The sequence below is a fragment of the Henckelia pumila genome, chromosome 2 (genome assembly GCF_033568475.1).
Source record: "Henckelia pumila isolate YLH828 chromosome 2, ASM3356847v2, whole genome shotgun sequence".
NCBI lineage: Eukaryota > Viridiplantae > Streptophyta > Magnoliopsida > Lamiales > Gesneriaceae > Henckelia > Henckelia pumila.
The window spans coordinates 30,450,440-30,522,528 of record NC_133121.1 but is presented as its reverse complement, the minus strand read 5'-3'; the positions used below and the strand labels follow the sequence as shown (position 1 = coordinate 30,522,528).

General features: G+C 37.4%; 3 protein-coding genes across 4 annotated transcripts; 2 read left to right on the top strand and 1 right to left on the bottom strand.

The window, feature by feature from the left end:
* The first annotated feature begins 26,181 nt into the window (after positions 1-26,181).
* On the top strand, positions 26,182-30,046 carry LOC140880442 (protein MANNAN SYNTHESIS-RELATED 1-like). Its single transcript, XM_073284883.1, has 6 exons — positions 26,182-26,441; positions 26,949-27,072; positions 27,166-27,236; positions 28,045-28,130; positions 28,763-29,345; positions 29,501-30,046. Exons 1-6 carry the CDS (start codon positions 26,340-26,342, stop codon positions 29,777-29,779), a joined length of 1,245 nt encoding a protein of 414 aa, XP_073140984.1. The 5' UTR covers positions 26,182-26,339; the 3' UTR covers positions 29,780-30,046.
* A 7,198-nt stretch (positions 30,047-37,244) lies between these two features.
* Positions 37,245-43,033, bottom strand: LOC140880534 (GATA transcription factor 24-like). Of its 2 annotated transcripts, none has more exons than XM_073285064.1 (8): positions 42,874-43,033; positions 42,319-42,749; positions 40,313-40,396; positions 40,098-40,231; positions 39,854-39,985; positions 38,668-38,773; positions 37,699-37,773; positions 37,245-37,617 (listed from the first exon to the last, which is right to left on the bottom strand). In XM_073285064.1, exons 2-8 carry the CDS (start codon positions 42,616-42,618, stop codon positions 37,546-37,548), a joined length of 903 nt encoding a protein of 300 aa, XP_073141165.1. In that variant the 5' UTR covers positions 42,619-42,749; positions 42,874-43,033; the 3' UTR covers positions 37,245-37,545. The 2 variants fall into 2 exon arrangements, with proteins under 2 accessions (XP_073141165.1, XP_073141166.1); XM_073285065.1 differs by having other exon boundaries at positions 42,319-42,741.
* Positions 43,034-50,379: 7,346 nt separating this feature from the next.
* On the top strand, positions 50,380-53,218 carry LOC140877454 (uncharacterized). Its single transcript, XM_073280990.1, has 2 exons — positions 50,380-50,861; positions 53,160-53,218. Exons 1-2 carry the CDS (start codon positions 50,380-50,382, stop codon positions 53,161-53,163), a joined length of 486 nt encoding a protein of 161 aa, XP_073137091.1. The 3' UTR covers positions 53,164-53,218.
* The last annotated feature ends 18,871 nt before the right edge of the window (positions 53,219-72,089 follow it).

Sequence of the window (72,089 nt, the reverse complement as noted above, 5' to 3'; positions counted from 1 at the left end):
CCCGCTGCTAGTTTTATCAATGAACCATTGAGGGTCACACAAATACTAGCTTACTAGATCCCGTTGAGATTAAAATTTGTTCAATGTGTTGAACAACTTATAAATAAGTTTATAAGTAAATTAAATTAAAAGTATGACTTCTAATGGAGAATAAAAGGGAAATTAACTTTTAATTTGTGAATGTGTTCCAAGATTAAAAGTTGACTTGAATAAATAATTAGTTTTTGAAAATGGTGATTTTCAAAACTATTATTTGAACTTAATTAAAATTAATTCAAGTGTTGAATTAATTTTATACTAGTAGACTTTGTAGAGCCTAAATAATTACATTAATTCAAGTGTTGGATAAATTAAACACTATTGAGTCTAGTAGAGCTCAAAATAAAATAGTGTTGAATAATTAATTTACTAGTGAGCTTGAATGAGTTCAAGATTGGATTTAATTAGTTGATTAACCTTAAATGGGTTTGAGTTTAATAATTAATTAAATATTAAATTCAAAGGTCATGCATATATATATATATATATATATATATATATATTATATACTTATATATTATATGTGAGAGGAAATATGAAAGGTTAAAGGTTGGATGAAATTCTCCATGCATGGTTTAATTGCATATTTATATTATCTTTGACCATGATTAAAAGTTAATCAATATTCCTCCATAAAATAAGAGACATGGCCATCCCCTTCGCATCTCTAATTCTCCAAGTTTTTGTCTTTTGATTTTGGGAGAAAAGGCAAGAAATATCTCAATGAAAAATTCTTTAAATATTCTAGTTCATATTTAGAGTGAATCTAGGTTGTCTAGTCGTGGACCTAATTCGAAGGAGGAGCTATTTCGAAGAAGGTATATTCTTGAAGGCTTGAATCCATTTGAGCAAGGTGTGCTCTTGAAAGCTTGTAGATAGTGTCTACCATTTCAAGAGCTAAGTTGTTCACAACTTTGTTGGAGCCATAAATCAATCTTTCGAGATTGATAGGTAAAATCTTCTTAAACACCCTGTGGATGTTTGATGATTTGAATGCTACACAAGTGCTTGGTGTTTATGTTAAAAAATTTAAATTTTTGCTGCGTTTTCGGGCATGAGTTAACCGATCCCCAACAGTAGTATCATAGTCAGGTTACTCTTTTTGTGTAGCATTTGTTGAATATTATGTTGAGGTCAATTTCTAACCGAATGAGAAAATCATTTCTTCAACTTTTGGGGCTGTTTTTGAAAAAAATTTATAAAATGAGGGGCTGCCCATTTTGGGCAGTTTGGGCAGCCAAGGGCTGCCCCATGGGCAGCTCAAATTTTAATAAAAAAATAAAAATTTGGCCGGAATCCGTCGATGGAGTTTCGGTAACGACTATGACGACTTGTGTTTCCAAAAGGTGTTATATCAAGTGTCATAGGCCCTTGCTAAAATCATTATAGTTGATTTTTGTAAAAAATTAAACTTTATAATGTATGTATTTTCTCATGAAATAAATAATTAAAGTGTGACTTTGATTATTTATAGTAAATGATGATTTACAAGAAATTCGGTTATAAATAAATTAATTGAAAAGTAAACAAATGTGTTTGTTTATTTTGTTAATTTAATTTATAATTGTGGCGGTTAGTGATTGGACCAAGATATATAATATTTGATCAATTGATTATTGTGATAATTAATTGATGGTTTATGATATGTGATATTATGCATGAAGGATTATCAAAAGCCCAAGACCAATTTGCCAGGTGTATTCTAGGATATTTTGTGTTGAATAGATTGTAATAATTATCAAATTATAAAGTGGGCTTGGTTTATAGCCCGCTCCCACCCCCATGAGATGTATCCCTATTTGCCATGGATATTTTATTGTAAAATATTTGATAGTGAAAGATCAAGATTGGAAGATGGTGGGTCTGATGAATTGTGAAGATCCAAGACATGTAAATATTGGAAGCTTATGTAATTGTTGCATTTGAATCCCGTGCATTCTCTAGGATTGGAACTAGGCCCGTGTTTGGCTCACACGGGCCAAATAGTTTTGGGACGATTGATCATCCTTGTTAATTTATTGTTTATAATAAATGCATGATATATTATAAATAATGAGTATGTGTGTTATTATTTTATAATAATAAAGTTGCATGAATCCGGCAATCATACGATCAAACATGGCGATTTTTAAAATTAATGATGAGACCATTTCAAAAATTAAAAAACTCTCATTTTGAATTAGATTCAAAATTTATATCAAGCCCGAAAAGGAAAATTATAAATTTTTTTATAATTTTCATGTCTTCCATCGACAATGGGTGCATGTTGAACGCTACCCGTATTCAATGCTAGGCTCATATTATTGGGGGGGGGGGAGGTGGGGGGGGGGGGGGTTTGGATGCCGGAAATCTGTAACATCCATTGAAATGTTGATTTGAACTACGTGGAACTCCCATGGCTTCGGCTCATATTATTGGGGAAACTCATGGCGACCGTCCATTAAGGTTCGATATCGATAGGTAAGGTTTGTCGTGTAAAGATGAATGACGTCATATTATTGGTCCTAATCAAGCGTGAGACAAAATTTTACGTAAGGGTTGCATGGAGATGCAATTGGAAACTACCTTTTAGAAATTGTGATTGACTGATATTATTCGGGATCATGATTGGCTAATTGGACCTTACGTACCTACTGAGGAAATGTGTTTTCCGTTTTCACTAGAGGGTAGTGAAAATGTCAAAACAGTGGGAGTAAAAATTTATAAAGTTAAAGTTCATACTTTATATCTTATTAAATATTTTAAAATAGTCAATAACATTTATCTGTTATGATTTTCAGTACAAAACTTTTGACATGTCATCAATTCGCAATCCGTTATCTGCAATACTCGACAAACATGTACTGATTGGTCCAAATTACCTCGATTGGCTAAGAAATCTGAAAATTTTCTTGAACTCAGAGAGGATTGCATATACACTTGATAAGTCGCCTCTTGTTGAGGCTCCGACTGGATGTAGCCTTGATGAGTGTTGAAACTACTCGTTTCCAGAAAACAAGATATTTCACAATCCAAAAGTTCAGCAAAACACTTACGAATAGCAAACCAAAAGAAATAATCAGAAAAACAATAAAACTCAAGAACACAGGGAATTACTTGGTTAGGATTATACAAATCCTACATCCAAGGTTCTGGGATCAATCCCATAAGAATCCACTAATCAACAAACCAGATATAGTTCAATACAACCCTCGACAATATGAATCTCCAGCTATAAACCAGCTTAGAACAGAATCAAAACAAGAACAGAAGCATACTCCTTATTCAAGATTCCAGCAGCCAACAAAGAGCCTCTTCGATTGAATCTGTAACCCAGAAGTAAGCATACACGTTCTTAGAGGATTTTGAACGAAACAAGATGTGAATCAGAAGCTCTCGATCTCTCGTAGAGAAAGAATGAAAAACTCTCTTGCTCTTCAGATCTGAAACTTCAAGATGAATGACTCAAACCGAGAAAACTCCTTTTTAACAGATCTTAGCTCACTTAACTGCCTAACTACCAAGGCTTTTAAATCTCAGCCTTTAGATCAACTAATTAATCAATAAGGAAGATCTTGACCGTTAAATGAAACTAATGCTAATTCAACACTAAGTCTTCACAATTCTCCACCTTTGACTGATTTGCTTTCATAACATGAATTCTATGAAATCCCAGTATTTAGGAGTGTATCTTACTCCACCAGTTTGAGCAATCCCAAAGCATGTATGAGTTTGCTCACAGGCACCACCTTTGTTAAAATGTCAGCTGGATTAATCGATGTATCTATCTTTTGGATCTTAACTAGACCTCTTGATATAATATCCCTCACAAAATGCAACCTCACGTCTATATGTTTTGTCCTCTCATGAAAGACTGAGTTTTTAGATAAATGAATTGCACTCTGTGAATCACAAAAGATAGTAACATCCTTTTGTTTAAGTCCCATTTCTGATACAAAACCAGTGATCCAAATCCCTTCCTTAACTGCTTCGGTTAAGCTGATGTACTCTGCTTCAGTAGTTGATAAAGCTACCACATTCTGCAAGCTAGATTTCCAACTCACCACATTTCCTCCAACTGTGAAAACATATCCAGAAATTGATCTCCTTCTATCTAAATCAGCAGCATAATCAGAATCACAGTATCCAGTGACTGAATTCAAAGTGTGATCTGTGTATGTTAACTTTAGCTGTGTGGTTCCCTTTAAATACCTAAGTAGCCATTGCATTGCTTTCCAATGTTCTCTACTAGGTTTGCTCATGAATCTACTTACCAGACTCAAGCCATAGGTGATGTCTGGTCGAGTTGAAATCATCAAGTACATTACACTTCCTACAGCATTAGAATAAGGTATATTTTTCATATGAATGCTCTCTAATTCCTCCTGATCCTGTTGTACGGCCATAAGCTTGAAATGAGCATCAATAGGAGTGCTAACAGCCTTTGATTCAGACATCTTGAAGAGATTCAATACCTTATTAACATATCTTCCTTGTGACAATGTCAAAGTTCTAAGCTTTCTGTCCCTTCGAATCTCAATTCCTAAAATCTGTTTTGCTGCACCGAGATCCTTCATCTCAAATTCAGAGTTAAGCTGATGTTTCAACCTCTGAATTTCACTTAGATCTTTACATGCTATAAGCATGTCATCAACATAAATCAATAAGTAGATATAAAACTGATTTTGAAGCTTCCTGAAATAAACACAACTATCATATTTTGATCTCATATATCCCTGCTGTAGCATGAAGACATCAAAACGTTTATACCATTTCCTAGGTGATTGCTTTAAGCCATAAATTGACTTCTGCAGCAAACACACTTTTCCAGCTTGAGGATCTGTTTCAAAACCTTTTGGTTGAGCCATTAGTATCTTTTCATCAAGATTCCCATATAAGAAAGCCGTTTTGACATCTAATTTCTCAAGCTCCAAATCTTGAATTGCTGTGATTGCAAGTAAAATTCTAATAGATGAGTGTTTTACCACTGGTGAAAAAACCTCATGATAATCGATTCCTTCAACCTGAGAGAATCCTTTTGCAACCAATCTGGCCTTAAACCTTGGCCCTTCAACTCCTGGAACTTCTGGTTTCCTTTTAAACACCCACTTACAGCCTATCACCTTCTTGTATTTTGGTTTATCAATTAACACCCATGTGTTATTCTTGATTAAAGAACTAAATTCATCTTTCATGGCTTTCAACCATTTTTCAATGTCCTTACTGTTCACAGCCTCTTCATAAGTATTAGGTTCTTCTAAATCCATCAAATCAGCTACATTTAGTGAAAAGGCTGTGAATTCGGAAGATGCAAATCTAGCAGGCAATCTAATTTCTCTTCTAACTCTGTCTCTTGCCAGTAGATAGTCATCTTGTTGATGGTCACTGAGTGTCTCATCACTGTGATCCTTTTTTATTTCATCCAATACATCAGTGTCATTCTGTAATCTCTCATTTTCTGTATGATTCATGTCAAAAAATTCTTCAAATTGCTTGAGATCAGCTCCACCTTGATCATTCTCAGGAGAATTTCTTTCTGTATGCAGCTGTTCATTTCCCTGAAAACTCTGCTCAGCTTGTTTAGAGCTGGCTAAATCTGGAGCAAGTTTGTTAGCTTTATAAAATATAGATTCATTAAAGACCACATCTCTACTGATTGCACACTTGAGGTCATCCAATAGCCATACTTTATATCCTTTTACCCCAGTAGGGTATCCAAGTAGAATGCCTTTCTTAGCTCTAGGACTTAATTTACCTTGGTTTGAATGAATGTACACAACACAACCAAAAGTTCTTAGATGTTTGTAATTAGGTTTCAAACCAGACCATTTAAATTCTGGAAATAAAAAATCGATAGCAGAGGATGGTGATAAATTGATCAAGTAACATGCAGTAGAGGCAGCCTCTGCCCAAAATTTGAATGGTAATCCACTTTCACTAAGCATACATCTAACTTTATTCATGATAGTCCTATTCATACGTTCGGTTACTCCATTTTGTTGTGGTGTATATGTGCATGTCCTATGTCTAGCGATGCCATTTTTGGAACAATATTCATCAAACTCATGATTACAAAACTCCAAACCATTATCTGTTCTTAAGGTTTTAATTTTGTTTCCAGTTTGATTTTCTACTAAACGTTTCCATTCAACAAACTTACTAAAAGCTTGATCCTTAGTTTTTAGAAAGTAAATCCAAACTTTTCTTGAGTAATCATCAATCAAAGAAACAAAATATTGGCATTTAGACAGTGAATAAGGTACCTTAGACGAGCCCCAAAGATCAGCATGAATATAGTCCAGAGGTGACTTTGTATTGTGTATTGCTGTCTTAAAACTCAGTCTATGTGTCTTACCTAATATGCAGTTTTCACAGAAGTCCAACTTGTTGATATGCTTTGAGTCCAGAAGTCCTTGTTTACATAGCTCCTGTAGCCCCTTTAAACTCATATGTCCTAGCCTTTGATGCCAAAGGAGAGTTTGATTCTTATCAGATGTAGTTACATGAGTTTCAGAAGATAAGGTAGATCCTTGAAGAAAATACAACCCTTGTTTCAGAATGGCTTTCATTATAACTAGTGAACCCTTCACTACCTTGAGAATGCCACCTTGAGCTTTATAGGTTAGTCCTTTCTGATCTAATGTACCTAAGGAAATCAAATTTCTCTTTAGATCAGGGATATATCTTACATCAGTCAGAATCTTGACTGATCCATCCCACATTTTCAACTTCACTGATCCAACTCCCAGAATTCTGCAAGACTCATTATTTCTTAGTAGGACATAACCTGTTTCTGTCTCTCTAAAATCTGAGAACCAATCTTTTCTTGGAGACATGTGATAAGTACATCCAGAATCAAGGATCCATTCATCAGTTGGATTATCAGATGAGATAGTTAGGACTTCGGCTTCTTCATAACCTTTCATTATATTTGCTGCATCAGTGTTAGAAGATGTATCTTGTCCTGGATTGGTTTTCATTTGAGGACAGAATCTTCTTATATGTCCCTCCTTTTTACACAGCCAACAAGTCCTCTTTGATCTTGACTTAGACCTCGATCTGGATCTCCATTTACTAGTTGAACCCTTTCTCTCAAGAGATCTCCCCCTTACATTCAACCCTTCACCAGCAGGCTTTTGAAGCATTCCATTAGCTTTCAAATCCAATTCTTTAGAATATGCAGCCCCTGTCACTTCTTCAAGAGTAAGTGTTTCCCTGCCATACTTTAAGGTATCTCTTAACTGATCATATGCTTTCGGCAGAGAGTTGAGCAGAAAAATTGCTTGGTCTTCCTCATCAATATTCACTTCCATGTTCTCAAGATCCGATAACAGCTTGGTGAATTCATCAATGTTCTCATCAATGGACTTGTTTTCATCCATTTTGTAGCTATAGAATTTCTGTTTTAGATATATTCGATTGGGTAGTGCTTTTGTCATATACAACTGTTCCAGCTTTAGCCACATATCAGCAGCTGTCTTTTCCTTTACAACCTTCCTTATAATTTGGTCACTTAAGCTAAGAACAATAGTGTTTCTTGCCTTCTTTAGAATATCTGCCTTGTTCTCCACAGTGCTTGGAATCTTGGATTCTCCTTGCAAAGCATCGTCCAGACCAAGATTACCAAGATGAGCAATCATCTTTTCACGCCACAAATTAAAATCGTTCTTCCCATCAAATTTCTCCACCTCAAATCTAGAAGTAGACATTGCTAAAGAATGCCCCTGGCCAGTAGACATCCTTCTCAAGAAATCTTTAAATAGAGACGAGATAGAGACTTATAACAGAAAGTTCTAATATAACAAGATCGCAACTTTGAGCCCAAGATTTAAAATCTCAGGCTCTGATACCAATTTTTGAAACAACTCGTTTCCAGAAAACAAGATATTTCACAATCCAAAAGTTCAGCAAAACACTTACGAATAGCAAACCAAAAGAAATAATCAGAAAAACAATAAAACTCAAGAACACAGGGAATTACTTGGTTCGGATTATACAAATCCTACATCCAAGGTTCTGGGATCAATCCCATAAGAATCCACTAATCAACAAACCAGATATAGTTCAATACAAACCTTGACAATATGAATCTCCAGCTATAAACCAGCTTAGAACAGAATCAAAACAAGAACAGAAGCATACTCCTTATTCAAGATTCCAGCAGCCAACAAAGAGCCTCTTCGATTGAATCTGTAACCCAGAAGTAAGCATACACGTTCTTAGAGGATTTTGAACGAAACAAGATGTGAATCAGAAGCTCTCGATCTCTCGTAGAGAAAGAATGAAAAACTCTCTTGCTCTTCAGATCTGAAACTTCAAGATGAATGACTCAAACCGAGAAAACTCCTTTTTAACAGATCTTAGCTCACTTAACTGCCTAACTACCAAGGCTTTTAAATCTCAGCCTTTAGATCAACTAATTAATCAATAAGGAAGATCTTGACCGTTAAATGAAACTAATGCTAAGTCAACACTAAGTCTTCACAATGAGCTACAGACTTACAAGGATTGGTGTGACCATGACTTGAAAGCCAAGTGTTATATGCTGGCTTCTAAGTCTGATGAGCTGCAGAGGCGTTTTGAGGATGCTAAGAATGCTGCTGACATTCATCTGCATCTCAAAGAGCTCTTCGGTGAGCAAACACGCCCACTTAGGCATGGACATTGTAAGCGTAACTGCAAGGAATATCTTGACCAGAATGGTTTTGGAAATGGTATGTTCTACATTGAAGTAAACATTTCAATTAACTTTTCTTCTTGGTTATTGGATACCGGTTGTGGCTCACATCTCTGTAATGATTTGCAGTTGATGACAAGAAGTGGGAGACTCAGGGAAGGTGAGACCTTCTTGAGAATGGGCAATGGGGCAAGAGTTGCTTCCAAAGCTGTGGGAGATGTTTACTTATTTTGAACAATGATTTTAAATTAATTTTGAGAGATGTTTTGTTTGTACCAGATTTGGTGAAAAATATTATTTTCATTTCTACGCTTGATAAAGATGGATATTCTTGTTTATTTGGCAAAGGTGTTTGCAATATTTACAAGAATGAATGTTTCATTGGTACATGCAAATTGGAAAACGATCTCTATAATTTAAAATTGAAAGATATTCCAATGTATAATGTCCAAGAGATATCAAAAACATCCAAAACAAGATACTCTGAATCCGGCACACTTGTGGCATGCTCGATTAGGTCATATATCCTTAAGAAGGATGAACAAGCTAGTGGGAGAAGGCATGTTTGATATGTCTCATATTAATTCTCTTACTACTTGTGAATGCTGTCTAAAAGGAAAGATGACCAAAATTCCCTTTAAGGGCCATGTGGAGCGGGCCAATGGACTATTGGATTTGATCCATACAGAAGTGTGTGGTCCACTTAGCATCACCACTAAGCACAAACATTCCTACTTCATCACCTTTACCGATGACTTCTCTAGGTATGGGTACATGTATTTGATGAAATACAAATCTGAAACTTTTGAAAAGTTCAAAGAATTCAGAAATGAAGTGGCGAAATAATTGGGAAGAAGCATCAAGACACTTCGATTGGATCGAGCTGGTGAATACTTGAGTGCAGAATTCCAAGAGTATCTTAGGTATAATGAGATTCTCTCGCAGTGGACTCCACCTGCTACACCTCAGTTAAATTGTGTCTCAGAACGTCGTAACCGGACTTTGATGAACATGGTTCGGTCTATGATGGGGTTCATGGAGTTGCCGCCATCCTTTTGGGGATATGCACTTGACACAGCGACACTATTGTTGAACAATGTCTATTCAAAGGCAGTTGATAAGACACCATATGAGATATGGATGGGAAACCTCCTAAGTATTCTTATCCTAAAATATGAGGGTGCCCTGCTTATGTGAAGCAGACAGTGGGAGATAAATTGGATGTTTGATCCATTTTACGCTACTTCGTGGGATATCCAAGGAATTCGGTTGGATATTATTTTTATCATCCAAAAGAAACAAAGGTGTTTGTTTCTAGGAATGCAACCTTCTTGGAGAAGGAATTTCTATTGGATAGAAAATGGGGGATGATAGAACTTGAAAAAGTTCGAGAAAAACCCACGATTGTAGAGCCCATACCTGAACGGCCAAGAGAGGAGATACAAGCTCCTAGAAGATTCGAGAGGATCTCGAGACCACCTATGAGATATGGTCTGCTTCTTGAAGAGGACCAAGATGAGCCTGACCATGGATGTGATCTAAGGACCTTCAAGGAAGCATTATCTAATGCCGATTCATCCAAGTGGCTTGAAGCTATGGAATCTGATATGAATTCCATGCATTCGAACCAAGTGTGGAATCTTGTGGATCCACCTAAGGGAATTGTTCCTATAGGGTGTAAAATGAATTTACAAGAGAAAACTTGGAGCGGATGAGAAGGTGGTGACCTTCAAGGCGAGATTGGTAGCAAAAGGGTATACTCAAAGGCAAGGAGTTGACTTTGAGGAAACTTTTTCTTGTTCAAGTCTATAATGATAATGCTTGCCATAGATGCATGGTATGACTATGAAATATGGCATATGGATGTAAAGACAGCTTTTCTTAATGGGGATATTAAGGAAAAGATTTACATATCTCAGCCTAAAGGATTCACATCTATCGGAAGTGAGCATAAAGTATGCAAACTTCAGAGATCTATTTATCGTCTAAAACAAGCATCTAAGAGTTGGAACCTCATATTTGATGGTACAATCAAATATTTTGGTTTTATTAAGAATCCTGAGGAACCATGTGTGTATAAGAAGGTCAGTGGGAGTGCCGTGACATTCCTGGTACTTTATGTTGATGACATTCTACTCATTGGAAATGATGTAGGAATGCTGCAATCAACTAAAGTATGGCTAGCGAGTAAGTTCTCGATGAAGGACTTGGGTTAAGCATCTTTTGTATTGGGAATACAAATCTATCGGGATAGATCAAAAAGATTTCTTGGTCTCACCCAGTCTGCATATATTGATACCATCGTGAAGAGGTTCTCGATGGAAGAGTCTAAGAGAGGACATCTACCAATGTGTCATGGCGTGTCTCTATCCAAGTCCATGTCTCCCAAGAATGATGCAGAGATAGAGGCGATGACACGCATTACATATGCATCTGCTATTGGTAGTATCATGTATGCGATGATATCTACACGTTCTGAAGTGGCATTTGCACTGAGGGTTGCAAGTACATATCAATTGAACCCTGGTATTCCACACTGGAAAGCTTTGAAAGACATCCTCAAGTATTTGAGAAGGAATAAGAATATGTTCTTGGTTTACGGGGGTGGAGAACTAAAATTGGAAGGCTATACCGACTCTAGCTTCCAAAGCTATGTTGATGATTCGAAGTCAAATTTTGGTTTTGTATTCATGCTCAATGGTGCTGCTGTTTGTTGGAAGAGTTCCAAGCAAAACAGCACTGCGGATTCCACCACTGAGGCCGAATACATTACTGCATCCGATGCAGCAAAGGAGGGTGTTTGGATAAGGAATTTCGTCCAAGAGTTGGGCGTTATTCTTAATGGAGTTGCTTCAGGTCTCATCAGAAATCCAAATGTGTACTGAAAAAATACCACATCATCCAGGAGATTGTGGAAAGAGGAGAAGTGTCGTTAGACATAGTCGCCTCTGCAGATAATGTTGTTGATCCACTAACTAATCCTATACCAGGACCATTGTTCGAATAGCATTGCGAATCAATGGGTTTAAAGCATATGGTTAGTTGGTTCTAGTGCAAGTGAGAGATTGTTAGAGTAAGTTCCCGTCGAGCCAAGTGTTGGCCAAGGGTCCTTGAGATAACTCTTGTATGATAATCTTTATTTTAATAATATTTGAATTATTTTATTTGGCACATCTTTATCTGTATACACATGCTACCTGCATAGATAAAGCCCTTGAATATACAAATAGTATAAAAAATATGAGATGGTCATGGGATAACTATCATGAAACTCATATTTGAAATACTGTATATTCTAAACTGTTCCTAGTCGATTCAGCCGCCATAAAGAAGAATAAAGACCGTTCGAGCTTGAGACTAGCATTTGCGATGTGAGTACGATGTTTTATTGGTAGGGAACATGGATATGTCCAAGCGTGCAAATAGGTTCTCCTTGTAGAGTGCACTGAACAACCCTCCCTAAAGGATTTTCCAAGTGGTTCTTATTTATCGAGTGGAATAGTTCTAGTTTATGGTTGTACACCATTAGTCCTTATGACCGGGACAACATGGAGACTCTATATGCTAGTGCTTCACTTTGACTTGTTTACCGACTCAACTGGGGTCATCAGGTGGAAATGTTGGGTGTTGTGACGAAACATATAGGAGTCGATGCATTGTAGTCGGGGATTCACCGCTTACCTAAGGGTATGGATATCCTATGTGTTCTCATGCATATGTAACTTAAAATCTCTGATCAGAGTAGGTGGTAAATAAGAAAGAGTTTCTTGAATTACACCTTCGATGCAACGACGGCATGACACATATTTATCGATTCATTGAAAACTCTCGATATGCCAATCAACTCGAATCGATCGGGATATATGAGTTGAAGGGACCGTACTGTACGTTAACCATAATTGATTGGTTCTTGCAGGCACTATCATTTGATACCTAGAGAGTCATGTAAGCGATGATGCTAGACGTTTAACATGACTGGTTGGGTACTATCAGACTTGAGTTTTCTAACATTCTCATTATCAAGGAGTTGATTAATAAGAATGGAGCAATATAGGGTATGCTCATATAAGGGACTTGTTGATCCCGAATCGCATGGAGATGTGAACCCACTGCTAGTTGTATCAATGAACCATTGAAGGTCACACAAGTACTAGCTTACTAGATCCTGTTAAGATTAAAATTTGTTCAATGTGTTGAACAACTTATAAAGGAGTTTATAATTAAATTAAATTAGAAGTATGACTTCTAATGGAGAATAAAAGGAAAAATAACTTTTAATTTGTGAATGTGTTCCAAGATTAAAAATTGACTTAAATAAATAATTAGTTTTTGAAAATGGTGATTTTCAAAACTATTATTTGAACTTAATTAAATTAATTCAAGTGTTGAATTAATTTTACACTAGTAGACTTTGTAGAGTCTAAATAATTAAATTACTTGTTGGATTAATTAAACACTATTGAGTCTAGTAGAGCTCAAAATAAAATAGTGTTGAATAATTATTTTACTAGTGGGCTTAAATGAGTTCAAGATTGAATAATTAATTGATCGAAACTGACAACATCGGTTCGGTCTTTGATCACCAAAATTATGCACTCCACTAGATCCAGATGAAGAATAAGAAGTACCTCCTGTCTTCTTTAAAGACTACCCAAAGTACTGGCACTCGCTGACCTGGAAGAAGAAGAGAAAAGTCATCTGTTCCTCTGAATACTGTCCTCCGCCTGGCGGCAACGGTCCACCAAGTCCTCGTAGGTCATATCACCCCCACAGCAACCATCCGATGAATCTCAGGATTCAGACCCTAAAGAAAATGGTTGTACTTCGCCATAGAACTATCAGCAATGTGAGGACAATAAGGTAGCAGATCAAAGAACTTCTGCTGGTACTCCTTGATCGTCATCGTGCCTTGTTGCAAACTCAGTAACTCACTAGCTTTTGCCTATCATAGAGCTGGAGGAAAATACAGTCTCTGATAAGCAGTACGGAACTCGACCCACGTATCTGCTCCCCTCGCTGCTATGAATGGTGCGGAATTAAATCTCCACCACTTCCTTGCTCGACACTCAAGCATAAAGGCAATAATCTCCATCTTATCCTCGTCTGTGCAACGGAACTCCTGGAAACAATGCTCCATTCTCTCAAGCCAATCCTCAGCCTCCTCAGGCGTTTCACCTCCTGTCAAGGGCTTCGGGCTAACCTCCTTAAATCTGCGCATGCTCACTCGTCTGCGCTCCTCATGCTGACCTCGATGACGTCTACGATCATTCGGATCGCCCCATCGACCGCCGCCTCCGCTATCGTGGCTCTTATCGTAATCTGCCACCTGTTTCATAAGAACAGATAATTAATTAATCCACTTTTACGAAATTCCCAGTGCAATGCGCTCTGATACCAGAAAGTGTAGTGACCCAACCCGGATCCACTATCTAATCAGAGTTAATTAGCGCATGCAATAATACTTAAAGCGTAAGGAGTGGATAATTTTATAATACAACAAATCCAATCGGCAGAATACAACCGACGATAACAAACGTGTATAAATACCATTATACAACCAAATCGAAGGTTCAGGGTAAACAAATCTCTACCCTCTAAAACCTCACACTCTCGGATCCTTAATCCTGCTGAGAGCTGCCAGGACCTTCCAGACTCAAACCTGCCCCGCCACAAGGTACACCACAATACCCAAACATAGGGACGTGAGCGACAACACTCAATACATAAGCAATGATATATGTACTAATATGTGCACACAGATGATTTAAAATCCCAGGTTAAACACTTTTCTCAAGGCGTCAAGAATATACAGTACCGGCTAGAGAGCAACTCCGCGGGGTACTCGTATATTCTATATCAGGGCTGAGCCAACCCCATCCTAACCCGAATCCAAAACATGATACAAGTCCCATATGGAAACTGTCATATCTGACTCGAGTCCAACATGAGATCACTATTCCCTATGGAGACTGTCAATGACTCACATCTCTTGGGATGCAGTCATACGTAAAATCGTGCATGTGCTAAGGCGGTAAAACATGCTAAAACATGATTAAACATAGAGCACATACTCATGAAACATACATGAAAATATATCATGCCGGCTATCTCGGTCAGTACTTACGTACCTCTAACACTGCTGGTCAAAACCTAGCTCCGCTAGTCTAGAATCCAAGTCTACTAGTCCAGTCTACTGCTACTACAATGCAATTACCCATGCATCATTAATTAATCTCTAAAAGCCTTAACTAAACTATTATATGCTCCTAAATATTTTTAGGAAGCCAAAGTTATACCTGCATCCGTCGTTAGCCCTTTGTTGTCCCTTGCCTCAAAACTAGGCCACAGCTCCGCTACGACGCCTGGATCGTTATGCCACTTCCGGATTCCTCATAGGATGCCTAGATCTCTCTAGATCTGAGTTAAAAGGCCTAGGAATTGAGAGAGAAGAGAGGAGAGAGGTGCGAGGAAAATGAATTTCGGATCCCCTATTTATAGCCATAGTTCGGAGCCTCCGAACTCGACTTCGACCTTCTGAACTGGTTCGGATCCTCCGTTTCTGACTTCGGAGCCTCCGTTCCTGTTCGGAGCCTCCCATCCTGACTTCAGATCCCCCGAAGTCTCATCAGTGACTTCACCCATGACGTAATATCTTCGGAGCCTCCTATCCAATTTCGGATCCTCTGGTCTAGTTTGGAGCCTCCTAACCCGGTTCGGAGCCTCCGAACCATCCGAACCCTCGGAACCCCCTCGGCCATTTTTGAGTGTCCTGGATCCATTTTTGAACTCCTTAGAGCCTTTTGGAAACTCCTTAATCATGTTTTACTAATTTTAAACATGGTCACATGATTAATTACTCATTAATCATTAATTCTGGATACGTGTCACTATAGTACATGACTTTCAAAAGGACAAAACAAAATATAAATATCTAAATGGAATGCGAACAATGATTTAAAGCATCGTGGTGAAGCCCTCGGGATCATTTCCGATCGTTCTGAATCCGATTTTCAATTTCTTAAACTCAAATTAGTATTCTTTAATCATGTTTTGACTAATTAAACATGTTTAAATAGTTGATTAACTTAATTAGGGATCGAACTACTATACTACCTTTATATCAAAACGTCTTGGAAGTGATCGCAGAGTCTTTCTAACAATTTTTTCATTGGAATACTTATCTCAAATCATGAATGCCTAATTTGAATAAATCGTTATTAATTATTCTTAATTTTGATTTGGATCAAATTTTATTATTTATTAATTTTCTTTTCTTGTTTTAATTAGATTCCTATATGTGTTTGCAGTATTGTAGTTTATGTGAAAATGTCAAATTTTTTATTCACTATTCTTCGATTTAGAGATTGAAATGACTATGAAAGCATGAAAGCATTGAGAAAAGCGAGACGAGAGCATATGGTCAAGAACAAAAAAAAAATGGAAATGGAGAGACAAATAACAACACGATGCTAATCAAAATCATTTCAGGTCAGTTATTGACATTAATTACTTCGGAATTTCTTGTCAAACCATCACTGCCAACAAATTTGAGCTGAAACCGATATTGATAATTGATAAATATGATACAATATAATCAGTTTCAAGGTATGACCTCTGAGGATCATAATCAACATCTATGGACCTTCTGGAGATCGCCGATTCAATCAAAATACATGGTGTTACTGAAAACTCCATTAGATTTCGATTATTCTCATTCTCTTAGTGACAGTGGACGAAGATGACATTGATCTTTGCATCTGGGTAGCATCACAACATTGGAGACGTGGCCTCAAGATTTCTAACCTATGTTTTCCTCCGGTAGAGCTGTCAAAATGGGTCAGGTCCGTCGGACCAGCACACCCCACCATGAAAAATTGACGGGTTGGGTTATGGTTGTACTAACCCGTTTGAAGGCGGGCATAAATGGGCTAACGCAAACAGTACACGGGTTGAGGCGGGGCGCACAGGTCCGCCAATTTTTTAGAAAAATAAAAGTTTCATTTTAAAAAAATTATGGCATAAAAACCTTTATTTTTAAATTATTTTTTCTAAAAATTTTTAACTAATATTTGATGTATTTTTAACATCTTATAATATTAGTTTTTTACGGTTAAATATATACATATGTTATTCATATTATTTGAATATGTTTTTTATACAAAATATAGTAGTTAACATCAAAATTTTATAAGATTTGTTTGATTGTGACATTTATTATTTGTTATTGTGTAACATTGTTAATCTATGTTTTTCAATCTCAAATACAAATGCTGTTTTTTGTATTACTTTTTTAAAAAAAAAAATTTGACGGGTTGGATTGCCTAGCCCGCAACCCGCAGTGTGGTGAGGCGGGGCGGTTTGGGGTTTTAATGGTCCATTTGGAGGCGGGCTGTAAGTTTTGGGATTATTTAATTTTAATCCAAAAATATTTAATTTGGAAATATTTAGAGTTTAGAATTAAATTCTAATATTCTTAAATGAATAAGGATTGAAATTGAATTAAATCGCTTTTCTGGAGACTGAATTGCAAATAGCCAAAATTTTAGGGACTAAACTGTAAATAGGCTTGTATTTATCTAAATATCCACCTAATTATCCTCATTCACACGTGAACCATCAGATTAGAAGGGAAGAAAGGCAAAAACACGGCTGAAAACCCCAAGACGTCCCTTAAAAGCTTCGATTTTTCGTGATCCGGTCGTCAGAAATTTGAGATAAATATATATCTGCGATCACCGCTCCGAGAGCTACGTTTTGGTACAAGTTTCATTCACTTTTCTCAGATTTTATTTTTATGTTGAAGATGGGTTGTTCTTATTTTTGATTATATATGTGATTGAGCTAGTACCGGTTACGTATTCGCAGACGGTTCGGAAAAAGACTGTCGTTCGGATTTTATATGAATTTAGAAGCAAAATTCGAAATATATCATTTCTGATATGTTGCTGAACGTGTATATATATTGATGTTTTGTTGAAGATTATGGTTGGTATGGATTGTTAGATTGATTTGGATATCGTTTGGATTGCCGGTTTTTAGTCGTTACGCCGCCGATTTACGATCACAAGCTGTTTTGAGTTGTATGATTAAACCATAGATTGAATACTGATTTTCAGTTGTACATACATGTTATTTTCAGATTGTATTGATGTGATCAAGCTCAAGAATTCAGATTTGAATCGGCAAAGAAGTCAAGAAGGTTTGAAGCCTTTTGCAATTGAAGTTTGAACTAGCAAGTTGAGAAGCCTTTTGATATGAATTATCATTGATGTAATTGCAGATTTGAAGTACTTTAAGACGTGATATTGAAAGGTATAAATGAAAGCTAATCCAGAGGGAATAGAACGCTCGAAATAGCTCTTATTCTCGAGTATTCCCTTGTTAATCACATACCTATTTGATTATATGTCTTTATGTGCTTTTGATTCTTTGGTTGCTTTATTTGCTTATGTGCTTAGATGTTCAAGATGTTTTACAGTCTTTAATGCATACAGATTATGTTGCATTCATCTTGAACTCCAGCCTGAAAAGCATAGAGGGTTGAAAGGCCTAGAGTGCATATGACGTTTGGAGGGCTGTAGTTGAGTGGCACGGAATGTAGAGTTACTTCCAGAGCCAGAAGACTCACTATAGTTGCACCAAAGTCAGGGGATATAAAATACTTGACGTCACCTCGATTGGGTGAGTTGGTGATTCGTCTGAGAATTTTATTCCCCGGGATCCCAAGAACCAATATTCGATTGATATCAGACTTGATAGCCTTCATTTGAAACATGCATTGCATTCATGTTTATTATATTGCATGTTTTGTTGTTTATACTGGGATTTTATTCTCACCGGAGTTATCCGGCTATTGCTTTGTTTTGTATGTATGCATAGCAATAGGTGGGGCAGGAGCTGGTCAGAAACGACAGGGATAGCTCGAGATAGAATTTTAGCATGTGAGGACTCGGGTTTTTAGCCAATAGAACATGTCTTTTGAGTTGTTAAACATGTTAGAATACAAACAAGAACCTTTTTATATATGTTTGCGAGTACTCGTTTATATTTGATGTTGTGTGTCCTAGATGAAGGGATTAATGTAGTTTACATGTTTATGACTGTGTAGTTGAATCAGAATGCATGTAAATGAGGTTTGAGATTGAATAAGAGTTGTATATCTCATGTTTATAGCCTTGAAATGTTAAATTCTGATTTTTCAGTACAGGGCACAGACCCCTTGCCAAGGTCCGTGCAAGGCTCCGGATGCACTCTATCTTGGAATCCCGTTTTTGTTGCATTCAGCCATGGGCACGGACCCTGGTCCAAAAGAGGAACGGACCCCGTGCCTTGGGTCCGTGCAGGGCCCGGACCTAGGTTCGTGTGTGTTCTGTCCGAAAAAACAAAATTTATTCTTTTCGCGACGTGTTTTCGCGTCGCCAGAGGTAAGGTTTTGCATCGCCAAATGTCTTGTATTATTTATTTGATTATTAAGCAGACTAATATTCAGACTGAATATTTCTAGTTATTAATTGCCCTGTAAGATTAGATTAGCACCCGAGGTCCCCCACAACGGGTGGTATCAGAGCATAAGTTTCTGGATTCAAAGATAAGTTGATGAGCAGGGTAGATTGAGTCTGTCTGACTGCTTGATATTGCATGAGATTACATGTATCTTATTATGTGCACTATATGCTAGCATGCTTTATATTGCAATAATTATGTGATTGCATGATTATGTGCTTTCATTGCTACTGCATGTTATATATGCAATTGTATTCCAGAGTATCCTCAGTCAGAACCTGAATTCTCATGAGAATGCTTATCAAAGAAGGATGGAATAAATTGCTGCATATGATATTGTGTATGCACTAATCTGTTTGACAATCAGATATGCCTCCCCGTAAAGCACCGGCCACTAGTCATCCATTAGTGGTTCCCAAGGCCGAACCAGCATCAGTACCATCGCCAGTTGCTGAACCTCAGAATGCACAGGGTAGTACATCTGCTGATTCTATGGATGCTACTGCTACTCCGATGGAGACACTATTGAAACGATTTCAATCGTTCAAACCGCCAAAACTGAAAGGAACAGAAAATTCAGTTGATTGTGAAAATTGGTTAGAAGACATTGAACAGTTGTTTGAGTCACTTGATTATTCAGATGGCCGTCGTATCAGATTAGTTATACATCAACTTCATGAAGTTGCCAAAAGTTGGTGGATTACTACAAAGAAAGCGTTAGAACATCGAGGTACGACTATCACCTGGACTGTCTTTAAAACTAAATTCTATCAACGTTTCTTTCCAGTCTCCTACATGAAGGATAAGGGTGCTGAATTTGCCAATCTGAGGCAAGGCAACTTGAATATCGAATAATATGTGGCCAAATTTTCAAGTCTTTTGAAGTTTGCTCCACATATAGCAGCGACTGATGAAGCCATGGAAGACCAGTTTATCAATGGCCTCAATCCAGATGTGTTTACTCTGGTGAACAGTGGACGACCCAATACCTTTGCTGACGCTTTGAACAAAGCTAAGGGAGCAGAAGCAGGTATATTGAGACAACGAGGAACACCGTTCATTCCACAACCAGCTCCACAGCTTGTATCAGCATCAGTTCCACAGAATCCGCCACAGTTTCAGCAACCATCTCTCAGATTTGAGGGAGGAAGCAGTGGCAGAAAGGATTCTAGATTCAGGTCTAAAGGTAAACAATTTAAGAATTCTGGCAATAGTTCTTCCAGTTCTAGTGGACAGAGACAGTTTGGTACAGGGCAGAGAACTGGTGAGTCAGGAGTATTTTGTGGTAAGTGTGGTGGACGACATGCTATTGATCAGTGTAGAGGTGTGTTAGGGAATTGTAATATTCGTCGTCAACCAGGTCACTATGCCAAGGTATGTCCTCAACGAGCTATTGGTGAAAGTTCTTCTCGACCAGCACTTCAGGCAGAAAGACAATCAGTGCATTCATTTCAGCCTCAGCAACAAACTAGAGTAGGAGGAAGCCAGACTGTGACTCAACCTCCTAGACAACAGACACGAGTGTTTGCATTGATGGAGGAGAAGGCTCAGGCAGCACCTGATGATGTTATAGCAGGTAACTTCTTTATCTTTGGTTATCCTGCCTATGTTTTGATAGATACAGGTGCATCACATACATTCATATCTGAAAAATTTGTTATGATGCATTCTTTATCGTCTGAGCCATTGCCTACTGTTGTTGCTATTTCTTCACCTTTGGGTGAAGGCATTGTATCTGTTAGACTGATTCAAAACTGTGCACTACGATATGACGGGAATGTGATAGATTTGGATTGCATAGTACTTGGATTATCAGATTTCGATTGCATTATCGGTATAAATATGTTAACCAAGTACAGGGCGACTGTAGATTGTTTCCAGAAAGTGGTCAGATTTAGACCAGACATGGCAGCTGAATGGAAATTCTATGGTAAGAGTTCTTGAGCTAAGATCCCTTTGATATCTGTGTTATCTATGACCCGTTTATTGCAGAGAGGTACAGAAAGATTTTTGATTTATGCAGTCAATGTATTGAAATCCAGTCCAACAATGACAGATATTCCAATGGTGCATGAATTCGCTGATGTATTTCCTGATGAAATTCCTGGTTTACCTCTAGTTCGAGAAATAGATTTCAGCATTGAGTTAATGCGAGGTACACAACCAATATCCAAAGCTCCTTATAGAATGACACCTATTGAATTGAAGGAGTTGAAGGATCAGTTAGAAGATTTACTTGCTAAAGGGTACATTAGACCGAGCGTTTCACCTTGGGGTGCTCCGGTACTTTTTGTACGAAAGAAAGATGGGTCTATGCGATTGTGTATAGATTATCGTCAACTGAACAAGGTAACGATAAAGAATAAATATTCCATTGCCTAGAACAGATGATTTGTTTGATCAGCTACAGGGTTCAACTATCTATTCTAAGATTGATTTATGATCCGGATATCATCAGCTAAGGATAAGAGATGAAGATATTCCTAAAACTGCTTTCAGAACAAGGTACGGACATTATGAATTTATTGTCATGCCTTTTGGTTTAACCAATGCTCCTGCAGTATTTATGGGATTGATGAATCGGGTATTTCCGAAATACTTGGATGACTTTGTCATTATTTTTATTGATGATATCTTGATATATTCCAAGAATGTACATGATCATGCTGAACATCTCAGAATCATTTTAAAGACTTTCAGAAATGAGAAATTATATACCAAGTTATCAAAATGTGAGTTTTGGTTGCAGAAAGTTGTATTTCTTGGGCATATCATTTCAGGTGATGGTATTTTGGTGGATCCAAGCAAGGTAGAGGCTGTACTGAATTGGCCTAGGCCTACATCAGTGCAAGAAATACGGAGTTTTATGGGCTTAGCAGGATACTATCGTCGATTTATTAGAGATTTTTCCAGCATTGCCAAGCCTATTACGCAATTGACTCAGAAAAATAAGCCGTATGTCTGGACTGAAGCTTGTGAAATGAGTTTCTTAGAGTTGAAGAAGAGACTTACCAGTGCACCTGTATTGACGATTCCTTCAGGTACAGGTGATTTTGTTGTATATTGTGATGCTTCTCACAAGGGTCTGGGTTGTGTGCTTATGCAGCGAGGTCATGTTATCTCTTACGCTTCGAGACAGTTGAAGCCACACGAGACTCGGTATCCTATCCATGATTTGGAGCTTGCCGCTATTGTCTTTGCATTGAAGATATGGAGACATTATCTTTATGGTGAGAAGTTTGAAATCTTTTCTGATCACAAAAGTTTGAAATATCTGTTTTCGCAATCAGAATTGAATATGAGACAGCGTAGATGGCTTGATTTACTGAACGATTTCGATTGCGAGATCAAATATTATCCAAGAAAATCCAATGCAGCTGCAGATGCCTTAAGTAGAAAGGTATGTTCATTATCCTTATCTACGATAGGTGTATCTCAAATGGTAGAAGATTGTTGTATTTTTTGATTAGTATTTGAAACAGATATGCAGCCTATCAGAGTTTGTGCTATTAAAGCTGAGCCAGAATTGTTGATACGAATCAAAGAAGCACAAAAAGTGGAGCAAAATATTCAAAAATCGATTGATATGGTCAGATCTGAGCATCAATCTGAATATCAGGTCAGTGCTGATGATGTTGTATATGTGAATAACATACTTGTTGTTCCAGATGCTTCAGATTTGAAACAGCAGATATTGAAAGAGGCTCACAGCAGTAGATTCAGTATTCATCCTGGTGGCAAAAAAATGTATAATGATCTGAAAATGCAGTATTGGTGGAAATAGATGAAGTCAGATGTGACTGAATTTGTATCCAGATGTTTGAATTGCCAACAGGTGAAAGCTGAACGAAAGAAGCTAGGTGGTTTCTTGCAGAGTTTATCAGTTCCAGAATGGAAATGGGATCACATTTCCATGGATTTTGTCACACAACTATCACGTTCATCCAGAAGGTGCCATGCCATTTGGGTGATTATTGATCGTTTGACGAAATCATCATGTTTCATTCCGTACAAGATGACGTACAGACATGATCAGATGGCAGAAATCTACATCAGAGAAGTGGTAAGATTACATGGTGTGCCTAAATCTATCGTTTCAGATCGAGACCCTTGATTTACATCACACTTTTGGCATAGCTTGCAACAAGCTCTTGGTACTCAATTGCATCTGAGTACAGCTTATCATCCTCAAACAGATGGACAGTCAGAGCGGACTATCCAAACACTTGAGGATATGCTGAGAGCTGTAGTACTAGACTTTGGTACTAGTTGGCAAGATTCATTACCTCTTGCAGAATTTTCTTATAATAACAGCTATCAGACTAGCATTGAGATGACTCCTTTTGAAGCATTGTACGAAAATAAATGTAGATCACCATCATATTGGAATACTGATTTTCAGTTGTACATACATGTTATTTTCAGATTGTATTGATGTGATCAAGCTCAAGAATTCAGATTTGAATCGGCAAAGAAGTCAAGAAGGTTTGAAGCCTTTTGCAATTGAAGTTTGAACTAGCAAGTTGAGAAGCCTTTTGATATGAATTATCATTGATGTAATTGCAGATTTGAAGTACTTTATGACGTGATATTGAAAGGTATAAATGAAAGCTAATCCAGAGGGGATAGAATGCTCGAAATAGCTCTTATTCTCGAGTATTCCCTTGTTAATCACATACCTGTTTGATTATATGTCTTTATGTGCTTTTGATGCTTTGGTTGCTTTATTTGCTTATGTGCTTAGATGTTCAAGATGTTTTACAGTCTTTAATACATACAGATTATGTTGCATTCATCTTGAACTCCAGCCTGAAAAGCACAGAGGGTTGAAAGGCCTAGAGTGCATATGACATTTGGAGGGCTGTAGTTGAGTGGCACGGAATGTAGAGTTAATTCCAGAGCTAGAATACTCACTATAGTTGCACCAAAGTCAGGGGATATAAAATACTTGACGTCACCTCGATTGGGTGAGTTGGTGATTCGTTTGAGAATTTTATTCCCCGGGATCCCAAGAACCAATATTCGATTGATATTAGACTTGATAGCCTTCATTTGAAACATGCATTGCATTCATGTTTATTATATTGCATGTTTTGTTGTTTATACTGGGATTTTATTCTCACCGGAGTTATTCGGCTATTGCTTTGTTTTGTATGTGTGCATGGCAATAGGTGGGGCAGGAGCTGGTCAGAAGCGACAGGGATAACTCGAGATAGAATTTTAGCATGTGAGGACTCGGTTTTTAAGCAAGAGAACATGTCTTTTGAGTTGTTAAACATGTTAGAACACAAACAAGAACCTTTGTATATATGTTTGCGAGTACTCGTTTATATTTAATGTTGTGTATCCTAGATGAAGGGATTAATGTAGTTTACATATTTATGACTGTGTAGTTGAATCAGAATGCATGTAAATGAGATTTGAGATTGAATAAGAGTTGTATATCTCATGTTTATAGCCTTGAAATGTTAAATTATGATTTTTCAGTACAGGGCACGGACCCCGTGCCAAGGTCCGTGCAAGGGTCCGGATGCACTCTGTCTTGGAATCCCATTTTTGTTGCATTCAGCCATGGGCACGGACCCCGTGCCTTGGGTCCGTGCTGGGTCCGGACCTAGGTCCGTGTGTGGTCTATCCGAAAATAAAAAATTTATTCTTTTCGCGACGTGTTTTCGCGTCGCCAAAGGTAAGATTTTGCGTCGCTAAATGTCTTGTATTATTTATTTGATTATTAAGCAGACTAATATTCAGACTGAATATTTCTAGTTATTAATTTTCTTGTAAGATTAGATTAGCACCCAAGGTCCTCACATGGGCCTAAATGTGCCACATGTTGAGGGAGGCCGAGGCGGGCCAACTTGTTTGACAGCTCTACCTACCGGCCAAATCTGCCCAATTGAAGATACAAAATATGTAATACCAAAACAAGCCTATCCAAAATATCCAATCAACAATCTTACAAAACTTAAGCACCTTATAGAAATTGTTTTTGTCCAACTTATTTATACAATATCGAATTTCAGATATAAACCTGAAAAGTGAAATTTCCTCAATTGTGTCCCAAACATTCTATGTAAATATATGTTTCATTTTATATACTTATTAACATTTTTTGACACAGTATACCAATATTTCTCCACATTTTTCTCTAAAACAATTTGCAATTATTTTAGTATATAATTTTTTAATATTTAACTATCATTTAAACATAAAAATTATATTTAAAACAATTATTTTTAAAATTTAAAATATATTTAAAACAAATAGTATTTATATATTATATTACACAATATGTATACCACATCACTATTTGCTAATAAGAACTAGCGTTTTTTGCATGTATCGTGTATATATATAATTTTTTTTATATTAATTAATTTTTATGTTATTTTTAAAATTCACATGATGAATTAGATATTTAAAAGTTTAAGAGTGATAATTATATAATCTAAAATTTTAAAAATACAAACAAAGATAGTGAGCGTTATTTTGGTAAATAAGATAAATCTAATGGCTAAAAAAAAGCAGACCATATAAAATAATTAATTTGTCTAATAATTTGGTTTTATAAAAATTAAATTAGAATATAATCATAATTTAATCTCAAATTTCACGAATTAACCACGTAATTATTAATTTTAAAAGCCAAATATTTCGATGTCTAAACACGGTAGAGTAATGAGGGGCAGGTGCGTGAATTGACTGACGGCTTCACCCGACATTTGATAAGAGTAGACTCCTTAATTAACGCCTTCATTCACTAATACTTTTTTCTTTGTTACGTCAGCTAAATCACGTGAGGGTCGTTAACATTTCACCATTTGTAATATTAATCATAGTTATAATATGGGATAACTAATAATTTTTGCCCCAAAAGGGTGGATATTGTTTTCTTAGGAAAATAATATGAAATCACGACATTATATTAGATTAAATTATATTACAGAAATAGAAAAAATAAATAAATAAATTCCCAGTTGAAATATGTTCGTACAGATAGAAATTAGGAGGACAATCGTTTTCGGCAAAGTGTCGGTGCTTCGTCGGCTTCTCCTCTCCCTGTTTTTCTTCACTCACTCATATACTCAGCCTTTGTCCGAAAAAACCGCTGTTAAATCTTGATCGTTTCTCTCTCTCAGCAATGGCGGTTGATCCCAGACAAGTACTGGCAGCTGTGCTGACCTTCACCATGTTCGCAATGCTGGCCAACATGATTAAGCGCGATCATTTCGATTCTGTTCATGTAAGTTCTTCTTGCCCGAATCTTCTTTTGTCAACGTGTGTCTGTCTTCTTGGTATGTTCGAATTGATCTTCTGATTTTTTTTAAGCTTAAGAGTGTGTAGAAATGGGAGATTTTACATGGGTTGTCTTTCCTTTGCGTGCAAGCTTCGACCTTTGCATTGGATTTCGTGTCTTTTGGTTTCTCAATCTGATGTGTACTTGGATCCAAATTTATTGGACTTTTGTGCTTTATGGTACTGTAAGATCTAATCTTGTCAACTTCTCTATTTTTTCCCTCATTTTGATTCGGTCGAAGTTGTGCTTCTGTTCCTCTTGTCTGAGTATGCGTAGTGTGGAGGGCCGGGATTTGGGATCTGTAATCTCAGTCTGGTCCGACTACAAATCTACAATTCTACAGTGCTTTATATTTTATCAATCTGCTTCAGTCATTCTTGTTGTGGATCTGATTATAAGCGAATTAATTGAGAAATTGTGTAATTTTTTTTTTCTTTTTTTCTGTTTCTGAAGCCAACCGTTCATGAGACCAACAAGGCTTCTGATAACAGCCTTGCTAGTGTCACAAAAGGGGATGATGGACCTTGGAAGGAGGATGGGTTAACCTTGAAGCCTTGTTGGGAGAATCCAGTTTTGCGTTAGTAGAAGATAAATTCAGCTCTATCTTTTGTTCTTCTTAATTTTGGATTATCATGTAATGTGCTTGTGTTATGTGTTTTATTGGCAACAGAGGAGACAGACGAATCACGAGGATATGTCACCTTCTCATTGACTAATGGCCCTGAATACCACGTCTCTCAGGTAGTGTGAGTTATCACCTGAACTTCGATTTCGGAAAAGAAGTAAAATAAGATGCATGTATGAGTAGTTGGTTATATCAGTTAATTATATTATCAAAAATTGAAACAGTTTCTTTGCATTGAACTTGTTTCTTCTGGTCTATTTCTTTCAAAAGCTATTTATGATTGTGTCAATGAGCATTAAATTCCCTAGGGGGCTCCGCTTGAATGGAAGTATTTCAAATCAATGGATTTCAAATACATTTTTGTTGTTTAGAGAAATAGCACCACAAACATCAAATTCACTTCTTTTATGTTTATATGGTAATTCATGTTAGTTAGGATGAATTTTAAGTTCATCCAATAAAGTGGTGATTTAGAATCTTTTTTAATCTATCATGTATAAATATTTAAACTATGAATTTGAGATTTCTCTATGTTTGATGGTTAACACTAAAATTATAATCGAAATCCATGTATTTGAAATATTTCAATCCAAACGCAACCTAGCAGATTGGAAAACGGAATTTCCATGGAATCAAATTTATTATATTATATTATTTTTTATAGTCCCTTATATTGAGAATCCCCTTTGAGCAACAATGCACTTTCGTGGCAGAATTAATGGCCATGATGATGTGAACCTTCTCAGACTATACAAAAGTTTATCCGTGCATTTCCCGGGCCAAAACTTTCACCAATTGCTAAATTTGTTACTTGTGTCTCTGATAAAAACAAGTTGACTTCAGTACGAGGCATCTTCTTAATTTTCTGTTTAGTTGCTTCAATATTATTAATCTAACATTCTTCATTTCACTGTAATTCATTAGATTGCTGATGCGGTGGTAGTGGCCAGGTATCTACGGGCTACCATTGTAATCCCAGATATTAGAGGAAGCAAACCTGGTGATAAGAGGTTGAAGCCAATTTCTTTAATTAGAAATATTTTGTGCTTGTATTTTTGTTTGCATGTGTATTTTCTTTTGGCGTTTTCTTAGGTTTGCTTCTTGCTCTAATAAATGGATTTGGCATTAGTAAAGTTATCTGCTAAAATAAGTTGCTGCATATATCTTTCAGACTCAGAGCAGGAAAAAGAAAGATGTAATTTGTGCATTTGGATTTTCATTATGTACTAGTGGTTATATCTCTCTCACTTTTTGCTTCATCTTGTGTGCATTTGGCGCCTTTCAGCCATCAGCAGTTTGGGATATCGTAAAGAATTACGTTCATTTACCGTCTGCAATAATCGTGGAAGGCTACTATTTTTTCCCATTTTTTTAAAAATGTCCCTGTTATCACTGCTGTATAGCGAATCTTCTTTCATCAGCAAACCTATGTGCAATATCTTTTGATTGTCATCAGCATGGGTATTTCTTTGTGATTATTATCTTAAGTGAATGACTTTGTTCAGCTTCTTTGGTGGCCATCTTGGATCTCAAGCTGAATATGTATGAAAATTTCTGTAGCTGTCACTAAATGCATGTCAAGTACAATAATGTTCTTGCTGTTAATGCAATTATCAACAAATTAAATATTTGTGACTTTCAGGAACTTTGAGGATGTCTATGATGTTGAAAAATTTGTAGCAAGCCTCGAAGGCGTGGTCAAAGTCGTGAAATCCCAGCCTACTGATATATCGGCTCGTAATCTAGCAGTAGTGAAGATTCCTAATCGGGTTACTAAAGAGAACATTGCAGAAAATGTAGAACCAGTTTTCAGAACAAAAGGAAACGTAAGGATATCCACTTACTTCCCTTCAGTGAACATGAAAAAGACAAAGGTAAAAACCAATACAGACTCTATTGCATGTCTGGCAATGTTTGGAACCCTGGAGCCACAATCTGGAATTCGCGAAGTGGTTGACTCAATGATTGACCGCCTAAAAACTGTAAGTCGGAAATCAAATGGTCAGTTTGTGGCAGTTGACTTAAGAGTTGATATATTGGAGAAGAAGGGGTGTCACAAAGACAATGGTTCTCCAGGATCCAAAAGCTGTTATGGTCCACAAGAGATAGCTCTCTTTTTGAGAAAGATTGGCTTCGACAAGGATACTACAGTGTATGTGACTCAAACAAGATGGGACAGCAGCCTTGATGCTCTGAAAGACTTCTTCCCAAAAACTTATACAAAGGTAGATTTGTCATTGTCCTGTGTTTTCCTTGAAATAATGATGTTCCTTTTTGTCTCCCACTGTTCATCTTTTCGGAGATTAATTTAGTTTTTTTCTAGCATGATAAGAGAGTTTAACTTCACTAACAGTTTTCACTGCCTTCATAACAATCTCAGGAGGCAATAATGCCTATGGATAAAAAGGATGAATTTCTCAACTCCGAAACTTCTGAATTTGAGAAGGTTATTGACTTCTACATTTCTTCCGAGAGCGATGTCTTTGTTCCGGCCATCTCAGGCTTATTTTATGCCAATGTTGCTGGAAGGAGAATCGGTTCTGGCAGAACTCAGATACTTGTTCCCACAGATATTCCTGACTCTTCGGCTTCTTCCAAAGACTTCATATCACATTATGTTTCGAAGAAGAACCACTTTGCCTATTCATGTTTTTGCTAGCTCATTGTGTACAAAAGGAAACACAAATACTCACAGATCAAAATGATTGAGGTTGAGTTGTTGGAGTTCATAATGAAAGGAACTCAAAGCATTGGTTTGCTGTTGTATTATATTGTGTTTGATTTTAAGAAGAGATGTATCTCAGTGTTTCTGCCTACAAGGTTTTTGGTAGGAATGTAATAGTCACAGGTGTCTGTTTGCATTGTAAGACGATATTTCTATTTACTTGATGTTTCCTGTAACTAATGCCACATCCATGTTTTCATATGGACTCTGAACAAGTTTCGATTACTCTCACTGAGAAATACATTTGCTGATGATTTTGTTCGAGCGCAAGTATAATCATTGGACCATTCCCATGTGCATGTACTACCTTTATATCAGAAACATACATCATAGCTTTAAAATCCAGCTGATATGTATGCGTACGTCTAGATATTAATTTCTAGCAACATTTCCTTGTTTTCAGTCACGTACTAAGGATGTACTAAAGTATGACTAACGTTGCTACATGTTAGACCACTACGGAAAAATAGAACTTTTATGGAAGATTATCTATTCATGAACATGTTCGTTAATAGTCTCGTAAATCAACTCTTAGGTACCGCTTGGCAGGGGCGGATCCACCATGGCCCCCCCAAAAATAAAAATAAAAAAAAAAATTAGTACTCTATAACTATTATTTTTATGATACTCAATATATACTGACGGTTCCAGTAACTAATAATGAAAGCGGTTGCAGCTTAGTGGTAAAAGGTTACTTCATAGCCTCACCATATCAAGGTTCAATTCCTCCACCTCTCAACATTTATTTTCTTTTTTTCTCTTATTATCTCTCTTTTGTTTTCTTTCTTCTCTCTCACATCCTATTTTGTTTTCTTATTTCCATCTTTTTTTTAATGTCACCAAATATCTAAATTATTATTATTATTTAACTAATAATAAATTATTTATTTATTGAAAATTTAAAAAATTATTCTCTAAATTATGTAAAACAAAATGACATTATAGTAACAAATAAAATAAAAAAAATATCATATTAATCGAAAAAACAATTACAAATATCTAAAATATTTATATATTTATTGATATCTTTAAAATTAATTTATGTTCTAAAATTATACTATGTCATATATAATCACTTTTTCATATTTTTTTTTCCAAAATATTTATACTTGTATGATAATTAATAATATTTTTTTCGGTTTTTTCATTAATATTCTCATATAATTAATTAAACTTTTCATTAAATATATAGATTACTTTCAATAATTTTTTACGACATATAAGTATTCATTAAATTAAACTTGAAAAGTTATTTTATCAATTGACATTCCAAAAACAAATTATTGATATGTGTGAAAAAAATATAAGTATATATATATATATATATATATATATATATATATATTTGAAGATAGACATATATATATTTTTAAAGTAATAAAATAACATATTTGAAATACATAAAAGATTATGAGCAAATTAAATGGAGAATGATTTTTTCTTGGATGCATTGATGATGTGTATTGAAAGAGAAATTGCTAAAAAAATTTGTATTGATGTTATCATCGAAACTTTAAAATTCTAATGAACGTCGAGTTCCTTTAATATATAAATATTTTGTTCGAAACATACATTTGATCTTAATTGGTTGAATATAACTGATACTGTAATTTGTCTTTTCTCTCGAGCTTGTAGGCGGCCCCCCATGACCGAAATCCTGGATCCGCCCCTGCCGCTTGGTATGATGAGATAAATAATAAATAGATAAGTAATATAATGTAATAAAAAAATAAATAAAAATGATAGTGATATAATACTTGATTTGATTGATGGATTATAATTTATTGATTTGATTGATAAAATTTTATATTAAAAATGACAAATTATCATTTTACCCTTTTAATAATAAATAAAATATGAATAATATTATTTATAGGAGTAATATAGTAATTTAAATTAAATGATTTGATTGATGTGAGATAAATAATTTATGATTTGATTGATGTAAAATAAATAATTTATAGATGGATAAATAATATGATGAGAAGAACATGTGATTTGATAGGACAAGTTATACATATATTAATAATATAAGCTACCAAACGGAGTCTTAGATTTAAAAAAAATAATAGTTCTGATATTTGATGTACAAATTTTACACTTTTGCTTAAGATAAAAATATTAAATTTATTTATTAACATAAAATTACAAATTTTAATAGAAATATTGTATTTTCTATAAATATAAAATTGTTGAAAAATATATTATTATTATTATGTTGAATATTGAATATTGAATGTTGAATGTTGAATATTGAGTTGTAAAATGTGGAAAATTAGTGTGTGATGATGTAGATGATGATGTATTAATTTTTGAACTAATCTCAAATGTGAATCTATAAATAGGTCTTCATTTGTGATGAAAAATACAATTGAGTTGAGAGAAAAATATTATAAAGTGTAGAGTTTGATATATTTTGAGTTTTGGAGTTTTTAGTTTTTAGCATAATTTTTACTTTTTCACAACACGTTATCAGCACGATCGCTCGAAGGTTTTGTAAAATTTCCAAAGCTCACAAACACAAGAAAAAGGTAACACGAGTATGAATATTTATTTTATTGTTTATTTATTTATTGTGTATATATTTAATATATAATATCATGTTATGAAAAAAAATAAGTTTTTTTTAAAAACTTGTTATAAATCCTGGGAGGATGTTAAGACGACATCCCACACTCCCGGTAAGGGATACGACAAGTATAAAAGTCTCTAAGGTTCTTAAACAATATAATCATATTTGTATAATTTCATGTTATTATATAAAAGGTTGTCTATGACACCGATCTTATAATAATGTGATATGATATACTATACTTGACTTTATACTAATTATATTGGTATAATTTCACAATATTATAAAAGGGTTGTCTACGACACTGATCTTATAATAATGTGACATGATATAATATACCTGACTTTATACTAACTATATTGGTATAATTTCACAATATTATATAAAAGGCTGTCTACGACACTGACCTTATAATAATGTGATATGATATACATAATTATTTAATTTATCATTATATGCATTGCATCATTATCACGAATTTTTATTCAACATATACTCGATTTTTTCTTTACCCCCAACGGTCACAAACGACTAGTTTTTGGCCTATAAATATGTTCACTCAAACTCATTTTCAATCACACCAAAATTCACTCTTTGTCTCAAAATATTTTCTCCTCGGTTCTTTCGAAGATGAAGATGATGGCATTTCTAAGGCTATTTTTCATAACGATTATGATCATCATGCTCACGAGTCTTGTACTCACCAGCGATTTTCCACCACATACTTTTTCTCTATTTGTACACGCACTTGTAATCTTCGTTCTTTCATTATTTTGTATTGTCATATTAATGGAAATTAACTTATAAAATGCATTGTTATTTTTCTATTACCACCATGTCAAATTTGACAAAGCTTAAATTTGTTGCTCTCAATATCACTAGAAAAGAGCAAAGAAATGTTAATGAGAAATCATCAAATCCCGACTCAATGTATCTACGGCATTTCCAGAAGCAAATGTCGTAAGTAAAAATGAAAACCAAAATCAAAGGCATAAACTAGATTTTGGTCGAGGTCGAGGATGTGGCCATAAACGTGGACGTAGAAATGATCACGATCGTGGTTATGGCCGTGAATATGAAAATAATCGAGATAGTTACTTCAATAACTAATCTCAAAAGAACGTCACGAACCACCCAAAAGGGCAGCATGAAAATATGAGTGAAAATAAAAATCACTCAAAAAGATATGAAAGTGCTTGTTATAAATGTGACACTCCAAGACATTGGTCACGTACCCCTGAGCATTTATGTAAGTTCTTTAAAGTATCGATAAAGGGGAAAGAAAAAGAGACCAATCTTGTTGAAAACAGTAACCATTTAATTGGTTCAACTAGTTTCAATGCTGCAGATTTTATGAATGATTTCGAATACATTGATTAAAAGATTGGTGGGACTAGAACAAATTTGTATTTTTCATGCATTCTTGTATTATAAAGAATGTTACATTTTGCATTTGTATTGTACTTATTTTTTATTTATTGCATTTTGTGAAGTTTGATATGGAAAATGCTATGAGCAAACATGAAAATAATACCATGGAAATTTGTATACCAGATAGTGGTACCACACACACTATTCTGCGAGATGAAAGATATTTCTTGGAAATAAAACCAACAAAAAAAATGGTGAATACAATATCAGGTCCTGTAGACTTGATTGAAGGTTGTGGTAAAACACAATTTTTGTTATCAAATGGTACAAAATTTCTGATAAATGATGCTTTATATTCACCACAATCGAAAAGAAATTTGTTGAGTTTTAATGACATATATTCTCATGGATATGATACTGAGACAATAACTGATGGAAATCAGAAATATATGTGTCTTACCACATATAAATCAGGAAAGAAATATGTGGTTGAAAAATTATCAATGCTTCCTACTGGATTGCATTATACACATATAAGTCCAATCGAATTAAATATGGTGGTTAATAGTTCTTCAATATTAACAAATTGGCATGATCGATTGGGACATCCTGGTTCAATAATGATGCGAAGAATTATTGAAAATACGCATGGTCATCCATTGAAAGACCAGAAGATCTTTCAGAATAATAAGTTTCAATGTAAAGCACGTTCTCTTGAAAAACTTATTATAAGACCATCGCCAGCTAAAATTCAAACAGAATCACCCATATTTCTTGAACGCATTCAGGGTGATATTTCTGGGCCAATTCACCCACCATGTGGACCATTTTAATATTTTATGGTATTGATCGATGCCTCTAGCAGATGGTCACATGTATGCTTATTGTCAACTCGGAATGTGGCATTTGAAAGATTAATGGCTCAAATAATAAAATTGCGGAATCAATTTTCCGTTTATACAATCAAGAAAATAAGACTTGATAATGCTGGAGAATTTACTTCCCAAACTTTCAATGACTATTGTATGTCAATGGGAATTACTATTGAACATCTTGTTGCTCATGTTCATACACAGAATGAATTAGCTGAATCATTGATTAAACGTCTACAACTGATTGCTAGACCAATGATTATGAGAACAAAACTCCCTAGTTCTATATGGGGACGTGCAATTTTACATGTTGCGGCATTAATTCGCATCAGACCAAGTGCATATCATAAATTCTCCCCATTGCAGCTTGCATTTGGTAAAGAACCAAATATTTCTAATCTGAGAATTTTTGGATGTATGGTGTATGTGCCTATTGCACCACCTCAACGATAAAAAATGGGTCATCAAAGAAAAATCGGTATTTATATCGGTTATGATAGCCCATCAATCATTCGATATCTTGAGCCTCAGACAGGGGATGTGTTTACAGCACGTTTTGCTGATTGTCATTTTAATGAAGAAATCTTCCCAATGTTAGGGGAAGAAAAGAAACACATCGAAAAAGAAATCACATGGTATGTACCATCATTGTTACATTTGGATCCAAGGACCAAATAATGTGAGAAAGATGTACAGAAAATTGTGCACTTGCAAAGAATTGCAAATCAAATGCCAGATGCATTTGCAGACACAAAAGGGGTAACAAAATCATATTTACATGTTGTAAATGCCCCTGCTCGAATTGAAATTCCAAAAAAACAAATTGAAGACACTCATGATGTCATAAAACGCTTGAAGTGTGGAAGGTCAGTCGATTCCAAGGATAAAAAATCCTCGAAAAAGAAAAGGCATAGAGAAACACGATGATCATAAAATAGAAAATGGTGTTCCAGAAGAAACACCTGATGATGAAAATGTTCTGTCAGAACCACAAACTGACGAGAATCGTGAAATCTCTATCAATTATATTAATACTGGAAAAATATGGAACCGAAAAGATATAGAAGATATTGATGAGATATTTTCTTATAATGTGGCATGTGACATCATAAATGAAAACGAGATCATGAACCAAAAACCTTTGGTGAATGTAAAACTCGTCATGATTGGGCAAAATGGAAAGATGTCATCCAGGTTGAATTGGATTTGCTGAATAAACGTAATGTTTTTGGACCTATAATCCTCACACCTGAAGGTGTAAAACCTGTTGGATACAAATGAGTTTTTATTCGAAAGCGAAATGAGAAAAATGAAATAGTCAGATATAAAGCTAGACTTGTTGCACAAGGTTTTTCTCAAAGGCCTGAAATTGATTATGAAGAAACGTATTCTCCTGTTATGGATGCAATTACGTTTCGATATTTGATTAGTTTGGCAGTGTCTGAAAATTTGAAAATGTGTCTTATGAATGTTGTTACAGCTTATTTATACGGATCACTTGATAGTGATATATACATGAAAATCTCTGAAAGATTTAAGATGTCTGAAGCACAAAATTCAAAACCTAAACAATTTTATTCTGTGAAATTGCAAAGATCATTATATGGGTTAAAGCAATCCGGTCGAATGTGGTATAATCGGCTAAGTGAGCACTTGATGAAAAAAGGATATGTAAATGATCCAATATGCCCTTTTGTTTTCATCAAGAAAACAACATTCGGATGTGTAATTATTGCTGTATATGTTGATGATTTAAACATCATTGGAACGAATAAATAAATTCAAGAAGTTATGATGTACTTGAAGGAAGAATTCGAAATGAAGGATCTTGGAAAAACCAAGTACTGTCTGGGTTTGCAAATAGAACAAAAAGAATGCGGAATTTTTGTTCACAATATAAATTATATAGAAAAGATCCTTAAACGTTTTAATATGGATAAATCAAATCCATTAAGTACTCCAATGGTTGTAAGATCATTAAACATAGAAAATGATCCATTCCGTCCATGTGAAGATGATGAAGTTATTCTTGATCTAGAAGTACCATATCTAAGTGTCATTGGTGCCCTTATGTATCTTGCAAATTGCACTAGACCTGATATATCTTTTGCTGTAATAAGTTCATGAACCATGAATATATTTATTAATAAATCTCGACCTCGATTCGATTATAAATAAATCTGATATATCTTTTGCTGTAATAAGTTCATGAACCATGAATATATTTATTAATAAATCTCGACCTCGATTCGATTATAAATAAATCTGATATATCTTTTGCTGTAATAAGTTCATGAACCATGAATATATTTATTAATAAATCTCTCTCTCTCTCTCTCTCTCTCTCAGTCAGCATGCTGCTTGAACATTTGCCTTCACACTTGTATTAGATCAAGCTAATTTCAGTTCCTCCAGGACCATAAGAGTTAATTGTAAATCTCATTTGACTTGTAATATTACTTTCCCGCTATCTGTGCTTCTACACTACATTATTCTCGTTCAAATCCTTTCATAGTTCAATTTTGTATGTATGAATTTGCATGAATGATGAATGGCCACAGTTGCAAGCCTCGTCTGTTTTGTCGGATAACTATTACCAGAAAACAAAACCTCACCAATATTAGAGACCGTTGCAAGCCTATCATTTAGTTTGTTTCTAACAGTGTCAACAATCATAGCACACAAAGAATAGAGTACAAACCAGATTTCTGACTGTCACATCCACCATCACAGAAGTAAATCAGTTTCTCGCTAGCATCTCGTCTCAACTTCCACTACGAAAGCTGAACTCAAGCCTATTTTACACAAAGTTAAACTCATTTCACTGTGTTATCATAACCCAACATGTATTGTATGGGTACTATATGTATGGTATAGATACGTTGTCATGATGAATCATTAGCATTTCCAGGACCTGTAGCACTCAACACCATTTCATTCGCTTCCATGTTACCATTCTGCGTTGTGAAAAACAAGACAGGTCAGATCCTCAAATATCTCTACCCATACTTTGCACGATTTGTATATAGCATGCATACCTCCTCACTCCTGTTATGTAGGGGAGTTGTTCCCAACGAGGTGGTTGTAGCCTTTGAAAGGTCTCGCAGAGTTCCCTAAAACATTCATGTATATGTCATTCAAATCTTGTAAACTTACAAAATCAATCAATCTAGTTACAAAAATAGTAAACCCACTGCCAAAAATTTGGTCCAAAGTGCAGATGATTGGTAAACAAAATGAAGCCGAAATAACAGCAAATTTTTCCAGTTCCCAGAGCACGCTAGTAGTAACAACACAAAACCAAGCCGAAATAACAGCAAATATTTCCAGTTCCCAGAGCACGCTAGTGGTAACAACACGAAATTCATTATATAGGGTGTAACAAAGGGTGATCCTCGTAGGACAATAGAGTGATGCCAAGGTCCTGGTCTAGTTCAGTGTGAGTAAGGTTGGAAGAGCAGTTCAGAGTCTAATATCGTGTGAGCAAGCTCTTAAATCTTGGATTTAGTTGTCATGTTGGAAGATATTGCGAGAACAGTATAATGATTACAGCAACAAATTTCACATATATTTGGGTGCGAATAAACTGAATCTAGTTGAATGCTAGCCTCATACGTTAATACAAACTTGAGCTCAAAGATTTGATAGGTGACCTCAGTCATTTTTGAAGATTAATACAAACTCACTGTCACATGTTTGAATCCAAACAGAAATCAAGAAAAGCATACCATCTTCACTCGCAAAAACCATAAAATCACAAATGGCATTGCGGATATATCATAAAATGTGGTTTACAGCGGCTTCTGGTAGGCCTTCTAAAACTTGGGGTTTTCAGGCTGAGTACCAACGGCACAAAAATATCAGAAAATGAATAATTTACCTTTCAAAAGTTCGTGATTTGTGACTATGGTGTGCATCTCATCAAGTTGAGCACACAGCATGAAATCATATGTCAATGATAGAAAACAAACCAGAGAAAGAATCATTATACCAACCCCCAAATTTACCTTATTAGCCCACATGAGTCCACATGCATTACAAAGTGTCCTCGGTCCTTCAGGTCCCCGGCGCATCATTGGGGTAGTTTTTTCATTAATACCACAATGCCGGCAGCTGGCAAATATGTTGTGAAAAAATCAGATGTATACTCTTTTTTAACTGATGCAAAAACTAAACATATAAAGCATTCATAAACACTCCTGCTCAATGACTAGTTAACAAAGGAACAAGAGAATTTTTTAATATAAAGAGGAATCGGGAGAAATGTGTTGGGAAAAGATCAAATTGCGGGCTTCTATGTGGATTAGGAATCATAAAGAGTTTGTTATGTTCTCGATTCTAGATTTAATCAGCGATTGAAGCTTTTATATTGTTGATATATTTTGAGTTTTAGGGGCTCCCGGTGCGGATATCTTATATAACATGATCTCGTTTCTTATCCAAAAAAACAAGAACTAGTTAACAGAGAAAGCTTCTCCCCACCTGAACAATCGAATTCTCAGCACTAGACTTTATCTCATTTGAAGAATGCTCTGAAAAAATCCACAGGGAACGAGAACCATAAAAAATGATAGCGTGATCTCCCTCCCAATGTCCATTTTTAACATGCCAATTTTTTCTTCTTCCATTAAACAACTATTAATCTGTTTTGAGCAATTAGCAGTACTTCTGAAAGATTTTGCACACTCATCTGGACTCCTATGAGCAGTCATAAGCGTCTACATGACTTCATCTGCCTGCTTTTCATGCAAGTCATCTTCACAATACTATAAACTATGATAAACATCGATCTAGTATATAATCTTTCCAATATCTTGTTATTAGCTATACAACTGCAAATAGCAGAGTCACAAATCAAAACTTGAAATAAAAAAGGAATGAATCATTTAACCATAAGCGATGAAGTCAATTTCAGGAATCCCCGCATCATTTTCCCAAAAATCAAGTGGATTAAAAACAAGTGAGAGGTAACATACAATGTCAAGAAGTGGTATAGCACAAGTTAATCAAAAGAGACAGACAGCAGATTCTTTTTTATTATTATTATTTTTTATTTGGGGGAAGATTTAAAATTAGATCTCGAACCAAGATAATTCTTAAGTGAGAGTGAGCAATATGTCATTGCCAACAGAAAGCAAAATTCTGGGTGTTACTGTGAAAATATGCAAGAATTGCACGGATGACTTTACTCACAAAGAATCTTGAGTCTGCGACCCATGGCCATCAATTCCCCAGCTTTGATTTGAGTCCCAGCTCGACGCAGCTGATGCAGAATCATCAAGGTTGGGCTTCGAGGATGTAAATTGTCCTTTATTCCGTTGCATTCTTTAAAAGATTAATAGAAAATAATTTTCAACAAAAAAATTGAAACATCTCGAGCATTAAAGCTGTCATCTCAATCCAGACATAAAACTTCATAAAAAAAGGACTCCCATACCTCAAAGCAACTTCCTTGCGAACAGTATAACGTATTTTCTTGTCAAAATTTCGTTCTTTCCGCTTCTCACGAAATCTTATAAGTGAAGCCAATCTCTGAGGAACATTTAGCTTTTGTGGGGTACTGGATAAACCCTATTGGAAAAGTATCAAAGGGTGCCACCAGAAACAAACACATAATATCATTTCAGAGTCGAATACAGAGAGTAACCGTACTCTGCTATTAGGAGTAGACATTGGAGCTGTAGGAATGATAGGGGGTACTTCGCGCCCTCCCAATAGTAGAAGTACAGCTTGAACCTGAAACACATAATCAAAGCAAGTTGACTCAATAGTCTAAAGGAAACAGTTGAAGACATTAATAAGAACCCCAAGAAAACATAACAGATTAATCAACACAACTTATTTTCTGAAATCACAGCACAATATACCTTAGAATTAAATTGTAAATGCTTCAAAGTAAAACTCAGTATATCGTCATAAATTTTCATCAAGTTACATGTGAAAGCCTTTCATCATGATGCAGGCACAAAAAGTCTTGAATTACCTAACCATTATTAATACATTAGATTCATAATTAACATAAGAGACCACAAATTGGATACTAAAGTGGTGTAAAAGGACCCAAGATTTTTCCATTTGGAGGAATAGTCTCTAAATGTTTTGTGGAGAAAAATTTACAAATTCCAAAAAAGTTCCCGAAAAATTATACTGCTTTAAATGACCAAGCAAAAAACATATAGAAAAGACACCTAAATGAGCCCACGAACAATGCTTTGTGCCAGTCGGGTATAAAGGTGAGAACTCCATGGCAGATTTATACTGTGGAAATTGAAATAATATCGAATAAACCAATTCAGATTATAATTATATGAGTGGAACCTTCAACAAAGGTTGCCAAGTGCACTATCGAAATAATTTACCAGACCGGTATCCTACTCTATGTGCAACTACCAATTTGAATGATTTGAAATGGGGTAACTGAAAAAGATACTTTCAATAAGGCCCTATAAATAGTAGAAAACTGGACCGGTTAAAAGGCATGGTTATGTTGAATCAAGAGCGTGTCGACATGAAAGCAAATCCAATTGAACAGTCCTGCGTTGAAGATTAACAAACCAGAAAGTATAGAGCAGCAACATAATCAGTGTTCGAAATTTCGGCCTAGGCGGCCGCCTCCGGCCGAAACGGAAAACATCTAATCGGCCGTCCTAGGCGGCCAGCCGCCTAGGCGGTAGGAGGCGGCTTGCAGATTTTGATTAGGTTTTGTTTTGGGCTTTTAATTAAAAGCCCAAAAAAAAAACGGGCAGTCAAAAAAATAAAAGGGCTTTTTGTTGTTGGCTTGCCCTAAAACATCTTCAGACTTCATCCTCGTCAGTCGTCATTTGAGAGGCATCGATAGAAGAAGCGACTCGTTTTTTTCCCCTTCAATGTCTGATTCCAGGTTTTAAGTCGGACCCTTTATTTGCTTACCAGCTTGATTCGAAGGCAGCCAGAAAATAGAAGCTCGATTCCAGGCTCCTGCTATTCACTTGGCAAATAGTTGATGAAGCAACTGGAGCAGATGAAAATATACAACTCCGAAGAAGCTCTAGAGTGAGAGAACTTCACGAGGATGATTTTGCATCCGACGAAGAGGATGATCACAATGAAGATATTGAGTTTGTGTCTGATGAAGAACAAGTTGTTGAAAATTATGGAGAAGATGAAGTAGACCAGTAGACTAAATTTGAGACATTCTATTAGTTGTGTAATTTTTGAACTCATTTTAAAATTTGATGTTTTTTTATGTTGGGAGTTATATAATGTGATTTTTTAGTTGATCCGCCTAGGCGGCCTAGGCGCTGGTCGGGCCCCCGACTAGCGCCTAGCGAATTTTAGAACCTTGAACATAATGCAGTCTTCATGCAACACTGAAACAAGTGAACTCTTCGCTTGTAAATACAAGCGGTAGATTTTTCACATGAAGCACACCATATATCATCATATCACTCGGACATGTGATCAGATACCTTTTGTAAACAGAAAATGAATTTATCATATGCTTGTATCCTAAAAGGTACACAGTGAGCTATCTAGTCTTCAATACTACCGGCAAGTTCGTCATAATAATATGAAATTTACGAATAGACTCAAATAAAACAAATAAGTAAAAAGATTGCAATGTAAAAACAACAATGGTATAAATTTCAGTTTATACATCATATGGCTATACAGGAAACCTTTTCTGGAGAGACGGAGTCGAACACATAAACTTGACCCTGAAAGGACAGTGTGAGCTGGTTATTGTTCTCGCTATGCGGCACCAATGCACCATGGTTATCAGCTCGATTCCCCATATCAGCTGAAACATCGCCATCAAGAACTTCATTCACCACACTACTACTACCAACATTATTATTGTCGTCATGCTCGTCTTGATCTATTACACTCCCGTTACTTATGTGATGATGCAACCCATGATGATGCTGATCTTGCAAGTAATGCATCATTCCCGATTCGGTTCCATGCATTCCATCCATATTCAGCCTATACAGTAACAGTCAAACACCGACCACTTTCGTTCTTTCTTAAATAGGAATCGCATCCATTAATAAAAGAACTCTACTTTGATCCCACACAGAACTTCTCTAATTCTTGCCAGCCTGAATTGCTTCAGCAACAACATAGACACAAATTTAAAAAAAAAAGGAAAAATTAAAATATAATATAAGAAAAAAGAAAATGAAGTGGGTGCTTTTAAAAAATGAATAACATTCAACGTGTTAATTAATTACCAAGAATATGAGAGATTAAATATATTAGAGAAAAGAACAAGAATGCTAGTGGAGAAGATGGTGGTAAGACGGCGGAGATCGGAAATGTGGGGCAATGAACGGCGGAGAATGGGGAGATGCAGTGAAGATGAAGATCGGTGGTGGGCCGCCTCGCTCTCTAGGGTTTCGAGCGATTGATTAGTACTAATAATGGACGGTGTTTTTATTTATTATCGACAATGTGGCACGTGATTTTCAAATAATTCAATTATTTGAGAAAAAATATAAAAATTTATAATAAAGAAAAAAAATATCATTGTTATGCAAAAATAAAAATTTATGATAAAAAATAAAAATTTTAAAATTCAAAATATATAAACTCTACACCACAAATTTTTCTCTCTCAATTCAGTTGTATTTTTCATCACAAATAAAGACCTATTTATATATCTCATTTGGAGATTAGTCCAAAAATTAATTCATGATCATCTACATCATCACACACTAATTTTTAAAATTTTAAAACTCAATTTTCAACATTCAACATTCAACATTATATAATAATAATATATTTTCAACACTCCCCCTTGTGATGATGATCGTGATATAATGTGTAACACCCGGTATTTTTAATTACATAAATCCGCCTGCATAATTAGGATATTTAATTATTTAAATTTATGATTTATGGGTTAAATAATTATGTGAATTATTTATGCATGATTTAATTTATTTTTAAGCATTTAACCCATAATTAGTGAATTATATGATTTTTAGTATTTTATTATTTAATCGCGTAGACGGGACCGTGGACGGACGAGATGACAACTTTCTAGCCAAATTATTTTATGAGTCTTTTTGGAGCCTTAAAATATTATTTTGAGTTTTATTATCTCAAAATCTTAAGTATTTAATTTTATATAATTTTAGGAGTCCTTTTTATCCAAAATTAGCCAAAATATTGACTTTTTAGTATTTTTAAAATTTCCCTAAATTAATATTTCGAGATTTATTTTATGTTTCAGATTTTTTTAAAAGGTTTCTTTTAGAGTTTTAGTTGAGTTATATTTTATATATATTATATCCTTAATTATAGAATTAATTACCCTATTTTCTATTAAAATAAAACCTAAATCTACCCAACCCCACCCAAAACCTCACGTCACTCTCAACTTCAGCCGCCACCCCCACTCATTGTCTTCATCCTCTCGACCCAGCAGTCCCAGAGAAGCCATAGCCAAGAGGTTCGAAGCTCCAAAAGCCCGTATTTTCGTCCCGTCGTCCCGGAACCGTCCCACGTTCGTATTCCTCGTCATTTATCGGTGAAAGGCATGCGTTTCTTTCTCTTTTATCATGCTATATCAGTGTATATTCGAGTGTGTGCGTGTGCATCAGAATATTTTTCTTAAATTTTTCAGAAACAGTCGGGTTTAGTTTTGTATCATGTTCATGTTGAATTTAATTTTTTATTGCATCGTTTTTCTTGAGCCATGATGAGTTCTAGCTGCTGGTTCAAGTGTCATAGTAAGCCTCAGGGTCCCTAGAGTCGGCTGTGGTCAGGGGATCGAGCCAAGGTAGGGCTGGACAGGAGCTTTATCGGCAGATGGTGGAGACGGGCGCAGTTTAGGGTTCGGGAGAAAGAGGTGGTGGCTCGGGTGGCTGGGCTGCATGGGGTTGGACCACCAAGCAGGTTAGGTCCGGCAGGACCTCGGGAGGGTCCTGCCGGCGATGGTCCGGCCAGGGGTGGCCGGACTGGCGCGGCAGCAGCCCTCGAAGGGCTGCTGCACGCAGCCGAGGGAATTTGGGAGAGGGGGCCATCGGGTTGGGCTGGGTTAGGGGTCTGGGTCGGGTCTGAGTGGTCCGGGTCGGGTCGGTTAGGTAGTGGGTCGGGTTAGTGAGTTCGGGTCCGAGTTTGGTGGGCCGGGCTCGAGTTTTTTTATTTTTAAAGTATTTTACAAATTTATGGGTTTTTGAGTCAAATAAATTGAAATAAAATTATTTGGACCCCCAAATAATTTTATTTGGACTTTTAAAATTTTAATTAAGTTAGTCCATTAATTTTATGGGCTTTTGGGCCCATAAAAGTTAATGGGCCAGTCTTTGGGTTTTGGGCCCAATGGGCCAGTTTAAGTGTTATTGGACTTAGTGTAATTTTAATGGGCTTAATTAATTTAATTGGGCTTAGATTAATTAATTGGGCTTAAAGATTAAGATATTGGGCTTAAGTATGTTAATGGGCCAGATTTAAGTTAATGGGCTTGAGTGTAAGGCCAGCAGTCCAGAACCATCCATGAGAAAATTGCATGTGTCTTGATTATATATTTAATTATTTTTATGCATTTAAGTTATTTTAATATTTATATGTTAGTAAGAAAATTAAATTAAATATATATGAAGGACACACAATTTATTTAAGTACATGCATTCATGAAATCAATTTTTATGCTATGATTGAAATTCTATGGTTGAGCAAATAAAATATTTTAGGTGGAAGTTGAAGTAGTGTGGCCATTTATGGGCAGTTTTCTGCCATTTATGTATGGGCAGTTTCTGCCATTTATGTATGGGTGGTTCGCCACCAGCCTCGTACGATGGTTTCTTAGACTGATCAGTCGCACTATAAGTATGGGTCACACTTACGGATAGGACCATTCGATGTTAAGAAAATAAGTGCTCAACAACTCAGTATGTATGATATTATGTATGTTATGTATTTATGTTATTAAGTTATGTTATGAAATTTTAAGCATGCTCATTTATGTATATGTATGTATTAGTATTAAATTGATTTAAATTATTTTAAACCCTTGTTAGTATGCATGTTGGGCCTCTAGGCTCACTACACTGATATGGTGCAGGTGAGTACGTAGAAGAGCAGGTTACTCCTACCGGTGGTGAGGACGTATGAGCAGCGCTGCAGTAGCCCCGTGACCGTGACAGCTTTTGAGTCACCGTGCATGATGTCATGTGATACATTTTAATATTTTTAGTGCATGCACACATTTTAATTATTTTATTTATGCAGTACATTTTAATTATTGTTTTGACTCAGATAGTTATTTAAAAGAATGCCTTTTCTTAAGTATTTAATTATTTATTTATTTAGTCGTGTATTTATTTTAAGATTTTATTCTGTGCATATATGTACATATTTTATTTAGTAGTATAAAAAAAAAAAAAATTTTCCGCATATTTATTTATTATAGAGTTAGGGTCGTTTCAGTTGGTATCAGAGCACGGTCCTTGGAGGGGTCACTACTGCTATGCTAGCTCAGAAATCCACGCTACCGGTCTGTAAGTTTTAATGTTTATAGTATGATTTAATTTCTATAATTTAAGTTAGCCTTAAATTTTAAACACTTAGTTATGCATGGCGATTTACGTAAAGTAATATGTGGTGGTGCAGAATGCCTCCCAGACCAGTGAACCGACGTGGGGGACCTCCACCTCCACCTCCACCGCCACCTCAGCAGCACCCCATGACAGCACTGGAGCAGGCCAGTGCCACGATGATGGCGGGTATTACTGCCTTGCTGGAGCAGCAGGCTGCCCGTCCCAGACTGTCCCACGAGGAGGACGTCGCAGAGAGGTTCCAGAAGAAGGGGCCTAAGGAGTTTGTGGGGACCACCGATCCGTTGGTGGCTGAGGGATGGATTCGCTCTCTTGAGTCCATCTTCGATTATATGGGGATCACAGACACCGACAGGGTGAGCTGTGCGACGTACATGATGCGAGGCGATGCAGCCCTTTGGTGGGAGGGTGCAGTCAGAGGAGTCCATCTACCTACACTGACGTGGGCCGAGTTCAGGCGTATCTTCTACGCCAAGTACTTCACCGAGGATGTGCGCAGTCGCATGATCCGTGAGTTCATGAGTCTCCGTCAGGGGGACAGGTCGGTTGTGGAGTATGTGAGCCAGTTTGAGAGGGGCTGTCACTTTGTGCCCATGATTACTGATAGTCCGCAGGAGAAGCTGCGACAGTTTGTGGAGGGCCTGAAGGCTGAGATCAGGCATGACGTACGTATGGCAGACGTCTTTACATATGAGTCTGCAGTTAGCAGGGCCTTGCGTTCCGAGGAGGGACCGAGGGAGATACAGAGAGAGCAGCAGGGTAAGAGGCAGTTTGTGCAGACAGGGTATCAGCGACCATCTTCGCAGCCACCTGCGAAGAAACAGTCTACAGGGCCATCCAAGGGCCCGAATCAGCAGAGGCCTCAGGGGAAGCCACAGCAGCAGACTAGGGGCGGGGCCCCTACTCCAGGGAGATATCCAGTGTGTCCGAAGTGTCAGAAGATGCATTCCGGGCAGTGTCTTATGGGAGCAGGAGTCTGCTATCGTTGCAAGGAGCCAGGGCATCAGATTGCCAACTGCCCGCATAGGCAGAATGTCAGTGGGCGAGTTTATGTGATGCAGGCTGAGGAGGCAGACCCAGATACCTCCTTGATCACCGGTATACCTAACCCCTAGAACTTTTTCAATTCTTTGCTTTTTTGCGATTATATCTGAATGCCTGTTACACAAGTTTAATTATCAGCATGCTAGAATAAGAATTTTGTTTCTTTGTGATTAGAATTAAGGATTTTAGTGTTTTAACCTTGGGAGCATAGTGGTATGAATTGTTGGGAATCTTCTGCGTGCAGGAAGAATTCTAGTTGGAGGCAACTCCACGTTTGCGTTGCTAGATTCAGGAGCCACGCATTCGTTTATCTCCCGAGATTTTATCAGACGGATAGGCATTTCACCGGAGGTTGTAGACAGTGGTTACGATGTTACCATGCCATCCGGACAGATTATCACTACCACTAGTGTCATCAGGGATCTGGCATTGGAGTTGCAGGGACACTCCATTCGAGCAGATCTAGTGGTTCTTCCATTGACTGGGTTTGACTTGATTTTGGGTATGGACTGGCTATCAGTTAATGGAGCTTCGATTGATTTCCGACGTAGGACAGTGTCAGTGAAGCCAGCAGGAGGTGAGATGTTTACTTTCTTTGCATCTCAGTCTAGCAGTATTCCTCAGATGATATCACTTGTTCGTGCGAGGAAACTGTTGCGCAATGGATGTCAGGGTTTTCTTGCTAGTGTGGTCACTACCTCAGACGTTTCTAGCAGATCTCTATCAGATATAGAGGTGGTACGTGACTATCCAGATGTTTTTCCTGACGATGTTGCAGGAGTTCCACCAGTGAGAGAGGTGGAGTTCAGTATTGAGTTGTTGCCGGATACTGTGCCTATCTCTAAGGCACCGTATCGACTTGCTCCTACAGAGATGAGAGAGTTGAAGGAGCAGATTCAGGAGCTGTTGGAGAAGGGCTTTGTTCGTCCTAGCTTTTCTCCATGGGGAGCTCCAGTGTTGTTTGTGAAGAAGAAGGACGGCAGCATGAGATTGTGCATCGACTACCGAGAGCTCAACAGAGTCACAGTGAAGAATAAGTATCCACTACCGAGGATAGAGGATTTATTCGATCAGTTGCAGGGAGCTTCGGTATTCTCCAAGATCGATCTGCGATCTGGTTACCATCAGTTGAGAGTCAGAGATTCAGACGTGTCTAAGACTGCCTTTAGGACACGATATGGGCACTATGAGTTCTTGGTGATGCCCTTTGGGTTGACCAATGCTCCAGCAGTTTTTATGGATCTCATGCATCGTGTCTTCCAGCCGTATCTAGATCAGTTTGTCATTGTATTCATTGATGACATATTGATCTACTCGAGGAGCATTGAGGAGCATACACAGCATTTGCATACAGCCTTGCAGACTTTGAGGGAGCATCGACTGTTTGCAAAGTTCAGTAAGTGTGAGTTTTGGTTGGAGCAGGTGGCGTTTCTAGGCCACATTATTTCTAGGGATGGGATTGCAGTGGATCAGTCCAAGGTGCAGGCAGTGAGGGATTGGGGGATTCCAAAGAATGCATCGGAGATTCGTAGCTTCTTGGGTTTAGCAGGATACTATAGGAAGTTCATCAAGGGTTTTTCCTCTATTGCAGTATCCTTGACTTCCTTGACCAAGAAGAACGCGAAGTATAGTTGGAGTCCAGATTGTCAGAGGAGCTTTGATCAGCTGAAGGATGCACTTACTTCAGCACCGGTGTTAGCTATGACAGTGCCACATGAGGAGTTAGTGGTGTACACCGACGCGTCCAAGCTTGGTTTGGGCGCAGTACTTATGCAGAGTGGCAGAGTTATCGCATATGCGTCGCGACAGTTGAAGATTCATGAGCAGAACTATCCGACGCATGATTTGGAGCTTGCAGCAGTGGTATTTGCGTTGAAAATCTGGAGGCACTATCTTTACGGCGAGAAGTGCAAGATTTTCACCGACCACAAGAGCCTCAAGTACTTCTTCACCCAGAAGGAGTTGAACATGAGGCAGCGCAGATGGCTTGAGCTTGTTAAGGACTATGACTGTGACATTAGCTACCATCCGGGTAAGGCTAATGTAGTGGCAGATGCTTTGAGTCGGAAGTCGTCAGCGGTATCATGTTTGACTGTACAGTTACCACTACAGACCGAGATTCAGAGATTTGGTTTGGAGTGCTATCCGAGCGGCCATGCACCGAGCTTGTCAGTGTTGACGGTGCAGCCCGTTTTGAGAGATCGGATTAGAGAGGGACAGTCCACTGATGAGGAGCTACAGCGATGGAGACAGAGAGATGAGGCCAGAGGTAGTCTCTTATATACAGTGGAGGATGGCATCGTTCAGTACCGTGGGAGGATGTGGGTACCGAACGTTGATCAGTTGAGAGCCGAGATTCTAGCAGAGGCTCATGCGTCTCCGTACTCCATTCACCCCGGAAGTACGAAGATGTACCGAGACTTGCAGTTATTGTATTGGTGGCCTGGGATGAAGAGTGACATCGGGAGAGTGGTGTCAGAGTGCTTGACTTGTCAGCAAGTCAAAGCAGAGCATCAGCGTCCAGCAGGACTCCTTAGACCTCTTCCCATTCCGGAATGGAAATGGGAGAATATTACGATGGACTTTGTGGTTGGCTTGCCGAGGAGTGCCAGAGGTTGCACAGCGATTTGGGTGATTGTGGATAGACTCACCAAGTCAGCTCATTTCTTGCCGGTGAGGACTAACTATACTTTGACACAGTATGCAGAGCTTTACATTAGAGAGATTGTTAGACTGCATGGCATACCAGTGTCTATTGTGTCAGACAGAGATCCGAGATTCACATCTGCGTTTTGGAAGAGTCTGCACACAGCTTTGGGGACTAGGCTTCTGTTCAGTACAGCATTTCATCCCCAGACAGATGGTCAGTCTGAGAGAGTGATCCAGGTTCTCGAGGATCTTTTGAGAGCTTGTGTCATCGATTTTCGAGGATCTTGGGAGACTAGACTGCCATTAGTGGAGTTTACCTATAACAACAGCTTTCAGTCGTCTATAGGTATGGCTCCATATGCAGCACTTTATGGGAGGAGATGCAGATCTCCAGTGCATTGGGATGAGGTTGGTGAGAGGATTTTGTTGGGTCCAGAGATTGTGCAGCAGACAGCTGACATCGTGACGCAGATTCGAGATAGGATGAGGACTGCGCAGAGTCGGCAGAAGAGTTATGCAGATGCCAGACGACGCGATTTGGAGTTCGCAGTAGGTGATCACGTATTCTTGAAGGTGTCACCTATGAAGGGAGTAGCGCGTTTTGGACGGAGAGGCAAGCTTAATCCGAGATATATAGGGCCATTCGAGATCTTGGAGCGAGTTGGCACGTTGGCCTATCGTTTAGCTCTACCTCCAGGGCTAGCGGCAGTGCACAACGTTTTCCATGTATCCATGCTTCGGAGATATGTCTCCAACCCGTCGCATGTGTTGGATTTCGAGCCCTTACAGTTGCCACCAGATCTTGTATACGAGGAGAGACCAGTGCGGATCTTGGCTAGAGAGGAGCGGAGGCTTAGGACGCGGGTCATACCGATGGTCAGAGTCCAGTGGCTGAATCACTCGGAGGAGGAAGCTACTTGGGAGACCGAGGAGGATATGAGGACTCGCTACCCGGAGTTGTTCGGGTAAGTACTTTAATTTCGAGGACGAAATTCAATTTAAGGGGGGGGAGAATTGTAACACCCGGTATTTTTAATTACATAAATCCGCCTGCATAATTAGGATATTTAATTATTTAAATTTATGATTTATGGGTTAAATAATTATGTGAATTATTTATGCATGATTTAATTTATTTTTAAGCATTTAACCCATAATTAGTGAATTATATGATTTTTAGTATTTTATTATTTAATCGCGTAGACGGGACCGTGGACGGACGAGATGACAACTTTCTAGCCAAATTATTTTATGAGTCTTTTTGGAGCCTTAAAATATTATTTTGAGTTTTATTATCTCAAAATCTTAAGTATTTAATTTTATATAATTTTAGGAGTCCTTTTTATCCAAAATTAGCCAAAATATTGACTTTTTAGTATTTTTAAAATTTCCCTAAATTAATATTTCGAGATTTATTTTATGTTTCAGATTTTTTTTAAAGGTTTCTTTTAGAGTTTTAGTTGAGTTATATTTTATATATATATTATATCCTTAATTATAGAATTAATTACCCTATTTTCTATTAAAATAAAACCTAAATCTACCCAACCCCACCCAAAACCTCACGTCACTCTCAACTTCAGCCGCCACCCCCACTCATTGTCTTCATCCTCTCGACCCAGCAGTCCCAGAGAAGCCATAGCCAAGAGGTTCGAAGCTCCAAAAGCCCGTATTTTCGTCCCGTCGTCCCGGAACCGTCCCACGTTCGTATTCCTCGTCATTTATCGGTGAAAGGCATGCGTTTCTTTCTCTTTTATCATGCTATATCAGTGTATATTCGAGTGTGTGCGTGTGCATCAGAATATTTTTCTTAAATTTTTCAGAAACAGTCGGGTTTAGTTTTGTATCATGTTCATATTGAATTTAATTTTTTATTGCATCGTTTTTCTTTAGCCATGATGAGTTCTAGCTGCTGGTTCAAGTGTCATAGTAAGCCTCAGGGTCCCTAGAGTCGGCTGTGGTCAGGGGATCGAGCCAAGGTAGGGCTGGACAGGAGCTTTATCGGCAGATGGTGGAGACGGGCGCAGTTTAGGGTTCGGGAGAAAGAGGTGGTGGCTCGGGTGGCTGGGCTGCATGGGGTTGGACCACCAAGCAGGTTAGGTCCGGCAGGACCTCGGGAGGGTCCTGCCGGCGATGGTCCGGCCAGGGGTGGCCGGACTGGCGCGGCAGCAGCCCTCGAAGGGCTGCTGCACGCAGCCGAGGGAATTTGGGAGAGGGGGCCATCGGGTTGGGCTGGGTTAGGGGTCTGGGTCGGGTTTGAGTGGTCCGGGTCGGGTCGGTTAGGTAGTGGGTCGGGTTAGTGAGTTCGGGTCCGAGTTTGGTGGGCCGGGCTCGAGTTTTTTTATTTTTAAAGTATTTTACAAATTTATGGGTTTTTGAGTCAAATAAATTGAAATAAAATTATTTGGACCCCCAAATAATTTTATTTGGACTTTTAAAATTTTAATTAAGTTAGTCCATTAATTTTATGGGCTTTTGGGCCCATAAAAGTTAATGGGCCAGTCTTTGGGTTTTGGGCCCAATGGGCCAATTTAAGTGTTATTGGACTTAGTGTAATTTTAATGGGCTTAATTAATTTAATTGGGCTTAGATTAATTAATTGGGCTTAAAGATTAAGATATTGGGCTTAAGTATGTTAATGGGCCAGATTTAAGTTAATGGACTTGAGTGTAAGGCCAGCAGTCCAGAACCATCCATGAGAAAATTGCATGTGTCCTGATTATATATTTAATTATTTTTATGCATTTAAGTTATTTTAATATTTATATGTTAGTAAGAAAATTAAATTAAATATATATGAAGGACACACAATTTATTTAAGTACATGCATTCATGAAATCAATTTTTATGCTATGATTGAAATTCTATGGTTGAGCAAATAAAATATTTTAGGTGGAAGTTGAAGTAGTGTGGCCATTTATGGGCAGTTTTCTGCCATTTATGTATGGGCAGTTTCTGCCATTTATGTATGGGTGGTTCGCCACCAGCCTCGTACGATGGTTTTTTAGACTGATCAGTCGCACTATAAGTATGGGTCACACTTACGGATAGGACCATTCGATGTTAAGAAAATAAGTGCTCAACAACTCAGTATGTATGATATTATGTATGTTATGTATTTATGTTATTAAGTTATGTTATGAAATTTTAAGCATGCTCATTTATGTATATGTATGTATTAGTATTAAATTGATTTAAATTATTTTAAACCCTTGTTAGTATGCATGTTGGGCCTCTAGGCTCACTACACTGATATGGTGCAGGTGAGTACGTAGAGGAGCAGGTTACTCCTACCGGTGGTGAGGACGTATGAGCAGCGCTGCAGTAGCCCCGTGACCGTGACAGCTTTTGAGTCACCGTGCATGATGTCATGTGATACATTTTAATATTTTTAGTGCATGCACACATTTTAATTATTTTATTTATGCAGTACATTTTAATTATTGTTTTGACTCAGATAGTTATTTAAAAGAATGCCTTTTCTTAAGTATTTAATTATTTATTTATTTAGTCGTGTATTTATTTTAAGATTTTATTCTGTGCATATATGTATGGGCATATATGTACATATTTTATTTAGTAGTATAAAAAAAAAAAAAATTTTCCGCATATTTATTTATTATAGAGTTAGGGTCGTTTCATAATGACTGTCTTCATTACGTGTTTTATAATGCCTCGTTAAAAATCTTACTAGGAAAAACCCATTGGGATAAAAACCATAGTAAAAAAAAAAAGAGTGCAGTCAAGTAAACTCCCCCTCATGTTAACACGAACGATTCTTCACATACTTCGTAGATTGCGCATCTCAATGTTATATATATGCTTTCTGAATATCGTCGTGAGAAGTGCCTTTGTGAAGATATCTGATGAGTTCTCACTTGATTGAATGTAACAGATATCAATATCTTTATTCTTCTCAAGCTCTTGAGTGAAGGCAAAGAACTTTGGGGGATATGTTTGGTTCTGTCACTTTTGATATATCATTCTTTCATTTGAGCAACACATGCAGCATTATCTTCATATAGTGTCACAGGCTTCTTGTCTACTGATAATCCACAAGAAGTTTGGATATGTTGGGTCATTGATTTTAGCCACACACATTCACGGCTTGCTTCATGTAATGCAATAATCTCGGCGTGATTTGATGAAGTTGTTACGAGTATTTGTTTCTGTGAACGCCAAAAAATTGCAGTGCCTCCACGAGTAAATATATATCCGATTTGAAAACGTGCCTTATGTTGATCAGATAAATATCCAGCATCAGCATAACCAATTATACTTTGATTTGTATCTATTGAATACAAAAGTTCCAAATCTGTCGTTCCTCGTAGATAACGGAATATATGTTTAATTTCGTTCCAGTGCCTCTTTGTTGGATATGAGCTGAATCTTGTCAATAAATTTACAGCAAAAGATATATCAGGTCTAGTACAATTTGCAAGATACATAAGGGCATCAATGACACTTAAATATGGTACTTCTGGACCAAGAATAACTTCATCATCTTCACATGGACGAAATGGATCCTTTTCTATGTTTAATGATCTTACAACCATTTGAGTACTTAATGGATTTGATTTATCCATATTAAAATGTTTAAGCACTTTTTCTGTATAATTTGCCTGGTGAACAAAAATTTCACATTCTTTTTGTTCGATTTGCAAACCCAGACAATACTTGGTTTTTCCAAGATCCTTCATTTCAAATTCTTCCATCAAGTAAATCATAACTTCTTGAATTTCCTTATTCGTTCCAATGATGTTTGAATCATCAACATATACAACAATAATTACACATCAAGATGTTGTTTTCTTGATGAAAACACAAGGACATATTGGATCATTTACATATCCCTTTTTCATCAAGTGTTTACTCAGCCGATTATACCACATTCGGCCGAATAGCTTCAACCCATATAATGATCTTTGCAATTTCACATAATAAAATTCTCTGGGTTTTGAACTTTGTGCTTCAGGCATCTTAAATCCTTCAGGGATTTTCATGTATATATCTCTATCAAGTGATCCGTATTTAAGCTGTAACAACATCCATAAGACACATTTCCAAATTTTCAGACACTACCAAACTAATCAAATATCGAAACGTAACTGCATCCATAACAGGAGAATACGTTTCTTCATAATCAATTTCAGGCCTTTGAGAAAAACCTTATGCAACAGTTCTAGCTTTATATCTTACTATTTCATTTTTCTCATTTCGCTTTCGAATAAAAACTCATTTGTATCCAACAGGTTTTACACCTTCAGGTGTAAGGACTATAGGTCCAAAAACATTACGTTTATTTAGCGAATCCAATTCAACCTAGATGACATCTTTCCATTTTGCCCAATCATGCCGAGTTTTACATTCACCAAAAGATTTTGGTTCATGATCTTTGACCGGTTATTTCGGTATGAATAAATTCTACTGGCAAGCGAACCAGGTCAAATTATAATAAAGTGGACAAAGGTCCAGATGTCGAACCCACAGGGACTGTAAAAATATGATTACCAAAATCTATTTATTTCTACTTAATCTAGACTAATGAAAAAGGTTGATTTCAGATTTTAAACTAATGAAGAAAATTTCAAATAAAATTAAATTAAATAAAAACGCAGCAGAAAACTTGGGATTACTTAAAATTTGGGAAAAGTTCGATCAAGGACACACGTAGGTACGATACAATTCATGCAACAAGCAATTGATCTAAGATATCAGACTTAATCTTAATTTACGGGAGTTTTCCTAATTTATTCGAAGGTCTATTTCTAGAACAATCAAACCTATTCAAATATTGATGAACTAATCTTTCGTAATTCCAATCAAATTTGAATGCATAAATCACCGTGAAAATTCAGTAGATACCTAAACCGCATAATGAAACCGAATTCTAATTCTAGTCAGTTTTACACTATGTTGAAAATCAAAGTGATCGAATTCGAGACCTCCTCTGTCGACTTAGACTCGATTAACAAGCAAACAAATAATTGGCCAAGAAATTTGTAAGACGAAGATAAATTTGATAATCAATAAAATCAATTAAGTCTGAAAATCTCAAATAAACAAATCAAGTTTTTACATAAACTGTCTGGCCCAATCACGTGGCCTTGATTGAAGAAAAGAAACTACTCACTAACAAACATGATTCAATAAATCAAGTTTAAAAACATAAAATAAAAATACTAGAATAGAAGAAATTCTGAAGAAATTCGCTCCACAGCCGCCGTAAGCTTTGCCCGTACTCAAAAAGATCAAAAAGTCCTTGAAAATAGCATAAAAATTCTATTTATACGGCCGCGTCAATTGGAGTCCTTTTCAAACTAAAAAAAACTCGAAATTAGGTTATGTGGACGTGCGCGCGCGCGCCTAGGCAGTCTCGCGCGCGCGCAACGTAAACAAACAGTGCATCCTTGATTATCTCGCGCGCGCGCGACTTCTCTGTAACTCTCTGGACATCTCTTCTGCGCGCGCGTGGGGCATGAGATCGCCCCCGCGCGCCTCTTCTATTCATGCTCTGAACTTTTCTTCTGCGCACGCGCGAGCAAGGGACTCGCGCGCGTGCGCCTTGGACGAACATAAGTCCCAATTTTTGCTTAATTCCCTACAAAATTCAACCAGATGAGTCTAATGCAAACATATAACAAAAGACACTAATAAAACTTACGAAATTAACCTAAATGCATGCAAACTAAACAAAAAATGCTATAAAATAATGCATACTAAACACACTTATCAACACCCCCAAACTTAAACCTTGCTCGCCCTCGAGCAAGATTAAACAACACACACACAAGAATCAAGAACTACTATGAAGCAATAATGGCCTCAGAAAGAAAAAAAAAAAATTTTAAACAAAAATTCACATCCAATCCCATCAAACCTACTAACACGTAAATTTTATAAATAAACTAGTTTACCGCATAAACTTATAATCTCTTCAACTCATGTTCCAAAGTACCTTCATCCAAATTCAATACATACATTCCTAAATCATGAGGACTTCTTAAAGGTAAACAGGGGATCAAACAGATGAAATAAACACACTCATAAGCAATTTAATACCAATAAAAATAGTGCGTGCGTGTTTTGATCACAAATTCATATTTATCAACAGTGTCTGTCAACGATCCATATGCTAAATTCTCACAACTCTTCTCCACTAGTATATTGGGCAACTGTGACTCGGTCAAGAGAACTTAATAAGCTTGTAACGTTAGGCCTGACTTATGGCTACAAATGAAGGACAACAGTTCAAAGCAAGGAGTAAATTATGACTACACCATTTTTATTCACCTCCTTTTTCTTGTTTCATTTTAAATCACCTCATTAAACCATTGATTCACGTATTTTTCGATTTCTCTTTTCCACCCATTCTATCAATTCTCTTCTTTTTTCTCTTTTTCACAACTACACATTTTTTTTTCTTCTTTTTTTTTTCACACTACTCCACTCTTCAAATTCAAACACAGGAGGACATATCATTTACACATGCAATTTACTCCTTTTAAAGTGGGAATTAGTGTTTAAGCTAGTAGTTGGTAGTGAATGTAGGTCCGTAAAAAGATGATGAATGGGGTCTACCACACGTGTTCACGCATGCCATTCGATTTCATTAAAGCTCAAATAAGGTACTAGGGATAGAATGTATCAATGGGTAGCTTGAAAGGCTCAATCGATTCACAGAAAAATTGCCTAAATCATCCCTAATCACAGTTTTTTTGCCCGTATTGCGCCTCGAAGAGTGTTCGAACTAGTTCTAGACACGTTTCAATTCACCATCAACTCATACAAATTCAATTAGTGCAGAAACAACCAATCATCAACAGTGAACAATGATTATTAACAAATTCAGAAAATGTACCTCACGTACTCATATAAGTGTGGTCTCAAAGGGGCAACTAGAGATAATGAATTCAAAGAAAATTAGGTCCAAGCTACAAAATTCCAAATTGCGCTTCGCTTGCTTAGATGTAGCAAGCTTTTTGTCGACGGTCTTGAAAGGTGGGAGCCACTCCTCATCGGAACTAATCGGTACACCTGCCTGGTGACATAGGGCTGTGATGGTGTGGGGAAAATAGAAACCCACCGTCGGATTCATCATCGAATACTGAATGGAATCGTGGACAAGGGTGCCCACATCAACCGGCCACCTCTTCGTGATAGCATATACCAGTATAGCCCTATCGGCTTGCACGTCAACAGTATGGAGCACGGGTATAAGTCGTCGGGCAATGAAAGCATGCCTTGGTAGTTTCATTACCTCAAACAACTGCTCATCTGGAAAATCATCATGAATTATTTGCGTTTCAGCTCCTTGATTTTCCAAGCGTGAAAGGTGGTCTGCAACTTGATTCTCCGCGCCTTTCCTGTCAACAATTTTTAAATCAAATTCTTGCAACAGTAAAACCCAACGAATTAACCTGGGTTTAGCATCCTTTTTGGTCATCAAATATTTCAATGCCGAGTGATCTGTGTGAACTATGACTTTGCTTCCCACTAAATAAGATCTGAACTTGTCCAAGGCAAACACGACTGCGAGAAGCTCTTTTTCAGTTGTTGCGTAATTCAATTGAGCCGCTGACAGGGTGATACTAGCGTAGTAAATCACATGAAGTAATTTTTCCCTCTTTTTTCCAAGCACGGCTCCCAATGCAGTATCACTGGCGTCACACATCAATTCAAACGGCAGATTCCAATCAGGCGCTACTATCACTGGTGCAGTTGTTAATTTCTGCTTCAAAATCTGAAAGGCCTGCAAGCACTCAGCAGAAAAATTAAAAGGCACCTCTTTGATTAACAAATTAGTAAGGGGTTTAGCAATAGAAGAAAAATCCTTAATAAATCTCCGATAGAAACCCGCATGCCCAAGAAAACTTCGAATTCCTTTCAAATTCGTGGGAGGTGGAAGTTTTTCAATTACTTCAAGTTTTGCTCTGTCCACCTCCACACCTATCTCGAATACCTTATGTCCTAAAACAATGCCCTCTTTCATCATGAAATGACATTTTTCCCAATTCAGCACAAGATTGCTCTCCTCACATCTTTGCAACACTTTTTTCAGATTTAATAAACATGCATCAAATAACGATCCAATCACAGAGAAATCATCCATAAACACTTCTATAAACTTTTAAACCATATCATGAAAAATAGCCATCATACAACGCTAAAAAGTAGCAGGTGCATTACACAAACCAAACGACATCCGTTTATATGCAAAAATACCATAAGGACAAGTAAAAATGGTTTTGTGTTGGTCCTCAGGTGCTATAGGAATTTGCATATATCCGGAATAACCGTCCAAAAAACAATAAAACGCATGCCCTGCAAGTCGCTCAACCATTTGATCAATAAAGGGAAGGGGAAAGTGATCCTTACGGGTAGCATCATTCAATTTCCTATAATCAATGCAAACCCGCCACCCCGTAACAGTTCTCGTAGGAATTAATTCATCATTGGCATTTTTAATAACAGTTATCCCTCCCTTTCTAGGCACTACTTGAATTGGACTAACCCATTCACTATCAGATATAGGGTAGATAATACCTGCATCAAGGAGCTTGATTACCTCCTTTTTCACTACCTCTTGCATTGCTGGGTTGAGTCGCCTCTGTGGTTGAGTCGATGTCTTGTGTTCTGCCTCCATCAAGATTTTGTGCATGCACATGGTTGGACTAATCCCCTTGATATCGGCCAAGCTCCATTCTATGGCTCTTATGTGTTCTCGAATCACTCGCAACAGCTTTTCCTCCTCGCAACCTATCAAAGAAGATGAACAAATTACTGACAGTTTATCGTTCTTTAATAAATACAAATATTTTAAGTGAGAAGAAAGTGGTTTAAGTTCAAGAGTAGGGGGATCTTCGGTGGATGGCTTCAGCGGTTTTGGAGTATGGTTGAGCTCCCCCATCTTGGTATTGATGAGTCTGTCAAAGGGTAGACTCCAGTCCAAATACCGTGCTACTTCATGAAATTCCTCACTAACAAGCTCTTCATCAGTTTTACCTGTCAAACATATTTCTAATGGATCCACCGACAACTGTTCCTGCAGAGAACACTCAACCAAATCATTAGTAACATCAATTCTGAAACAATCAGAATTGTCTGCAGGATATCGAATGCCATGAAAAACATTAAAAATTACTTTTTCATCATTCATACGCAAAATCAACTCTCCCTTATGCACATCAATCAATGCCTTTCCAGTGGCTAAAAATGGTCTACCCAAAATAAGAGGTATCTCACGATCCTCTTCCATATCAAGCACAACAAAATCCACTGGAAATATAAACTTATCAACTTTTACCAACACATCCTCTACAATCCCCCTTGGATATTTTATAGATCTATCAGCTAATTGTAAGGAGATAGTAGTTGGCTTAACTTCACCAATTCCTAGCTTTTCAAAACATGAATAAGGCATAAGATTAATACTTTCACCTAGATCACATAAAGGCTTATTAAAAAATGATTTTCCAATAGTGCATGGAATTGAAAAGCTACCGGGATCCTTAAGTTTCGGAGGAAGTTTATTTTGTAAAATGGCAGAACACTCCTCCGACAACTTCACAGTTTCAAAATCCATCAGTTTTCTTTTGTTAGACAAAATCTCTTATAAAAATTTTGCATAACTAGGCATTTGAGCTAAAGCGTCTGCAAAGGGAATATTAATATGAAGATTTTTGAAAGTATTTAGGAATTTTGCAAATTGATTGTCCAATTGCAGTTGCTTTGCTCTCTGGGGGAAGGGAAGTTTACTCAAGTCGATATTTTCATTAATAACAGGGTGAGATGACTTTCCTTTCTTGCCCGTAGGCGTCGAGTCTGACAGCTTTGATGCTTCCTCCAGCTCTTTTTCCTTAACTAGCTCACTTGCTTCTTCATCCTCAGTATTGTTTGCTTTCGTATCTGCTTGCGATCTAGTTACCGCCAGAATAGCATTGACATCCTTTGGATTCCTCTCAGTATTGCTAGGCAACGATCCTGCTGGCCTAGTTGATAGCTGTGTTGCTATCTGGCTCATCTGTGTCTCTAACTTCTGCAACATTGCCTCCTGATTCTGTAGAAGGGTCTCAGTACCAGCTACATATTTCATCATAATTTCTTCAAAGGAGGGCTTCTTCTCTACTGGCTTCGATGTATTAGCCGTAGGATCTGCAGCTTTCCAAGAGAAGTTTGGATGGTTCTTCCAGCCAGGATTGTAAGTGTTGCTGTAGGGATTGTACTGCTGTTTCCCTTGATTTTCCATAAAGTTCGCAGCATAAACGTCAAATACTTGCTGGTCGTCAGGCTGTTGGACTTGCACTTGATTGGCTGAAGATGTCTGCATAACCGTCATCTGATGAGTAAGTGCATCGATCTTGGCATTAAGTGATGTTAGTGCATCGACTTCTAGAACGCCAGCTTTTCTTTCCTTTTTAGCAACTGGCCATCCAATATTGCTTTCAGCCATATTTCCAATGATTTCCCATGCATCTGCTGGTGTCTTCCTGAATAGACTTCTGTTAGCAGCGGAATCCAACATGGATCGGACAGATTGATCAGCCCCATTGTAGAAAGTCTGAGTCTACTGGCTCTGAGTGAGATTATGTTGAATACACATCCTCAACATCTTTTTGAATCGAGTCCAAGCAGCATTTAAAGATTCAGCTTCCTTCTGCCTGAATGAGATGATATCTGAGAACAGTTTCGCCATCTTTGGGGGAGGAAAATATTTATTCAGAAAGGTCTGAACAAGTTGATCCCATGTAGTAATAGACCCAGCAGGCAGATCATCTAGACATTCAGTAGCTTCTCCTTGTAGAGAGAATGGGAATAACCGCAGTCGTACTGCATCAGATGTTACCCCATTCACTTTGAACGTGTCGCAGATCGACAAAAAATGCTCCATATGAGCGTAGGGGTTTTCTACAGATGAGCCCCTGAATCTAGCTTGCAATTGAATCAGCTGAATAGTAGAGGGCTTCAGCTCGAAATTGTTCGCCTCAACAGCGGGGCGAACTATGCTAGATCCATAACCTTCAGTTGGCGGACGGATAATATCCCATACAGTACGGTTGTCTGCCATTCAGATTCAGATTCTGACTCTAGTTCAAGATTGAAAGATTTCTTGGCTTTTCGGATCCTGCTAAGTGTGCGCTCGATCTCCAAATCAAGTGGTAGTAGTTTCCTTGATCGAGTTCTATGCATGCACAACAGAAAGTACCAGAAAATCACCAAGAAATTATAGTAAAAAATTCAGAAGATAAGTAATGTCTAATCTCAAGAGAAATAAAAATTCTGATATCAACACAAGTCCCCGGCAACGGCGCCAAAAACTTGACCGGTTATTTCGGTATGAATAAATTCTACTGGCAAGCGAACCAGGTCAAATTATAATAAAGTGGACAAAGGTCCAGATGTCGAACCCACAGGGACTGTAAAAATATGATTACCAAAATCTATTTATTTCTACTTAATCTAGACTAATGAAAAAAGATGATTTCAGATTTTAAACTAATGAAGAAAATTTCAAATAAAATTAAATTAAATAAAAACGCAGCAGAAAACTTGGGATTACTTAAAATTTGGGAAAAGTTCGATCAAGGACACACGTAGGTACCAGAAAATTCATGCAACAAGCAATCGATCTAAGATATCAGACTTAATCTTAATTTACGGGAGTTTTCCTAATTTATCGAAAGTCTATTTCTAGAACAATCAAACCTATTCAAATATTGATGAACTAATCTTTTGTAATTCTAATCAAATTTGAATGCATAAATCACCGTGAAAATTTAGTAGATACCTAAACCGCATAATGAAACCGAATTCTATTTCTAGTCAGTTTTACACTATGTTGAAAATCAAAGTGATCGAATTCGAGACCTCCTCTGTCGACTTAGACTCGATTAACAAGCAAACAAATAACTGGCCAAGAAATTTGTAAGACGAAGATAAATTTGATAATCAATAAAATCAATTAAGTCTGAAAATCTCAAATAAACAAATCAAGTTTTTACATAAACTGTCTGGCCCAATCACATGGCCTTGATCGAAGAAAAGAAACTACTAACTAACAAATATGATTTAATAAATCAAGTTTAAAAACATAAAATAAAAATACTAGAATAGAAGAAATTCTGAAGAAATTCGCTCCACGGCCGCCGTAAGCTTTGCCCGTACTCAAAAAGATCAAAAAGTCCTTGAAAATAGCATAAAAATTCTATTTATACGGCCGCGCCAATTGCAGTCCTTTTCAAACTAAAAAAAACTCGAAATTAGGTTCTGCGGACACGCGCGCGCGCGCCTAGGCAGTCTCGCGCGCGCGCAATGTAAACAAACAGTGCATCCTCGATTATCTCGCACGCGTGCGCGAGAGATCTCGCGCGCGCACGGCTTCTCTGTAACTCTCTGGACATCTCTTCTGTGCGCGCGCGGGGCATGAGCTCGCCCACTCGCGCCTCTTCTATTCATGCTCTGGACTTTTCTTCTGCGCACGCGCGAGCAAGGGACTCGCGCGCGCGCCCAACCTGGACGAACATAAATCCCAATTTTTGCTTAATTTCCTACAAAATTCAACCAGGTGAGTCTAATGCAAACACATAACAAACGACACTAATAAAACTTATGAAATTAACCTAAATGCATGCAAACTAAACAAAATAAATGCTATAAAATAATGCATACTAAACACACTTATCAATCTTCATTCTCATTTATGATGTCATATGCCACATTATAAGAAAATATCTCATCAATATCTTCTATACTTTTCGGTTCCATATTTTTCCAGTATTAATATAATTGATAAAAATTTCACAATTCTCGTCAGTTTGTGGTTCTGACAGAACATTTTTATCATCAGATTTTTCTTTTGGAACACCATTTTCTATTTTGTGATCATCGTGTTTGTAGTGACCCGCACCGTAATCACCTACTAATCAGAACTTAAGCATGTAATTAATTAATAAAATAATCTTAAGTCAGAGTAACTGCGGAATTAATGTAAGTCAAATACCAGTAAGCAAAACCTAGTGGTCAACCCCGTTATCCAGCCTTGGTCACCACCTAACCTCCCTGTCTCCGAGAGAACTACCTGCATCTGCCCCATGGAATAGGGCATCCAGCCAACAGAAAATAACCGGAAGTGAGCCTAACATGCTCAGTACGAGAGTATGAGTATACACTATTAAATGTGCATGAATGAAAATGAACTGGGTACCAAGACACTCAGGTCAAGAAACAAGCTCAAAGACTGGGCCCAGGGTATATAGCACGCTACGCCGTCGCATCAGGAGGTGGCTCATATACCCAGTGTATAATGGTGACCTGATACTGGTACATGTGTCCAACCATCACGGTGACCTGACACAAGACTTAGGTATCCAACCATCCACAAACTCGTAGGGTGAACGCCCTACTACAGGATACCTCTAAGGTAAAGGCTCAATATGCTCATGTATGCAACATACAGTCGTGACATGCTGTATATAAAGACATATAAAACATGCAATCACATAATTCATGCAAACACATAATACATGCATACTCAATCTGGATATCTCGAATAATACTTCCGTACCTTACTAAGGAAGATCCTAGAAGCTCCCCCTCTAGGTCCAAGCCTACCATGCACCACTACAGCATAAATAACCATGCATTACCTATCATGCCAAACATCACCTACTAGGCTCTAAAAGCCTTAATTAAACTATAGCCTACTCCCTATTTACTATAGGGAACCAAAGCCATACCTTTGTCCGTCGTCAGCCCGCTGATGTCGCATGCCCCAGAGCCTGGGCATAGCCTAGCTACGACTCCTAGACGCCTCGTCAGAGCTCCGCCGCTTGGCTGCTACTGCGGACACTGTTCGCTATAAAATAAACTATTTCCTACTCCAACTCTTAAAGAAAGAGTCCCGAAGCCCTTAAATAGAGCGATTACCGGGAGAGGAGAGGGAAAATTGCACTTAAAAATGAGGGATTCGGACCCCTATTTATAGGCCACGATCGGAAGCTCCGATCGGTGCATGTTTGCCACGTTTTGGACGGCCGAGATCGGAAGCTCCGATCACAGGATCAGAAGCTCCGATCTCCTGCATCTGGCCACGTGTTTCAATCTCCTTGACACCTATTTCTGGTTGAGATCGGAAGCTCCGATCTGCCCGGTAGCTCCGAACTGTTTCTCATGCTTCCGAACTGGTTTTGGTCCTCCGGGACCCTCGGGACCTACCCTACAATTTTCGGACGTTCCAGATTTGATTTTCCACTTATTTTAGCCAAATAAGGACTCCTTAAACATGTTTTGACACTTTTAAAATTATATGTCATTTTCTAACATGTTTAAAATCACTTAATCTTGTAAAATGGAACCGGGCTACTACATTCTCCCCCTACTTAAGATATTTCATCCTCGAACAATCTTAAGTATTGAATACAGTAAAATACTGAATAAACATCTTTTATTCAAACTGATTCATTTTACAAGTTACAATCTGAAAATACAACAATTCAAAATCGCTCTGGATAATCTGTACGCATACGACTCTCAAGTTCCCAAGTGGCCTCCTCAGTGCCTCGACGCTGCCACTGAACTAAACAAGAGGAATGGTATTGTTGCATAACACCTTATCCTTGTGACCTATGATACGCAAAGGTCTCTCCACGTATGTCAAATCCGAGTCCAACTGTACCTCAGACGGCTGTAAGATATGAGACTCATCCGCCACATACCGTCGTAACAGTGAAACATGGAACACGTCGTGGATACTTAGACAAATACGGGGTAAAGCCAACCTGTAAACCAGATCTCCAACACTTTCCAATATTTCAAATGGATCAATAAACCTAGGAGATAGCTTAACCAAATCTCAAAAATCCTGCGAAATGGTGAGACTTTCAGGAATACTTTCTCACCCACCTCAAACTGTAAAGGTCTGCGCTTGACATTCGCATAGCTAGCTTGTCGATCCTACGCAACCTTAATTCTCTTCTTGATCTGTCCAACAATATCAACAGCTTGCTGGACTAACTCTGGTCCCTCAACCTGTCGCTCCCCCACTTCCTCCCAGAACAGTGGAGTACGACATCATCGCCCGTACAACGCCTCAAATGGAGCCATCCCAAAAGTGCGATGGTAACTATTGTTGTACGCGAACTCAATCAATGGCAACTGATCTTGCCACGCTGGACCAAAATCCATAGAACATGCTTGCAACATGTTTTCAAGAGTACGGATCGTGCGCTCTGGCTGCCCGTCAGTCTCTGGGTGATATGCTGTACTCAAGCTAGGAGTAGTACCCATAGCGCGCTGAGGACTCCCCCAAAACCTGGAAGTAAACCTTGGATCTCGATCGCTGACTATGCTCACAGGCACTCCATGCAATCGAACAATTTCCTAGATGTAAAACCGTGACATCCTATCAAAACTGTAGTCCCGATTATAAGGAATGAAATGTGCTGACTTGGTGAGTCGATCCACCACAACTCAGATAGCATCACAATTCCTCGAGCTCACCGGTAAATGGGTCACGAAGTCCATCATGATCAACTCCCATTTTCACTCAGGAATGAATAAACTGTGAAGCAATCCTCCAGGTCGTCGGTGCTCTACCTTGACCTGCTGACACACCAAACATCTAGAAACATAAAGATACACACTCCTTTTCATTCCTTTCCACCAGAAAGAACATCGTATGCAAATCTTTGTACACCAAAAGGATTCTCATACTTTATGACTAACACTTGTCATAACACCCGTGACAACGTCGTTGTCCACAATTCTTGATTTCTTGAATCCCTTAGGTTCTCTTCTTGGAAATATCAATACAAATATTATTTTTGACTCAAAAGTTGATTAGTACAATATCTAATACTAATATAATGACATCTATCTCATAACTTGAGATAACATCTGAAAATGAGAATACTGATTATCCTGCTATGGATAACAATTTCTTGCTGAATTCTAACTTACTTTATTAGATGAACAAAACTGTTTCATCATTCTATGGAAAATCCTTAAACCAAAACAATCTAGCTAACCCCTGATTCAGTCTCATTGAATCATACTTATAAATGACCTAACGCATCCAATAGACATCCCGGGAAAATTGGTGATAACAATCCCGCTGAATCTGATAACCTTAGATCTCAGCTGCTATCCTTTTTCCATGTCTAAAAACTTGATACTATCCTGTTAGTATCCATTAAAATTCAAATGCTTGCTAGATCAATTTCTGTCACTGAAGTCCGAGAATTACTTCAAATCATTCCTGAGAACTGAATATCTGAGTACTATACTCATCTTATCAGTCTACCAAAAATTGAATAATTCCAATCGTTCTTTATGCAAAAGAATATTTAGCTCCTCCGTCACGGGGTTATAATATCTGTATCTACCTTAGACAAATAGTTGCAAATAGTCATTTGCACCAAACTTGCACCAATTTAACTGACCATTTCAAAATATACATGAACACCTAAGTGCTCAGCTTTCACTAACCAAGTGAATTCTCATAATGATGAATCAATGCTGTAACTTAGCAGGCTCATGATATCTGTAAATAGAATTGAGTATCTTTTCAAGGTTATCAAATTGACACCAAACTATATTTTTAACATAACTGTTGCAATGATCTCTAGACTGAGTAAATTTTCCATCCTTTCCTGAAGTACAAAAGACTTCCAGAATAATGGAAATATATTCTCCCATGTCTATCGTTGATCATAGTTCACGTCTCCCAGTATAAGTCATCACAGTGCCCTGATAAAATTCTTCTTTGCTTGACAATCCATCGATCGAATTCCAATTCTTACAGGAAAATTTACCTAAGTAAACTCATCACTTAGAATTTCCTGTTCATCTCGTAATCAAAATCCTGATCACTAAAATACCTCTGATAGAATTAGACAATACTGGTAAAACCTCCTGGTTCTCCCCCAGTATCACGTGCGAGAACTACCCGTCCAGAATATTCACTTGTCAAGGAATCCTTTCCAAGACTATTCTGTCCACGAAAACGAAAGTCTGTATCTCTGATGAAGTCAGACGATAACTCAAATCCCTTGGAACTAATCCAGTACCAAGTATAACTCCAGAAGACTCAAATAAATCCTGAATATTCTCCTGATAATTATACCTATTGCTATGACTATACAAACAATGAGACTGAGGTAAGTCTTCCTATAATGCCAAACTGGAACAAAAGAATCCTTCCAGAGTACACCGGCATAAGGTCGCACTTACTATACCATCTCGGAACCCGACAGTCAAGAGCACCCTGGCATAACTCATCCCCGAGTCTCTGATATTATGCAATAATTCCTTTCTGGACCAAAATCATTGGTCAAGGAAAATTCTCTGTAGAGGCACAACTCAAATCCCGAATCTGCAAGCATCTGATAATTAAATCCTGTTGAATATCAATTCAACTAATCTCCTGGATTAAATCCCGATATCACAAATAAAGATAAAAAACTTATCTACTCAGAACAATTACTTGTCAAGGAAAAATCCGTTCCAAGACTGTTCTGACAATGGAACATCTTTATCTCAAATAAACGATAACTAAACCTTGATACCACACCTGATATCTGTCCTATCCAAAGTCATACCCTGTTGTGACTGTTGCCAAATTTCCAAACTGAGTAGCCTTCCCTATATAGTCCCTGGAGCACCAAGGCATCCAAACAATCTCCGAAGTATAGAAACTTCCAGAGGAATAACCGACTAAGGGTGGCGCCCCCTCATGTCTAGTACTGGTCACCATCCACAACTCTTGGTATTAGTTAATCTGTCATCCTGATGAAAATCCATCATCACTAGGTAACAACCTAAAAGGATCAAAGCAGCCAACTGTTCTAAGAAAATACGTCTAGAACAAACATTCATGCGTCTTGATGAGTCACATCATCCCTGGCAAACACTTGGCTTAATAGAATATTCTAGGTAAAACATCTAGAACTATTCATTGAAAACATGCAAAATTCCCAAGTACTCATTTAAACAATGATCAATATTTTATTCAATATAACCAAGTTATTCTCAAGATTACAACACTTGAATCACAAATCCAGGTTCTATTACAATCTTTATTACAATCCCATGTAATATATAACTTAACCAAAAGATTACACTGAAAGATGTACAATACAACAATAACTGAGTACATCAAATACTGAAATCTTTAATAAATCTGATTACAACTGAAATACTGTTTACAACCAAATACAGTATTTAAATTCATGCGGAAGTCTTTCATTCCGTCTACTGATCTTGAACGTGAAGTTTCCCGTCTGCTACTCATGTCAGCAGAACTTCTACCTCACAAGATCTCAAAGAATAAAATCTTGCTAATCTATCGGATCCTTCCAATATTGTTGGGTTCCTTATCTGGTAGATGAGACAAGATTTTCCAGTCAATCTCTCCAACTACTAGAGGAGAGTCTTCCGGGGTGGCTTCCTTGGTCAACTCAGAATGGATGACTACATGTCACACATTCCTTTCAACCTGGAGAAGCACCTGGCGTTGAAAACTGGATCTTCTCTACCAGCTCCATCCTGCTGGGATCCACATAATACGAACTTCTGCTGCCAACCTTGGCAATGACGATCTTGGAAAAGCCTAAACATCTTGCTATTCCAATTCCTGATAATGCTATCGATATTGAATCCAACTTGTAACCCTACAAAGGATAACCCAAAATCAATACTATGTCCCAAAGAATCTTATTGCATTCTCTGATACCATAAATGTAGTGACCCGCACCGTGATAACCTACTAATCAGAACTTAAGCATGCAATTAATTAATAAAATAATCTTAAGTCAGAGTAACTGCGGAATTAAAGTAAGTCAAATACCAGTAAGCAAAACCTAGTGGTCAACCCCGCTATCCAGCCTTGGTCACCACCTAACCTCCCTGTCTCCGAGAGAAATACCTACATCTGCCCCATGGAATAGGGCATCTAGCCAACAGAAAATAACCGAAAGTGAGCCTAACATGCTCAGTACGAGAGTATGAGTATACACTATTAAATGTGCATGAATGAAAATGAACTGGGTACCAAGACACTCAGGTCAAGAAACAAGCTCAAAGACCGGGCCCAGGATATATAGCACGCTGCGTCGTCACATCAGGAGGTGGCTCATATACCCAGTGGATAATGGTGAACTGATACTAGTACATGTGTCCAACCATCACGGTGACCTGACACAAGACTTACGTATCCAACCATCCACAAACTCGTAGGGTGAACGCCCTACTACAGGATACCTCTAAGGTAAAGGCTCAATATGCTCATGTATGCAACATACAGTCGTGACATGCTGTATATAAAGGCATATAAAACATGCAATCACATATTTCATGCAAACACATAATACATGCATACTCAATCTGGATATCTCGAATAATACTTCCGTACCTTACTAAGGCAGATCCTAGAAGCTCCCCCTCTAGGTCCAAGCCTACCATGCAGCACTACAACATAAATAACCATGCATTACCTAGCATGCCAAACATCACCTACTAGGCTCTAAAAGCCTTAATTAAACTATAGCCTACTCCCTATTTACTATAGGGAACCAAAGCCATACCTTCGTCCGTCATCAGCCCGCTGATTTTGCATGCCCTAGAGCCTGGGCATAGCCTAGCTACGACTCCTAGATGCCTCGCCAGGGCTCCGCCGCCTGGCTGCTATTGCGGACACTGTCCGCTATAAAATAAACTATTTCCTACTCCAACTCTTAAAGAAAGAGTCCCGAAGCCCTTAAATAGAGCGATTACCGGGAGAGAAGAGGGAAAATTGCACTTAAAAATGAGGGATTCGGACCCCTATTTATAGGCCACGATCGGAAGCTCCGATCGGTGCATGTTTGCCACGTTTTGGACGGCCGAGATCGGAAGCTCCGATCGCAGGATCGGAAGCTCCGATCTCTTGCATCTGGCCACATGTTTCAATCTCCTTGACACCTGTTTCTGGTTGAGATCGGAAGCTCCGATCTCGGAAGCTCCTATCTCGGATCGGAGGCTCCGATCTGCCCGGTAGCTCCGAACGGTTTCTCATGCTTCCGAACTGGTTTTGGTCCTCCGGGACCCCCGGGACATACCCCACCATTTTCGGACGTTCCAGATTTGATTTTCCACTTATTTTAACCAAATAAGGACTCCTTAAACATGTTTTGACACTTTTAAAATTATATGTCATTTTCTAACATGTTTAAAATCACTTAATCTTGTAAAATGAAACCGGGCTACTACAGTGTTTCTTTATGACTTTTTTTTCCGAGGATTTTTATCCTTGGAACCGACTGGCCTTCCACGCTTCAAGCGTTTTATGACATCATGAATGTCTTCAATTTGTTTATTTGGAATCTCAATTCGTGCTGGGGCATTTACAACAGGTATATATGATTTTGTTACCCCTTTTGTGTCTGCAAATGCATCTGGCATTTGATTTGCTATTCTTTGCAAGTGCACAATTTGCTGTACATCTTTCTCACATTGTTTAGTTCTTGGATCCAAATGTAACAATGATGGTACATACCATGCGATTTCTTTTTCGATGTGTTTCTTTTCTTTCCCTAACATTGGGAAGATTTCTTCATTAAAATGACAATCAGCAAAATATGCTGTAAACACATCGCCTGTCTGAGGCTCAAGATATCGAATGATTGATGGGCTATCATAATCGATATAAATACCGATCTTTCTTTGAGGACCCATTTTTGATCGTTGAGGTGGTGCAATAGGCACATACACCATACATCCAAAATTTCTCAGATGAGAAATGTCTGGTTCTTTACCAAATGCAAGCTGCAATGGGGAGAATTTATGATATGCACTTGGTCTGATGCGAATCAATGCAACAACATGTAAAATTGCATGTCTCCATATAGAAATAAGGAGTTTTGTTTTCATAATAATTGGTCTAGAAATCAGTTATAGACGTTTAATCAATGATTCAGCTAATCCATTTTGTGTATGAACATGAGCTACATGATGTTCAACAGTGATTCCCATCGACATACAATAGTCGTTGAAAATCTGGGAAGTAAATTCTTTAGCATTATCAAGTCTTATTTTCTTGATTGTATAATCAAAAAATTGATTCCGAAATTTTATTATTTGAGCAATTAATCTTGCAAATGCCACATTTCAAGTTGACAATAAGCATACATGTGAACATCTTCTAGAGGCATCGATCAATA

What these genes read in the sequence shown, in the direction of transcription:
- LOC140880534 (XM_073285064.1), bottom strand. Translation starts at nt 42,618, where the DNA reads ATGGATGGAATGCATGGAACCGAATCGGGAATGATGCATTACTTGCAA. An exon ending in TGTCTACTCCTAATAGCAGA is followed by an intron (nt 40,232 to 40,312) that starts GTACGGTTACTC and finishes CTTTTCCAATAG; the next exon opens with GGTTTATCCAGTACCCCACA. An exon ending in TACATAACAGGAGTGAGGAG is followed by an intron (nt 37,618 to 37,698) that starts GTATGCATGCTA and finishes TTCACAACGCAG; the next exon opens with AATGGTAACATGGAAGCGAA.
- LOC140877454 (XM_073280990.1), top strand. Translation starts at nt 50,380, where the DNA reads ATGAGGACTGCGCAGAGTCGGCAGAAGAGTTATGCAGATGCCAGACGA.
- LOC140880442 (XM_073284883.1), top strand. Translation starts at nt 26,340, where the DNA reads ATGGCGGTTGATCCCAGACAAGTACTGGCAGCTGTGCTGACCTTCACC. An exon ending in CTGAATACCACGTCTCTCAG is followed by an intron (nt 27,237 to 28,044) that starts GTAGTGTGAGTT and finishes GTAATTCATTAG; the next exon opens with ATTGCTGATGCGGTGGTAGT. An exon ending in AGCAAACCTGGTGATAAGAG is followed by an intron (nt 28,131 to 28,762) that starts GTTGAAGCCAAT and finishes TGTGACTTTCAG; the next exon opens with GAACTTTGAGGATGTCTATG.